The sequence below is a fragment of the Lactuca serriola genome, chromosome 1, assembly GCF_051521515.1.
Source record: "Lactuca serriola cultivar US96UC23 chromosome 1, Lser_US96UC23_V15, whole genome shotgun sequence".
Taxonomy (NCBI): Eukaryota; Viridiplantae; Streptophyta; class Magnoliopsida; order Asterales; family Asteraceae; genus Lactuca; species Lactuca serriola.
Genome location: NC_136408.1, coordinates 168,274,019 through 168,346,107, shown reverse-complemented (window position 1 = coordinate 168,346,107; position 72,089 = coordinate 168,274,019). Strand labels below are relative to the sequence as shown.

Sequence of the window (72,089 nt, the reverse complement as noted above, 5' to 3'; positions counted from 1 at the left end):
GTTTCAGACCGTGATGTGCGTTTCACTTCCAGATTCTGGAAGAAGTTTCATGAGGAGTTGGGTACTAGACTGCATTTTAGTACCGCATATCATCCCTAGACAGACGGTCAGAGTGAGCGGACGATTCAGACGCTCGAGGACATGCTCCGAGCATGTGTGTTGGATTTTGGGGGTAGCTGGGATGCATATTTTCCCTTGGTGGAGTTTTCCTACAACAACAGCCATCATTTGAGCATTGGTATGCCACCCTTTAAGCTGTTGTATGGGAGGAGGTGTCGGACCCCCATTTGTTAGGGAGAGGTTGGTCAGCGGGTGCTGGGCAGTACAGAGATCGTGCTTCAGACGACAGAGTAGATTCAGCAGGTCAGACAGAGGTTGTTGACCGCTCAGAGCCAACAGAAGAGTTACGCAGACAGACGCCGGTCCGAGCTTGAGTTTCAGGTCGGCGACCTTGTACTCCTGAAGGTCTCTCCTTGGAAAGGAGTGATTCAATTCAGGAAGAAGGGCAAGTTGGGACCCCGATATATTGGTCCTTTCCGAGTGATCGCGAGGGTAGGCTGGGTAGCCTATCGTTTGGATTTGCCAGCAGAGTTGGGGCAGATTCACGACACTTTTCATGTGTCGCAACTGAGGAAGTGTATAGCCGATGAGTCGGAAGTGGTTCCATTAGAGGATATTCAGGTGGATGCGAGCCTGAATTATGCCGAGAGACCAGTGGCCATCAGAGATCAGAAAATCAAGGTTTTGAGGAACAAGGAGGTACCCCTGGTGTTGGTTGAGTGGCAGCATCGGAGGGGATCGGAGATGACCTGGGAGACGGAGCGTGAGATGCGTGAGCAGCATCCGGAGCTTTTTGCAGAGCGAGACTTCGAGGGCGAAGTCTAGTTCTAGTGGGGGAGAATTGTAACAGCCCGGATTCCCAGGTATTATTTATTTATTTATCTATTTCTTTTTGATGATTTGTGAGGAGACTCGGCGAGTTGGAGCCTAGACTCGCCGAGTATGATCGCGTATTTGGACGCGGGTTTGCGCCCGGACTCGGCGAGTCCAAGGAATGGACTCGGCGAGTCCGCGCTGTTTAATGAAACCCTAATTTCTTGGGTTTGGAGCCTATTTAAAGGGCCTTATGGCCGTCATTTGTGCTCACCAGTCCCTTGAGAGAAACCCTAGTGAGCTTGAGCGTTTGGAATAAGTCAAGGAGCCATTATTGACCTTGGAGGCGTTATCTAGCAAGGGAAAGGGAGCAATAGCCAAGGGGGAAACAAGAGGAGCCATTTCTGAAGATTTGAGGTCCAGAGCATCACGTTTGAGGTACTATTTCCGAGCCATTCTCTGTTATGTTAATGTTCATGTTGATTTAGGGCATATTGAGCCCTTTTGTGGCTAGATCTAGTGCTTCCTTGGTCCCTTAAGTGAGTTAGGTTCTGGATCTGGACCCTTGGAGGTCCAGAGTGTCCCTTTGTCCAAGCTTTTTATGAATCCATGGGGGTTTTGGATTGGGGTCTTTGTGCTTGAGGTCAAAACACCATTTATGAGACATGGGGTGTGTTATGAGCACCAAGACATAAACTTTACGTGCTGAATGTGCTTGGGTGAAAGGCCCTGTATAGTGGTTTGGTCTAGGCATAGTTGTTGATAGCAGTAGATATGTAATTATGATTGTTTTGTCATGAGTTTACGGTCAGAATGGGTTTACGGCCGTAAACACCTGACGGTCCTTAGTCAAGTCTATAAATAGCGAGTTGTGTCAGTCATTGTTGGTTGTTGATGCTTTCGTATACTCCCAAGTTGTATCAGACATTTTATAGCATTGAAGCGTATGCAAGCTTGGTCTTTTGTTCTATATTCGATTATTAATTTGTGTTTGCATCTATTATTATCTTTGATCATTGGTAGATCTGTTTTTCGGGACTTTACAATTGGTATCAGAGCGATACCAGTGTCAAAGGCGTTCAACAGCTGCGTTTTCAACTAAATCGATATTCACAGCAGTATAGAGGGATTTATTCCAGTCGAAATCAAAGTTTCTCGAAGTTTACGGCCTGAGTTTACGGCCATAAACTCCTCTTCACGGCCACAAGTGCATTCCACGAAAACGATTGTTTTACACAGCATTCAATCTTTCGTGATCACATTTTGATTCTGGCATTTAATTGAGTTGTTTTTAAAATAAAAATCGAAATTTTATACTTAACTTTCATTGACCGTAAACTCGAGCATTCACGAAAAATCGATTTTCTGTTAAACGATAATTACACCATTATTTTTCGGAGTTTAAATCAAAAGGTATATTTGGACCGTAAACTCGAGTTTACGGCCTAAGGTTTACGGCCTATGAATTTACGGCCGTAAAGAGTTTACGGCCTATTGAGTTTACGGCTAAGTCAGTTACCATACATTAGTTGAAATTAATTCCTGAATTAAAAATTTATTATTAAATTTAACAATTAAAATCAAATTTACAGCCTTAAAATTTACTACAGTTTTTTTTTTTAAAATCGAAACACAAAACTCAACTCAATACCAAGAGCTTGATGCTGTGATGGGAACAACCACGCATATTCCAAGACTTATGTCTGCTGATGGTTTCCTCGAGTGGAAATATAGAATTGAAAAGTATATAAAGATGAAGGATTTCAAGATTTGGAAATGCGTTTTAAAGGATCCAGTCAGAATCACCACTACAGTTGGGGGGCAGGTAGTCGACAAGAAAATCGAAAACTACACTGATGAAGACTTTGAGAGTGTAGAAGAACAAGAAAAGGCATTGACCATTTTGACTATGGCTTTATCTCCAGACATTGCACAAGGATTCAGAGAGTATACTTCTGCTAAAGCACTGTGGGAAGCTCTCATTGAATTATATGAGGGAAATGAAGACATGCTAGAAAGTCGCCAAGATATGCTGAGATAACGCTTCAATATGTTTAATTATGTTCCCGGAGAGACTCTCGAAGCTCAACTGCGGCGATTTACAACTCTCAACACAGAGATGATTGTGGCAGGGATTTTTTATACAAAGTCAGAAATTAACAAGAAGCTACTAAATGCACTCCCAAAATCTTGGGACATGAATGTAGCAGTAATTAAGAAGACTAAGGATCTCAATCGCCTTTCCCTAGCTGAAGTGATGGCTGTCATCAAAGCGTGTAATATTGATGAGAAGCAACGAGAGATCAATCATGTGAACTCCTACTCAGCCGCCAACTTTGGCATTTCAACTAATAATGCTCTCTCTTCTTTCTCTTATACTCCTGCAGGTTCATCTTCCTCTGCACCGGTCATTCCTTACCGACAAAGCCAACCTCTCATGTCTACCCAAAATGCTTCATCCTCAAATGTGGCTTCTTCTTCAAAAGGAAAGGAGGGTGATGAAAATCTTGTCTTTGCAACAGGGCTTGTGAATTGCTACAATGCTCTTGTAGCTGGGGAACTTCCACCTCAATTGTCATTTACAGATCTTGATCAAATCCATCCGGAGGACGTTGAGGAAATGGACATCACATGGCAAATTGCCATGGCTGTATTTAGGGCAAAACAGTTTGCCAAAAAGACAGGAAAGAACAATTGGGGAATGAGTACTGACAAGAAGGTTGGATTCAACAAAGGAAAGCTTTGATGTTTCAATTGCCACGAGCCAGGGCATTTTGCTCGTGATTGCCCACACCCTGATAGGAGGATTAATAATGACAGAACAATGGTTGCAGTTGGGAACAACCGAAGCAGTGGTCAAGCAAACAATGAAAAGGCTATGGTTGCACAATCATTTGACTGGGATGATCAAATACAAGCTCTAAATTTGTCTAGACCAGAAAATGCTCACCTAGCACAAGTGAGGGATGACACTCAAGCAGGGACTGCAGTAGCTGAAGACAATATGATGAAGCTTCAATTTGGCTTGATGGTATCTTCTTCCCATGTTCCTAATTCGTCCAAGGTAAGTCTTCTATCGTGCTCTAAAGCTTGTGTAGATTATGTGAAAACTTTACATTATAAAATTGAGACATTAGGAAATGAAGCAGAAAATCTTAGGATTCTTCGTGAACTCAATGACAAATTAATAAGAGACGTAGAAGACCTTAGATATGGAGGGTACCGACTTCGAAAAGGACAAAAACCACTTAAAGCTCAACTAGAATAAAAAATTAAAGACTTTAGGAGACTCCAGGAAGACTACAGCAACAAATGTGAAAACTATGATTATGTAGTCAAACAAAATGTTGAGCTAGTAGCTGAAATTGAATCCTTGAAAGGAAAATTTGAGACCGCCAAACTTGATGTCAGAAAATATGATTTCTCAAGTGAGGTGATTGCAAATATGATAGACCAAAGTATGTAGTTTAAAAGAAATCAATCAAAAGGTCTAGGGTATAACCATGTACCTCCTCCTTTCAATCATTCATACGTGTCCAAGCCTTTGTCCAAAGAAGAGATTGCCAATGAATCATTTATGATTTATGCCAAGCCCTCCGGTTTTGTTTCGGGAGGATTTATTAATCTTGAAAGTACTAACATTTCTACTTCTCCTGCAGATCAATCCTTGAATCAGTCAAAGCACAAAGTTGAAGGATGTGTTTCTGAAAATAAAATCGAGTTCAAACCTGAAGCTTTCATTTTAAATAAAGACAATTCTTTGTTAAATGTTTTAAGTGACAATTTTTCTTGTGGTGTTTTTAATGATTCTGATACAGTAGCTGCTACCTCTGATACAGTTTTGAGTGTTTCTAATATGTCTGATAAATCTTTGAACAGTTTGGTTGACAATTTAAACGTTTGTGATAAAAATGTTGAGATACCCTCAATAAATATAGCACCCTCACTTGCCTCACAACCTAATAATATTGCATGTTTCTATGAGACAAGCAAGGGTGTTTGTAGGGAAAACAAATCTGATAAATGCAGCACAAGTTCTAACAATAACAATCAGATCTGTTTTAATTGTGGTACTAAGGGTCATATTGCTAGAAATTGTCTTAATCGAATGTTTGTGAGTTATAATCTTCCAAGAGGAGAGAACGAGTTCAGAGGAAGATCTTTAAATAGAAATTCCTCTAAAAGTCGTTCTCGAAATGATTATTGGGTAGATAAAAGAAATAGAAAAAGGGATATTTTTCACAGTCACAAAAGGTTTTTTAATCACCTTGTCCTGAACAGTCTGCCAAAAAGGAGCATAGCCACGCCAAGGTCAAGCTCATCTCAAAGCAATAGTGGATCTTCAACCAATTCTGGTAGAAATAACACATGCTTTAAGCAGATTGTTAAACATAAAATGACAAAGTTGACTGAATTTTTCAAAAAACCTAATTATAAATGGAAGCCCAAATCTACTCCCAATATATCATCTGTATCCTCAGAGAAGTTCATGTGCAATAAATATGAAAAGGTATCGGGATCACCCAGGAAGATCATGACCTGGGTGCCCAAAATCTAATTAAACCCGCACATTTTGCAGGGGCAGTTGCGGGGAAATGTCGTCAGACCATGGTTCGTCGACAACGGCTGTTCCCGACACATGACAGGAGACATCACCCAATTGAACAACATTCAATCATTTAATGGGGGGTACATCTCTTTTGCGGGTGGAGATGGAGGAAAAATTACACAAAAGGGCACGGTATCAAATGAAGTTTTGAGTTTTGAAAATGTGAATTTCGCTCTAGAGCTAAAACACAGCCTGCTAAGTGTCTCGCAGATCTGTGACAAGGGCTATTCTACGCATTTCACTGACAAGGAATGCATGATCTTAAAGCCAGGCTTTGTCATCCCTGAAGAATGGATTCTCGTAAAGTCAAAAAGGGATGGAAATGCTTATATTATCGATATGAATACCAATCTCCCAGAGCAAGTTACTTGTTTGTTCTCAAAGATCTCTGAGCAAACTGCAATGTTGTGGCACCGAAGATTAGGTCACGCCAACGCCAAAAATCTCAATCGTCTTGCAAAGAATGAGATGGTCCGTGGATTACCTGTCAAAGACTTTATCACGTTTGAGAAATGTGTGTCCTGTGCTCAAGGAAAGCATCATCGAAAGCCACATTTGCCGAAGCAAGTTAACTCAATAAGTCAGGTTCTACAACTTCTTCACATGGATTTATTTGGTCCAGTGAACGTGCTAAGCATCAACAGGAGTTCCTACTGTCTAGTTGTGATTGATGATTTCTCTCATTTTACGTGGGTTTTGTTTCTATCCAACAAAGCTGGCGTCACTGAATTGATCAAGAGGTTCATCATACTTGTTGAGAATCAGACCAATCAAAGGGTGAAGGCACTTCGCACTAATAATGGAACGGAATTCAAGAATTCTGTTCTCAATCACTTCTGCTCTGAGAAGGGGATCCTGCGTCAATTTAGTTCCGCTCACACACCTCAACAAAATGGTGTCGCTAAGAGGCGAAACAGAACACTTAAGGATGCTGCAAGGATGATGTTGTGTGACTCCAAGCTTCCTGTTTTCTTTTGGGCAGAGGCAATAAACACTGCCTGTTATGTTCAGAATCGAGTACTCATCAACAAAGCTCAAATGAAAACTCCATATGAAATTTACTATGGTCACAAACTGTCAGTTAGTCATTTTCGAGTATTTGGCTGTCCTTGCACCCTTCTTCACCTAGATGCCAATCCGAAGTTCACTGCCAAAGCTGATGACTGCTATTTTGTTGGGTATGCTGCACGTACCGCCTATAGAGTCTATAACAAGAAAACCAAACAGATTGTGGAATCCTATGACGTGCATTGGTTGGAAGAGAATGAGACAGACGCAAGAGTGGGTCCGGACTGGTTGTTTGACTACACGTCACTTTTCAAATCCTTAAACGTGTATTCAACTGATGTATCAAGAACTGATTCGCATTGCAAGAGTACCTCTGAAGATGAAGACGAAGAAGTTGTATACAAACTTGTATCTAAATATTCTAATTCATTGAAAGGAAAGTCTAAAGCTTCAACCGAATAGAAGTCCTCTGACTCGTACAAGGGAGAACCTTCTGCTTCATCTGAAGGGGAGCCTTCTGCTACAATTGAGGGGGAGCTTTCTGCTTCATCTGAGGGGGAGCCTTCTGCTGCAATTGAGGGGGAGCCTTCTGCTGAAATTGAGGGGGGGTCTTCTGCAACATCTTCCAAAAGGTCCTCTGCTACCTCTCAGGGGAGGCCGTTCTTGGAACATGACAATCCTCAATCAGACCACACTGCTTCTTCTGATGCTGAATCAAGACCTCTCACATCATTAGAGAAAGAGTTCATTCCAAATGATGCTTCCGCTGTCTCTTCAACCCTGATGGAATTACTCTTTCCTGACCTTATTGCAGATGAGGATGTTGCAGAACCATCTGGTTCTACTCAACAAGCAAATGAAGGAGGTCTTAACATTCACACTCTACCTGTCTCTATCAATGACATCAGCCAAGAAATACCCTCTAGGATTCAACGAGATCATCCGATCGAGAACGTTATCGGCCAGCTAGATAGTGGTGTTAAAACTAGAAGTCAAAGTGGAGACGTGAATACATGTCTGTATTCTTGCTTTATCTCTCAAATTGAGCCCAAGAATGTAGAAATAGCTCTAAATGAACCTAGCTGGGTAGATGCAATGCATGAAGAATTGCATCAATTTGAAAAACTCGGTATTTGGAAGTTAGTTAAGTTACCAAAGGGCAAAAAGTCTCTTGACAAACGGTGGGTCTATCGTAACAAGCAGGACGATTCAGGGGTCATTGTGCGAAACAAAGCTAGACTGGTAGTTCGCGGGTTTCGACAAGTCGAGGGTCTTGACTACACTGAGGTTTATGCTCCCGTAGCTCGCTTGGAGGCTATTCGTATCTTCTTAGCGTATGCTTCGTATATGAACTTTACTGTTTTTCAAATGGATGTCAAGACTGCCTTCTTGTATGGCAAGGTGAAGGAAGAAATCTACATTGATCAACCTCCAGGGTTTGTCGACCCGAAGTTTCCTAATCATGTTTACAAGTTGGACAAAGCGTTGTATGGGCTGCATCAAGCTCCTAGAGCATGGTATGCAACTCTAACAAAGCATTTGCTCGAACATGGTTATACACGTGGTACTATCGATCAAACATTGTTTATAAAACATGTCGACAAGGACCAGATACTTGTTCAAATATATGTCGACGACATAATTTTTGGATCAACCAGCCAACAACTTTGCAAGGAGTTTGAAAGTGTAATGAAGAAAAGATTTGAAATGAGCTCTTTGGGAGAAATGACCATGTATTTGGGGCTTCAGGTTAAACGGAATTCAACCGGCATCCTTCTTCATCAGGCCAAGTATGTGGATGATATTCTTGAGAAGTTTACACTTCATGATGCTAAATCTGCTTCAACACCGATGGTTGAACGACCCCTCCTGACTCTAGATCCAAAAGGCGAACCCGTAGATCAAACTCTTTATCGATCGATGATCGGATCCCTGATGTATCTTACTGCAAGTCGACCAGACATTATGTTTGTAGTTTGTCAATGCGCACGCTATCAGGATAATCCTAAACTCTCTCATCTTATTGTTGTTAAAAGAATTTTTCGATATATCAAAGGAAGCCCTAAATTGGGTCTTTGGTATCCGAAGAATTCTGAATTTAATCTTTATGCCTTTACTGACAGTAATTATGGAGGTTGTGAGCTTGATAGGAAATCAACTTCAGGAGGATGTCAATACCTAGGTGACAGACTAGTTTCATGGCAATGCAAGAAGCAGCACACTGTCTCGACTTCGACAGCAGAGGCGGAATATGTGGCAGCATCAGCTTGTTGTTCTCAAGTTATTTGGATCCAACATCAACTGTTGGACTACGGTTTGAATTACTCAGAAACCCCTATCTACTGTGATAATGAGGCTGCCATACAAATTGCTAAGAACCCAGTCCAACACTCTAAAACTAAGCACATCGATATTAAAATTCACTTTATCAGAGACTGTTATGAACGATCTTTAATTCGAATTGAACAAGTCCACACTAATAACAATGTGGCTGACTTGTTCACAAAGCCTTTTAACAAAGCTCGTTTTGATGTGCTTGTGGGATTTCTGAAAATGATACGTTTTGAGGAATAAGTTTTTTTTCTTCTTTTCTTAGTCTACTTTCAAATTTTACTAAGTTTTGTTTTTCAATTTTTGTTAGGCTTGTTTAAATTTGCGCATTTTTCTGTTGTTTACATTCTCAACCATGCTCAAATTTAGGGGGAGAAAGAAAATCCAAAAACAACAAAAATTACACAAAAATCCAAAAATAGTGTCATTTTAGTAAAAATCCAAAAGTAGTGTCATTTCAATCCAGCATTTTAAAATTTTTTTTGTTAACAGCCTTCGTTGTAAGTACTGTGATGGGAAATGATATTAATAAGTGATAAAGGACGACCTGAATCGGCGTAACGTACCTAAGTTGAATCGTCTACGCTCTGTGCTCGATGTGCTGGTAGGCGCGGAAGATTTTAAAAAAGGGACTTGACTAGGAAAGTTGAACCTAATGAATTTAAGGACTCGACAAATTTTGACCTATTTAGATCCGTTTAATATGACATCACAACGCTCGGATAGGTTGAGCAGGGAGATAGACATGAGAATCTACTCGTCACATTAATTGAACCCGTACTTGGAACCGTGGCTTAACTTTTCCTCGATGTGCGGATTCTGTCCTTAATTCCGGTTAGATGGGGCGACTGGTAAATTCCGATAAATTAGGTCTGTAGAAAATCGTTTTCTTTCTTTCTTTCTGTTAGTCATATGTTGTCTCCTTTGCGCGACTTCTAATCCGACCTGGTACACAACATATGCAACTCCATTTCTCTGTAGGAAATATATATGTGTGTGAAATATATGTGTGAAAAACTTCTCATCTGTTAGCCATATGCTGTCTCCTTTGCGCGACTTCTAATCCGACCTGGTACACAGCATATGCAACCTTCTTCTTCTCAACCCCTCTGAAGTAGTTAGCAATAGAATTTTGTATCCCTTCTCTCTCTAAATGATTGTCTGCTCACCCGGTGTAAGGAGTACTCTGGAAGTTCATGATGGCTGGGGCATATCAGGAAGCGGGAAACACGTTCCAGTACACCTAAAAATTGAACTCATACAGATTGTCTGTAGATCTCGCTGCTCAATTTAGGTGGACAACAATATCCCTGGTTGTAGTCAATTAAATGGTCATAAGGTAATTTCACGTAAGATTTAGGATTTATCATAATTACCAGAAATTTACAATTAGGTATATGCCCAAATCATGTCATTGGTAAAAGGTCCAAAAATGTCACAAATCCTTCGCGCTTAAGTGGACCACAATACTGGCAATCGGTCAGACGAAGATGTGAAGATAAGGGTACCGATAAGTAGAATAAGGCCGTCCAATAACTTTGATCCAAGCATCACAAAAGAAATGGTAGTTAAAGTGTTTCTTAATTTCTTTGACGTTAATTTTATTCTATTTTATTTTTATTTTTATTTTTATTTTTATTTTTTTAATTTTTACAACTTCAAATTTTATGTTAATTTTATTTTACTTTTATTTTTCTAGCATTTAAAATTATGGTGTGTTAGTTTTTATTTTAAAAGTTTTTTTTTTAAATTAAATTAATCCTCAAAAGTTTTTTTTAATTAATTGGCGAAAAATTGGAAAGACTGGGTAGCTATCAGGTAGGAGGGTAAGAAAGGTGGAAAGGTAAAAGGGTAAAAAAAAAAAAAGGGGAGTTCACGGCCGGAATCTCCCCACTCAACAGTTTCCAGCAGCAAACTACTCCCAAAAGCTCTCAAAGTGTCAAAAATTTTATCTTCAATTTTCAGAAAAACGAGTACATCATCGTGAAGGTAGCATCGTGTAGATCTCGAATATATATTTTTTCTCACAGTTCACCATCGCATTGTGTTTCAAAATTAAAAAAACCGAGTCGAGGAGTTTACGGCCGTAAGCTTAGGCCGTAAACTCTGAAAATTGATGATTTCGATTCGAAGTTATTTTATTATGTTGCTATTTATCTTTATGTTCACGACTATATGCTTTTCGTTTGTTATCTCAAAGAGAAAGATCGATTTTTAGCCACTTTTCGGAGTCAACATTCATAGGCCGTAAACTCCCAGTTTACGGCCCGTGAATTCGAGTGTAACTGCCCTGGATTGTTTGAAAGATTTCAATGATAACTGTGCATCGTGTTTTCGAAGTAATTTCTAGGCCGTAAACTAGAGTTTACGGCCCAAGAACAAATTGTCGATTCAAGCTAATTTTGGTTGGGTAACGATTGCGTGTTTCTTTCGCTTAGACCGTGAACCAAAAAGTTTTTTTTTAAAGTGTTCCTTAGGCCGTAAACTAGAGTTTACGGCCCAAGAACCAAATTGCCAAAAGGTTTTGTTTTTTTTTTAAAAAAAGGTTGAGGGCAGTAAACATACATCATCAATAAATAGATTTTATTTTGATCATATTTTTATTGTCATATTCTTGGTCAAAATAAATTTTATTGTTGGTGTCGGTTTCTTACAATTGTGTTTGAGTGCAGAAAAATGGCAAATCTCAAGTTTGCAGACATGCACAATCTGGCAATCGTTCTTGTTGATCCACCTGTCGTACATTCCAATATGTTATCAATGGTTCACAGGTTGCGTGAATGTTGTGTTGCATCAGCATTAACAGTCAATCCGGTGATATATCAGAACATTATTTGTGAATTTTGGGAGACAGAAAGGACGCAGATGGATGATGATGGAAATTTCACGGTTGCAGCTAAGGTGCAAGGACGAGATATCGTAATCAATGAAAGCTTTGTTCGAAACGTGTTGCTGATTGATGATCAACCTAACTATCCGACGGAAATTGGCATAGAAGATGTTCAGAGAATACTACGACGAATGAGTTATGAGGGAACCTACCCGCCAACGATGAAAAAGCTGCTCCATCCGTATTGGAGATTTCTAGCTCATGTGTTCGTAAGTTGCATATCGGGTAGAAGGAGTGGGGCTGATGAAATTTCTCAACACACAACTGGTGCGTTGGTGTCTTTGGCTGCAGGAATTTATTTCAATTTCTCGAAGTTCATCCTAGAGGAATTTGTAATAAACATCCAGGCTTCTACGAGGGATACCTTTCTCCAATATCCCCGCTTCATTCAAGTGTTTGTCGAGATGCAGTTTCCTGAGGTTAGAAAGGCGGGAGCCACTTTGGATATGAAATCTTTGGGTCCACACATTGTGGGACTCATTAAGCAAAACAGAAGAGGAAAAGTTGTCTTTCGAGGGCGTTATCCATTGGAGAAATTTGGAAAGTTTACAGAATTAGATGAGACGCTAGTGTCATACGAATCGTCAAAACCGACCTCTTCTGAGAAAACATCTACTGAGGGTTCGACTCCAACAAACATAGTGATAGATGTGACTGAAGATGATGAAGATTCACCAACTCCGAGAGACCAAAGTGCTTCTAGTCATGAACATGATTCGAATGAAAGACAAGATGAAAGGGAAATGGGTACCGGTGATGATGGACATGACTCATTTGAAGATCTTGATCTTACGGGATTTGATAATGATGATATTGCGGCTTCCTTAGCTAGTAGCGCCAATGTTGTGTCCAATGAGATTCTTGACACAATTTTTCAAAATGTCGATGATAGTGTTTTGACGACAACTGAGATGAGGAATCCAAGCGAAACTCTTACTCCAACTTCTGAGCAGATGGTGTCAACTTCAATTCCAATGGAGATAGTTGTGGGATGTTCCCCGCCCGTGTCTATTTCTCCTATAACTGAACCATTTGTTAGTGTAATACCTCCACAAGCTGACCAACCTCAATCAAAGAGGAGAAGACTTGATGAAAGACAATCCGAGCTAATTACTAGTTTGGTCAGTGGTCTTCCTACACCACTAATTACTACTGCTACTACACGACTTTCTGTAACAAAGATGTTTGCAACTGGACCTAGTTCAGTATTTGATGTTGGCGGCCCTTCAGCTCCGCCTGGTTTTCCTGTTCCAAGATTCAATAGGGATGCAGCTTCTGAGAGGCTAGCTTTGCATATGGCAGAAGAACAACTTCGTTCGCCCAGTCCTCAAGGAAAGAACATTTCTATAAACGAAAGGGGTGCTCCAGATGATGATCCGTCTCTTGATAGTTTACGAAAGGAGATCTCTGTGCTAAGTCAGAAGAACATAGAGCTTGATATTCAAGTAGTTGAACTTCGTGCTCAGAACATTGAGCTTCGTACTCAAGTGTCTAAGCTTCAGTCAGATAGAACTTATCTTGGCGGACAGCTGGCAGAAGTTAAAAGGGATAAGAAAGTGAAAAATAAGCAGATTTCTGATCTTCAAGAACATTTCAATCTGCTAACTTCGAGCTACTTCGAATTGAAAAGGAAATTGGAGGATGATTTTGGAGAGAAGTATAAAACAAGCATAAAAGAACAAAGAATAAATCTACATGTGCAAGCATATCCGGTAGATGTGCCAGCTGGTCAATTATCTGGTTCTGCTGAACGTATTGCAGTTGTTCCTCCCATGGCTTCTCATATTCAAGAGATCATTCGGAAAAATCAAGAAGATGATACTGAAAAGGGGCAGTTGTTATTCAAGAGAAATGTTACTCAGAGCACTTCTAAAGGAGGATCTTTGATGACTGTCACTGATCTTGAAATTGTTCGGTTCAGAGATACTTTTGGAGATCGGTCGGGTGTGGCTGCTTGGGGATTTCACGATCCTCTTCGACTTTGGATTATTATTCGCAAGATTGGTAATTCAGAGTTGTATAAAGATGTTCGTGCTTTTAGTTCGTTGACAAGGGTTGATCTTACGGAGTTATCACAAGCTCCTTTTATCAATCTATTAAACAATCCTCAGGTTTCGCAGTTCAAATTCTTTCTGGATGAGCAAGTAAAGAAGGGCTTTCCTACAATGCCAACTACTGAGTCAGTCATTCTAGAACATCCAGATGTGTTTGAAGCTTCTTCTGATAAACCTCTACAATTGGTTATGTGGCCACCCACGACTCAAGTTAAACAATTTCCGATTGTTCAAGGTTATCAAGATGGATCGCTCGGTTCTATGGAGTGCTGGGTTTATGATGAGACTACTTGTGGTGCAGTCATTAAGCTCAAGAATGGGTGCATATGGTTGTATGATCGAAGAGACCTACTGCAGTTCAGGAAGTGGGATATTCATTATCTGAGCAATTTTCAGATTAAAGTGGTTGAAGATATCTATGAGCAGGGAGCCAAGGCGTATACCAGGATGGTTGCTGAGATCTTGAGCAAGCAGATGTGGAATGGCGCTATGGGCCAAATGGATGTCATGCTGGTAAAGAAAGGAATGGGGCCGAGCTAGTCCAAACCAAGGGGGAGATTGAAAGGCCCTGTATAGTGGTTTGGGCTAGGCATAGTTTTTGATAGCAGTAGATATGTAATTATGATTGTTTTCTCATGAGTTTACGGTCAGAATGGGTTTACGGCCGTAAACTCTTTACGGACGTAAACACCTTACGGTCCTTAGTCAAGTCTATAAATAGCGAGTTGTGTCAGTCATTGTTGGTTGTTGATGCTTTCGTATACTCCCAAGTTGTATCAGACGTTTTATAGCATTGAAGCGTATGCAAGCTTGGTCTTTTGTTCTATATTCGATTATTAATTCGTGTTTGCATCTGTTATTATCTTTGATCATTGGTAGATCTGTTTTTCGGGACTTTACATTGGGAGGGCCAGATCTATGAGTTGTTGGAGCGGATCTGACCTCAGAAGTGAGATTGAGTTGGTGCATGGCATGGACTCGCCGAGTCCGAAGGACAGACTCGGCGAGTAGCATGAAGTTTTTCCTTCACCACTCAGCGAGTGGTCTTGCCGAGTTAAGGGTCGACTCAGTGAATCAGGGAGAGTTAGAGAGGGTTGACAGTTGGACTGAGTCGAGCTAGGACTCGCCGAGTTGTTCTTGAGACTCGGCGAGTTGAGTCGTGGTGGCCTCGCGATTCATGCCAGGTGGAACTCGTCGAGTCAGGGGAGTACTCGACGTGTCAAAAGAGAATCCTAGAAGAGTTGGTGAATACGTATAGACTCGCCGAGTCACCCTAGTGCACTCGCCGAGTCCGGTCAAAGTTGACCGTTGACCGTTGACCAGAGTTGACTTGATAGGGGTAGTCAACCTTAGTGGTAAAAGTGTTAATTAGAGATGTATGATGTTATAGGAGGTTTATAGCTCGTAGGATCGAGCACGAGTGCTTTCCAGGATTCGCAGGTTATCAAGATATACGAGGTGAGTCTTCTCACTATACTTTACCTTGAGTAGATAATCAGAGTTATGAGTCAGAGTATGTGCATGTTATGTGTATGCTATGTGTTGTACTGCATGATGTCTATGTGATTTATGTTGTGCATGTTTATAGAGATGGAACCGTAAGGTTCCCAGAGTTAGAACCTGAGGGTTCACAGAGTTTGGGTGCACGGACCCATAGAGTTATAGCCTTAAGTGGCTAATATGTGTTTATGTGGTATTTTGGGGAACTCACTAAGCTTTGTGCTTACAGTGTTAGTGTTGTTTGTTTCAGGTACTAGTGATGACCGTGGGAAGGCGCCGGCTTGATCTGTACACACGCAAGGGATTTCTATGTGATATGATCCTGGGATATTGTATGATGAATATTTAAACTTGATGTTTTATGGAAGTTAAATGAAAAATGTTTTTATATTTTGCGAAAAAATATTTTGAAATTCACGGTGTTACAATTAGGATGCTTAAATAGTGCTCAAACCCTAAAAATTAGGGTTTTCTCACCTACTTGTCTTGGTATGAGAATTGTTTCATTATGATATATGTGGGAGATACAAAACATATATATAATAAGGATCTATAGAGATAGATCAAAGTGATTCATTGGATTAAGCCAAAGTATATGGAATCTTGAGGAAACTTGACATGAAGAACTTCGAAAGGTTAATGCTTATTAAAATATGGCATAACATTAAACGATATTAATGTCCTTGTTCTATGATTAAGACTAGATGTTATGAGTCTTGTCCTACATGCTTCTTCTATGGGATCGATCATATATGTCATGACATGTACCAGATATGATGACTTGTATGCCTTGAGCATGGAAAATTGGATTAGATCAATTTGGAAAGAATCAACGAATCAAGATCGAGAACATTATTAAGTGTCCTAGTAGGACAGAGGAAAGGTTCTTGACAATGTGGAAGATCAATGTAAAGGTTACACTGATGCTAACTTCCACACTAATAAAGATGATTTCGTTTGTAGTCAGAATTCGTGCTTTTACTGATGTATTAGTTTAGAAGAGTACCAGTTAATACACCATAGCGGATTTAAAAATAAACTTAGAGTATATTGCAATTGGATAAATTGAAAAGAAGATAATGTGACGAAAAGAGATTCATTAGTGACATCCTTGTTGAAATTCAATCATTGATGGTCCTTATGAAGGTTCTTGTAACTTTAGGGTAGACTTACCTCAATTATGGATCCTAAGTCACACAAGCTCAGAAGGCCCATACTTAGTAAGTACCAACACATTTGATAGTGAGTCAAATGTAAAGACATCATAGTAAATAAGTCATATCAAAAGATAATCTTGTTGATCCATTGCATAAACCAATGTCACTGACCAAGTATGACAGTCAGACAAAGTCGAGAGACATTAGATTTGAAAATGAATTGGCTTAAACACTCTTAGTTTAGTTTGTTTTAAACTTGAGAACTTAATTAGTATAAGTGTTAATTCGATTTGGCGATTCTTAAGTGGATATCTTAATATATGATGGATATCAGCATTTCAATTAGCTTATTATTGTGTTCTCCTTTTGCATGTTTGGAACCCACTTCCCGTGTATTAATTTACTCAAACATCCACATTCGGTCTTACCCTTGGATGTAAGTGGTGATTCAAGACTGTCATGAGTATTAGTAGATTGTCCATAGTGAATGGACATAGCATAGAGATTGCACTAACACTCATGAGTACTTAATAGAGATTTAAGTATTGGACCAACCTGCACTTAAATAGTACTTCATGGAACCATTCATGAGTAAATTTAAGACAATAATATCTTCTATTCTTCAAACCTAGATACATGTTGGGTTTTGCTTTATGATTCTATTATACATTGGTCTACTCCAATGCTATCCGTAACTGGTAGTTATAAGGGGTATGTCCATGTGTGACATGATGAAGTAGACAAAAACTATCCTTCTGCCTTAATAGGAGAGTGGTATCTATGGCCCCTCGATATTTGGTGCTGACATCTAAAGTGCTTGGCCGAGCCCTGACTGAAATTAATGTGTTAAATTTAGTAGTCAGATGTAGTCGTCACAAATCTATATCGGAAAACATAATCTTGAAGTCTGATATTGACCATTATACATGTACCTAATTCATACATATATCATAGAATGAAGGGATAGTTGATCACTTATCTAAGGTCTGAATCTTGATTAGATCAAGAGTTCGGTAGTTGCATTGGATGGCTAACTCTCTGTTGTTTATTGGAGAAGTATTCGTCCTTTTATAGTTGATGACTTGTCTAAGTGGGAGACTATTGGAAAAAGTGTCTACGATGATTAACTATTGGCAATATTTCTAATAATAACAATGTCATTTTGGGTTGCCCTCAAGATCCAAATTGAGTAGAATAAATAAAGGAGGAATTGGTTTATTAATTATTATGGTTAATAATTAACTAGAAACTAATTGGTAATATGTTTTGGGAATTAGTTAACATTTTAATTAATCAAATGGTTGAATATTTTTTTAATCAATAGTTGGTTGATCAGGAATATTCCAAAACACTTATAAAATTAGAGTTAGACAAAATTCACTCCATCCCAAATGGGGATGGGAGTAAATTTCGTGGTTAGGCTCCTATCCCACATGGGAAGGAGTACAAAACCTAGTAATGCATCCAAGGCGATAAATAAGGTCTTAGGGATTTCATTCTGTCTTTCACGTTGGCTTGAAGTTTTGTCAACTCTTCTTCCTCCTCCCATTGGTACGATTTCTAACCCTCTTAGGGCTTGTGAAATTGACCCTTCTCCTAGTTATTGTTATTCTACTATTTGGTGTCATTGGGTGTGATACCATTAAAGGGATTATGGTTTGGGTCCTCTCATCCAAGCAACTTCGTGGAGGAAAAGATCAAGATATCTAGCATGGAGATGAAGGGATACATAAGAGGTATGTTTTTCTTCTTTGTATTTTCATTTTGTAGGGTAGATGTAATTAGCATGAAACCATAGATCCATAGGTTACATGTACACTTAGGTATATCGTAGTTTCGATTTTTCCTGTACCTAGTTTAGAGTATATTTGATGCGTAGAAAACCCAACATATTTAACCCAAATTGGAAAAAAAATAGTAGAAAATGATGCTTCTGATATTGGTTACAGAGGAATTCTCAAACAAATAAATCCTGAAACAAAACATGAATATCTTATTGGATTTCACTCAAGAAAATGGATTGATAGTCAAAAGAATTATTCTACTATAGATAAAGAAATCTTAGCTCTAGTAAAATGTATTTTAAAATTACAAGATGATTTATATAATGAACATTTTATTATAAAAACTGATTGTCAAGTGGCTAAATTTATGTTTAATAAAAATTGTAAACATGATGTTTCTAAGCAAATGTTTGCAAGACGGCAGGCTAATTTAGCTTGTTTGATTTTGAATCCAATATACAAACGTGAAGATAACAGTCTTCCAGATTTTTTAACACGTGAATATTTGCAAAATGATCTCTCATAGAGGAAGAGGAGGCTACACTAATAAAGGTGGTTGAGGTAGAGGACAATATCCTCTAATCCAACATGGGAGTAATAGGCTAATAGCCAAAAATATTGCTTCAAGTTCTACAAATTCGCTTTCTGTTCCTATTCCATGGGATCCATTATATGATGGTTTTCAGAAGTTTCAAACAGAAAAAGGGATTAATAATCTCCCTAATTATGCTCAAGCAGTAATTGAAGGAGAAAATGTCAAAGATACTATAGAATACATCCAAAGCTCATATAAAGAAGAAATTCTTCTTTTAGAAAACAAAGTGTTGGAATTAAAATTCTAGTGGGATCGATATGTTCTAAACAGTGAATGAACCAATAAGAACAAGACACATGAATGGCTCAAACAATACTGAATGATTAAACTTTAACACCCAGAAGAGCTCGTTGAAGAACTTCGACTGTAGAGGTGTTTTAAGGTTATAGAACGATAATCAAAGTAATAAACTCAAGAACGTATCTAATGCATACATGCATGCACTATATATACTACATAACCCTAACAAAACACAGATGGATAGGCCCAATCCGGTTAATACAAAACAAAGCCCATGACGCAACATATTTATCCTACAATCTCCCCCTTTGCGTCCATGGAACCGAAAGCTCAGTTCGGTTGAGCAATTGAAGACTTCTTAAGAGTTTTGAACAGCTTCGATATAATGGCCAGAAGAGTGTGATGAAATGTAATATACCACCGAAGCATGTCTATGAAGTTCTTCTTATCGGACTCACTGTTCTTCTTGCACCGATTAATAATGTTGATGATGTGCTCCAAGCTATCGGTTGAGAACAAATGCTTATCCACAAGAGCAAATAAAAATATGTTGTGTTCGGCTCTTGTGAACATGACCGTTAGATGTGTAGGATCAATTTGACCCGTTGTCATTTTATTCACATCTCCCGGTTTCGAAGTCGGCATCACAATCGGTTTCTTATTCATGACAGAGGCAATCTCTTGATCCATCTTAGCCACTTTGTAATCATACGACCCCAACATCCTCTTCAAATGATTCAGGATCGGTTCATACTCCTTTGCATTTGTAAGCAAAATATTGTATAACAAAATCCAATCATGAGGATTCAAGTTTGGGAGATCTGCAAGAGAAATGATAGAGACCGAGTTGTCTGAACCTCGAGTCACTCTAAATTGAACGTTAACAAATTTCCCTGCAGGTGTCGGCTTCAGCACTTTAACTGACGTGATCTTCTGTGCACTCCACGTCAAGTACTGAGGTTGACCAAACTTCAGATAAAAATCTATAAGCTCTCGATCAATCTGAGGATGAGGCGAAGGGGCTTCAGCAGTAGAATCAAAGCAGTGAAAAATGAACGCCTTCCTCGTGATAGGCATATCGAATTGAGAATCCATCATGTTTTCAATATCAAATGAAGCCACTGGTTCCAACTAGAAAACACTTGGGAATTCAATCGCCTCTTTTATCATCTTTTCCCTAGTCCATGGGGGGAAAAGGGCTATTTTACATTCAAGAGCATCATGCTCTTCTTTCCTCTTCATTTCCTTCTCCTCTTCTTCCTTCGCAATCCTCTGAGTCTCATTTAACTCCCGATCTCTTTGCTTTCTTTTGAGTATGTCGGTTATTGTTTCCTGGTTTTCATCACCATCATCATTGGATGGACCCTTCTTTTCTTTAACACTAGAACCCGAAGCTTCATTACCCTTCGGTTCAAGTTTGATCATAACTTTCGGTTGAACAGGAGGTTGACCTGACGGATTTTCTACTGTAACTTGCATACCTTCTCCCCCTTGTTGCGGAGCGACCATCGGCTTCGAAACACCCTTCATTTCATGAAGTATTGCAATCGCCGGAAGAAGTTTGGTAGTGAGATGATTCCTGATAGTCAGCGTCAAAACGAGATCATGAGCATGAATGACATTGTTCAGTATACCCAGGACATCACCAGAACAGCTTTGAAAAACAGCACATTCAACCTTCAACAATTCAATCTCTTTTTCTGCTTGTTCAAGTTGGACCTTCTGAGCCGCCACAGTAGCAGTCTGTCTAGCAAGTTCGTCTCTGAGTTGTCGTTCAACGGCTAAATCATCCATGAGTTTCTCTAACCGGGAGTCAATAGAGGAAATATGAGATTTATTCTCGGCTTGAATATCAGCTCAAACTGCTTCAAATTTTGCTTGTTCTCCTTGAAGCGAGTGTGTTAGAGAGTCAACTGAAGCATTAACCTTGGTAGCATTGTAGTTGGCATGACCCTGAAGCGACTCTAAGAAAAGTTTAGAATCATGAATAAGATCCTTAACATCCTTAGTATCTTGTTTACACTGGGAAGTAGAATCATCCATAGCAGCTGAGCACTTATCCATGGATTGGGTATATTGCTCCAAGGCTGTATCCATGAAGGCTTTCAGTATAACATCAACAAGCTTCTGATAACAATCAAGCAGCTTGTCAAGCTTCTCATGAGTACTATCAAGTTGGTCCTTAGTAACAGGGGCAACATCATCATCTTCAGTCGGGAGCCGATAAGGAATATAGTAAGTGGAGTCATACTCAAAATCATCACCTCCAAGAATCGGATTAGATTCATCTAAAGCAGTAGGTGTAATTGGTTTAGTGGTAATAGGAGGTTCAGTACCAGTAAATTCCCCCGTATCAGATATGTTGACACACACCGGTAAATTGGTTGTTGTTGAGGTAAGGATGGGTGTTGAAGTGACAATGAGAGTAGTGCTGACAGGCGGTGGTGGAATTGATGTGGAAATTTGTTGTGTTGTAAAAATTGGGGGAATTATGAGAGCCGAATTTGAAGCAGTGGTGTTTGCAACCAAGACTGAAACAGTGATTTTAGGTGGTGAAGCAGGTGGAGTGTATCAGAGCAGGAGGCTATGTAATTCATACACATCTTTTGTGAAAGAAGCGATTAGGGTTATTCCGCATTAACTGATATTTATTCAGCCGTCACGCCATAATTGATGTATCTCTTTATTTATTCGTTTGCCCTAATATTACATATTACAAGTCTGATCTTTCAAACAGGTAAACGATCAAGCATGGACGATTCTCAATCTAATCCTATCAACATCTCAAACAGCATTGGATCAACGACGAAGATTCCTATTCTATACACCCAGGATTACAAAGTTTGGGCTCATCATTTTGAAGACTATGTCATCGGATCTGAAGATAATGGGTATCTTATTTGGGAAGCCATTGTGTCTGGACCATATGCTCACTCAGGAACATCCAAGATCATTAAAACTCAGAAAGAATATAATGATCTGTTAAAAGATGTTAAAGACGTTGCTCAAGATGAAAAGGAGAAGTTTCAGTGCAACATCAAAGCATTGAGGCTGATCCGATTCGCTCTTCAATCTGACACGTTTAGGTTGGTGAGTTCCTGCAGTACCGCTAAGGAAATCTAGGATAGGTTGCGAGAGCTGTATTCCACAGATGAAGATTTAGAGCATTCTATTCAGACCTTGCTTTTGTCTGAGTTTGGTGAATTTAAGCAGAATTCTGATGAAACTGTCACTCAGACGTTTGATCGATTCAATCATCTTCTTATCAAGATGATCAAACATGATATAGAAAGGAAGTTGATTGAACAGAAGGTAACCTTTTGGAATGGCCTAAGATCTAAATGGAGAGCTGTCGTGTCTACAGTTAAAGCTCATGAGCAGTTCAAGTCATATTCATTGGCAAAGCTGGTGGGAATTCTGAAATCCCAAGAAAAGATTGTCATGCAAGAAAAGAATGTGGTCTCAAGTTTGGGGTCCTTGGCCCTCCTATCAAAAGACAAGAATGCAGTGGAAGACGAAGATCTGAACCTAGAGGACTATGATCTTACGTCAGAAGATTATGCTATGATGGTATCCAATCCCAAGAGGTTCATCAAGAAGAGGTTTCCTACCAATAAAAACAGAAATTGGCAGGGAAGCTGTAGTTCAGAAAAGGTAAGGGAGGAGCCGAAGACAGAGGAACCAAAGAAAGAGGCGACAGTTGAAGGAGATTCTGGCATTAGCTACTATTACTATGGAGGAAAGAACCATTATGCTAAAGATTGTGTTATGAAGAAAATGGCAGAGAAAGATGAGGAAAAAGATGAAGAGGCTGTCTTGATGAAAAAGCTGGAAGAGATCAAGAGGAAGAAAGCTGCTACTAACCCTTCTATGAATGCTCTTATTGTATAGGGTTCGGCAAAGGATGACGAGTTCGGTGGCGTGCAGGTATGGTCAACTGACTCAGAGGATGATGAAGTGAGAAAGCCTTCACATGGAAAGGAATATGTTGCAAGAGGTGACGAAAGCAGTGGAAAGTGTTTTGTGGTGACTGATGTATCTCACATAAGGGGATACAATACTGATGGTGGAAACGAGGACACCAAGGAGCGAGAGGACTTATGCTTCACAGCAAAACCTCTCAGTGTGCAGATCAATGAGCTTGATGAATTGATCAAGAAGGTACAATCTCTCTTTATTTCATTCAAAGTCCCACATAAATCATATGAAAAAGAATTAAATAGCTTAAATTCAAGAATCTTAAATCTAGATAGTTGTTTAACTCAAACACGGGTCACCAATTCTAACCTAACTGACCAAATAAGCAGGGTGTCTTCCAAGAGTGAGGAGCGAAGGATGTGGATAGAGCAAAAAGAGTCGGAGCTGATAAAGTCTAAGGATGAAAACATTTATTTACAAAGAGACAATTTAAAACTTTTAAAACAGAGAAATGTTTTTTTTTTATTGCTAAACGAATTTATGCTAACATCACTCAATTACATCTGAATTGTGAAATAGGGCAGAAAATTCATCACATGATTTTGCCCTTCCTTGAGTTTAAGGAGGATGAAATCGATGCTGAAGCATATAACTGCGAAAGTGTTGTATCGTCTGATGATGTGAATCCCACTTACATGTATGGTCTGGACAAAATAGAATCTTTCATAAAGTCCAAGGACCATAAGGACATGCTGAAAAACCTTTTGGATGAAAACGATAAGCTGAAACTAAGGACTGAAACTATACAAAAATTTGACTCATTGAGTGCCAATTTAAGTTCAAAAAATAAAATTGATGTTGAAAACGCATTTGAACTTAATGAGGACGATGATATGAGTGAAATCTCTATAGAGGATGTAGTCGACTGCTCTGAGTTTGTCAAGAGCGAACCCGAAAACCACAAAAAATTTATTTTTGAAAATTCTGTGGAGTTCGCTCGTTTGCCCCAAAATAAGTCCCCGATTCTTGAAGAAAAGGTTGTTGTGTACGAAAAGGTAAGAACAACACCAAATCAGGTGTACAAGGTCACAGGAGTAACCAAGCATCAAACACCCGAACTCACTGCCATAGTAAATGAAGATAACGCAGATGGTTGTGATGAGTTTTTTTGGTCTGCTCCTATAGATAATGCCGACGAAACTGTTGGTCTATCAGAGCGGACGTCCTGGAAAACCAAAGGCAGATATGTACCAGAGCCACTGAACAAGCCTGACAACTTCAACGTGCCAAGCACTAGTGGTACAAAAGAAGTTCCTATAGAAGAAGTCACTTCCACAAGCGAAACATCATCTGTGAAAAATGAACCGGCTGACAAGAAGCAGAAGCAAAAGGCTAACATCCACAAACAGCCAAAACAAGTGAAAGATCAAAAGCAGTAGAGGAATCTGAGATACAAAAAGAACCTCTCAGAGCTAAAGTAGTTTTGGCGATCTCAAAACGCCCATTTCTCCTATCACGATAAGAATTCAAAGCAAGAGAAAAAGGATTTCAGGCCACATGAGGAACATAACCAAAAGGACAGGTTCAGTTCAGAGAGCAACAACAACCGAAAGGACAGGTTCGGTCCCGAAAGCAATAGCTACCGAACGTCCAGGTTCGATCCTTCCAATGACTAAAAACAAAAGGGTCATATCGAACCGCAAGTCAGAAGAAATTTCCATTCTAATTCTTCTAGTTCTCAATTCTCTTCTAAACCCAATTTTGTTCCTGCTCAACATTCTAAATCATCAACAAACCTGAAAGGAAAATCGAAGATTCCCTCTGTCCAGGAAGACCGAAAGAAGTCTAAAGCCCAAACACCAAAACCTGAAACCAAACCCATTGTTGCTAATCCTAACAAAATCAAAGTGTTTACCATTAAAAGAAAAGATGAAACAACATTAATAAAAAGAACATATCTTATTGATGTTTCTCTTACTATTCCTGTTCCTGTGAAAGGCTCATGTGGACCCAAGAAACTTTGGGTTCCTAAATCTGCTTAATTTTTGCAGGTTATAAGTGACGAGCAGTTCGACGAAGAATGGTACATAGACAGTGGATGCTCACGTCACATGACAAGGAGGAAGGAAGAGCTAAGAGAGTTTCAATCTCTTCAGAATGGTGGAAATGTCAAGTTCGGCAACAATTGTTATGGAACGATAAAGGGTTATGGGATGATAACCAATGGAGACTTCACAATAAGAAAGGTGGCATATGTTGAAGGTCTACAGCATAATCTCATCAGTGTGTCTCAACTAGTAGGAGGCACCAATCTCAAAGTTTCATTTGATGATGAAGGTTCAGAAATCATAGAGAAGAAATCAAAAAGTGTAATTCTCAAATCAGAACGCAAAGGCGAAATGTTTCCTCTCAATCTCAAACCAATCAAAGGAAATCCAGCTATATGTCTATTATCCAAAGCTCATTCTGACGAAAGCTGGTTGTGGCACCGAAGGCTCTCACATCTCAACTTCAAGGACATCAACAAGCTTGTCACAGGAGGTCATGTTCGGGGTCTCCCATTGCTCAAGTTTGATCGAGAACATTTGTGTGTTGTGTGTGAAATGGGGAAGTAGAGTCGTCAAAGTCACCCATCCATTATAAACACAAAAGTTGTTGAACCACTTGAGTTGCTTCACATTGACTTGTGTGGTCCATCATCTATCGAAAGCATTGACGGTAGCAAGTATATTCTTGTTATTGTTGATGATTTCTCACGTTTTACATGGGTGTTCTTTCTGAAGCACAAATCTGAGGCTACTCCTAAGCTAAAGATGTTTATTAAGCAGGTTGAAGTGCAATTGAGAAAAGTCATTCGTAACATCAGGAGCGATAATGGACTGGAGTTCAAGAATAAAGAATTTGAAGACTTTTTGGCAGAAAAAGGAACCAGTCACAACTTCTCAGCTCCCTATACGCCTCAACAGAACAGAATTGTCGAAAGACGAAACCGATCCTTGTGTGAGGCGGCCCGAACGATGCTAAGTTTCGCTTCTCTTCCTTTATATTGCTGGGCTGACGCTATTGCTGCAGCATGTTTCACGCAGAATAGGTCTTATCTCAACAAGCGCTTTTCTCTTACTCCCTATGAGATCATTAATAACAGAAAGCCGAACGTAAAATTCTTCCATGTGTTCGGCTCACGATGCTTCATCTTCAACTCCAAAGAACATTGTAACAAGTTTGACGTTAAAGCTGATGATGGAATTTTTCTGGGATATTCTCTTACTTCAAAAGCTTACCGGGTCTTAAATAAGCGCTCTAGGAAGATCGAAGAAACATATTATGTGACTTTTGATGATAACTACGTTAAAAAGCTAAAGGCTACTGAAGAAGCAATTGGAGAGATTTTTACTCAAACTGGTCAAGTTTCGGCTTCGATTCGAATCTGTTCGATCAGTTTGTGGAACTATTTGATGAACCTGAAAAAGCTACTCTCTCGGAGGCCAAGTCAGCAGATAATAGGGTCGACCATCTGAAGCAAATTGTCGAAGAAGCAGCCAACCGAATGGGTGAAGGAGAACAAGTTTCAAACGAACCTCCTAAGCATGGTCCTTCAGTTGAGGGGGAGAATCCATCTTCATCAAAACAACCGAGCTCACAAGTTGAGGGGGAGAATTCTATTCCAGTTCCACCCGAAAGCTCAACTGCACCCGAAAGCGCTTCAGCTCCCGAAAGCTCGACAACACCAGAAAGTCCTGTAGCACCAGAAAGTCCAGCTGCACTTGAAAGCTCATCAGTCGAGGGGGAGAATTTTGATATGTTCTACGACGACGATAGTCAATCTGAATTGGAAGAAATGGTGAATGCTGAATTAGATCCATCCTATGATCCAAATTACCCTCCTCTTGTTAAGTGGACAAGAGATCATCCTGTATCCCAGGTAGTGGGTAATGTCTCTGAAAAGGTCCTGACCCTATCTCAACTGAAGGCAAAGCAAACATCTCTATTCTCCAAAGTAGAGTTCTGCATGTATAATTCTTTCGTCTCAAAAGTTGAACCGAAGACAGTAAATACTGCTCTTGATCACTCTGACTGGGTTCAAGCTATGCAAGATGAACTCAACGAGTTCGAAAGAAATAAGGTTTGGCGCCTCATTCCAACTCCTAAAGACGCCTTAGTTGTTGGTCTTAAATGGGTATTCAGAAATAAAATGGACAAGGAGGGCAATGTGATTCGAAACAAAGCCCATCTCGTGGTGAAAGGATACTGCCAAGAGGAAGGAATTGATTATGAGGAAACTTTTGCTCCGGTAGCGAGGCTGGAATCTGTTCGAATATTTCTGGCCTATGCTGCACACAAGAACTTTGAGGTCTACCAAATGGACGTGAAATGCGCCTTTCTGAATGGAGAACTTGAAGAAACAGTTTACGTGGAGCAACCTCCTGGATTTGTTAATGAAAAGTACCCCAATCACTGTTATATTCTGGACAAGGCGGTTTACGGTCTGAAACAAGCACCTAGGGCATGGTATGAAACGCTAACTAAGTTTTTAAAGATGTCAAAATTCAAACAAGGTTCGGTTGACCCAACCTTCTTTCGTAAGAAGGAAGGTAACCACCTTATGACTGTTCAAATCTATGTCGATGATATCATCTTTGGGTCAACGAATCCTAGCTTAACAGCTGAATTCAGAAAGCTGATGGAGACTAAATTTGAAATGAGCTCAGCGGGTCCGATTAACTTTTTCTTTGGTTTAAATATTAGACAGGGACCCGAAGGCATCTTTATCAACCAGGAAGCTTACACCAAGACTCTTCTTGCTAAATTTGGCATGATGGGAGACTCAAAGGTTAAAGTTCCAATGGCATTCGGCACCAAGCTCACACCATCATTGGAAAAACCGGCAGTCGATATTAAGTTATATCGCCAGATGATTGGTTCTTTGATGTACCTCACTGCTAGCAGGCCTGATATAATGTTTTATGTGTGTTACTGTGCTAGATTTCAGGCGAATCCTCGTGAACCACATATGCTTGCAGTGAAAAACATACTCCGGTATCTGAAACGAACCACCTCTCTCGGTTTATGGTATCCATCAAACTCAGGTTTCTTCGTTCAAGCCTACTCAGATGCAGACCTTGGAGGTTGTGGTTTAGACAGGAAAAGCACCACTGGAGGCTGCCAATTCCTAAACGGGAAGTTGGTTAGCTGGCAATCAAAGAAACAAACATGTGTATCTCTGTCTACAGCCGAAGCAGAGTACATCGCAGCTACCTCCTGTACATCTCAAGTGATTTGGATCCAAAGCCAGCTCCGGGACTATGGACTCAATATGAAAAAGATCCCACTATATTGCGATTCAGAAAGTGCAATTAGGATCTGTCATAACCCAGTGCAACATTCCAAGACCAAGCATATAGCACTGAGGTATCATTTTATTAAGGATCATGTGGAAGATGGGAACGTCGAAATTCACTTTGTTCGAACCACTGATCAACTGGCTGACATCTTCACCAAAGCTCTTCCTGAAGCATCTTTCAATAACATTCTACAAGGGCTAGGTATGATGGAATCAGAGTCAGTACCAAAGACTACTTCTCAAAATTAAAAGTTAGAAGCGAAATGAACCGAACGCTCGGGTCCGGGTCTTGTTCTGGTATACCGAAATGAACCGAACGCTCGGGTTCGGTCTTATCATCTGATCTTCGCTTATCACTCTAAGGTAGTTTCTTTGGTTGTAAACCTTTTGTATCATTTTCTTTATTCATTTCACTTATTTTCAAAGTTCTTTTCTTTTTCAAACTTATTTTTCTTTGCAACCGAAATAGACCGAACGCTCGGGTTCGGTTCCAAATTTTTTTTAGCCGAAATAGACCGAACGCTCGGGTTCGGTTCCAAATTTTTTTTTTGTGTCTCATTTTTTTATTTGTTTATTTTTCTTTAAATCAAAAATTCCAAAAATATTTTTTTCTTATTTTCTTTTCATGAATTCAAAAACTCCAAAAATATTTTTTATTAATTTTTCTATTATTTTGTTTTGTTATGTGTCTTATCTTTTTGTGTGTCTATTTGTGGGGAAATCATTTCACTAGTTAAGTGTCCCTAGAAGCATGTTGTTGTATGTGTCCAAAGCCTCACCTGATTCTGAATAATAGCCTTACTGACGTGGTACATACAAACCTTGTCTTCCCAATTAGGCTTTCATATTTATTTTAATCATGAGCTACCTGACTCTCTTCTCACATGAGATAAGAGTTTTCTGCTTGGTCCTTGTTTTAACAGCAAAGGTACTTTAGTTTCTTTACACCATCTACACTACTTTTCTCCATCTCATTCGCTTCATAAACGTAACCCTTGAGACTCTCAGAAATTACCACTGAGGTTTATGGTTACACAATTTCTGTGTTTATGATCTTAGCTTCGTGTCACTACGTACTAAGTGAAACCCACAATTCAATACCTACTATGCATTGACGGTGAACAATCAATTTTTCTCTAAGCTTTCACTAACGAATTGACAGATTTATCAATGAGGATGGAAAGTCAAATCTCTAATTTTCTTTTGTGTGATTCATATGAAATTGCTAAGTCCTATAACATTTCTTCCCTTGGAATCCAGTTTTAATTTTTTTTTTTTGAGATTTTACATAAACTATTTTATCTAGCCACTTAAATTATTTCAAACCTACTTGTTCAACAGACTGCATTGGTCTCACAAGTACTTCGTTCGATTTCTGTCTTATATCAAGATCAGGAATTCTGAATTGAAGCGAAAGCCCCCTAAATTAGCCTGATTAAAAGAAGCCTTTCAACACTTCACAGTAAGTGTCTGATCGTTATTAAACAGAAAACCACACCAACACTTTAAAGTCTCTCATGACTTTGAAGGAAGAGATTCGTGCCCGGGATCCTTTGTTTCGTGTCTTTACTGACATCACAAAATCCCTCATATGTGTTGCTTTATTTCTTTTTCTTTTACACACTAAGCACGAAAATCTTTTTGATTTTCCAAAATTCTGGTTTCATTAGTTACAAGGCATAATTTCAAATGGGATTTGCAGTTATAAGGGAGTTGTGGTTAATATTGATCCACGTGGTCAATTTTGCTTAAGGATGACGTTTAATCTAAAAGGATAAGATGCTGACTCAGGCGGGAGTCCAATCGATTTGACTTTCAAACGGCGCTTGACAGCCAGGCGTGCGAAGAGGAACTGTTTCGTTTAAAAACGGCGCCTGATGGGAAGGCGTGTGAATCGGGACTGACACTCTCTCTCTTGCGTAATCATCGGTGCTACCAACTGTCACGCATCAGTCACTTCCAAAAAACCCTTCGTATTTCCCTTGAAGATTTGGGACAGATTCTTCTCTCTCCTCTACCCACAATATAAAATGTAACGTACACCATTGTTTACCTCTTTACTGCACCCATATTTTAAAGAGCAAGAAAACCTTCAAGTATTCTACTGTTCATCATCTCTCCCATCTTCTTCACAACAATGGTAGATTCATCATCAGTTCATGCCACTTCCCACATCCTGCCGATTCGTCCCCAATAGAGTTTGATCATCGATTTTACTCCTCAGGTCTATGATGCTTTCATGTTCCCGATAATCGAATGCCTCAAGTACTCACCGATTTCTCCTGCTCTCACCAAAGTTGAAGCAGTTCCTATGGAGTTCTTATCTCAGATTTTTGCCACTGCTCATTACGACAAGGCAGTCGACAGGATCTTCTTCGACGTGCTCGATCACAAGGTGCTAATTTCCAAGCAAAGGTTTTGCTCAATTTTAGGGTTTGAACCTGATTCAACTAGGGTTAACCCTGAATCGATTTCGATGGGTCACATGTTCTCTATGTTCTACAGCATGGGGTATACTGAGGTGCTGACAACGGTTATGAAGTTCAAGAAATCGTGCCTGCCTCCTCAGTGGAATGGGTTGTTTACAGTGCTGTTCAAGGGGCTGTCTGAACGCAGTGCTGGATCAGACGGAGCAAGTCATCTTTTCGTCACGATTCTGTACGGGATCTACAACGGTATCAACTTGGACTACGGGTCGGTCCTATGGCAACAACTCATTCAGAGTCTGTCTTCTACTTCTCGGCATTCCGAGATTTCCTATGCTCGATTTTGGACTCTCATTACAAAATGGGTGATGGAAAAGTACCAAGTCCCCATTGTTGCTGGTTCTCTAATGTCTTCGATTGATACTTTCCATACCACGAAGATCATTGTCTCCGATGCCTCAAAATTTCAATTTATTGGCTCTATTCCTGAGACGATGTATGGAGATGTTCCCGCCGACAGCCGGATCATTCGAACCAACAAGGAGTTTCGTCGCTCTGGTCCGAGAGAGCTTACTCCTGAAATGCTCAAGTCAATCCATGAAGCCGACAAGCCTTCCCAAGGGGAAAGAAAACTGACAAAGGCAAAGACAAGCAAGTTGGTAAGGGAGCGAAAGGCCCTTCTCCCAAGAAGCGTAAAACTACACAGACTGTTCAGTCTCCTCCGCTGAAGAAGAGAAAAACTCAACCAAGGCGAAAGCTGATAATCGCTTCCTCCTCAAGAGAATCTGAGGAAGAGAATTCTGCCTCTGACGGATCTCCTCGTGGTAACACTCCACCACGATCGCCTTCTCCTGAAATTCACTTTTCCACTTCACCAATCTCTTCTCCACCTATTACCATTCCCATTTCCATTCCCCCCATAACCTCCACCACTCAAATACCATCCACCTCCATCCCAGTACTCCCTCCGAAGCAACCACCACCACCGCAGAAGTAAGAACCAACGTATCTGATACGGGGGTTCCTACTGACGCACCCAAACCCCCACCAACTACCGAACATACAACCCAACCCGAACCTACTACAACTACCGAGCCTCCACCCTTACCACCACCCTCATCTCCTGCTTAGGCAGCAGTGGACAAAGAACCATTCCTCGGCGGGGAGGATATGACATTTGATTCGGTCTATTACAGTCCGTTTCAGGTAGAGAGTGACGACGATGATGACGCTCCCGTTACCAAGAGACATCTCAAGGAGCTTCATGATAAAATCGATTCGCTCATCGCTTCCTCTTCTTCATCCCATTCTACCATCTCTAAAGCTGCCATTCAGAAAATTGTTGATGCTTTTTCCAAAGCTCATAAAGTATCTCTAGACTCTGCCACTGCAGCCATTGATGCCTCAACCAAAGCCTGTGAGGCAGCGACCAAAAAAGTCGATAAACTATTCACTGATGCTTCTTCTCTCTTACAATCTTTACAGGAATCTGCTGAGGCCACCAAAACGAAGCTGGAACCCATTGTCAACCAGCTGGCTACCTCGGTTGCATCAGAACTGAAGTCTTTTGCTTCTCTTCGTCAGACTCTCTCAGACGACAATTCAGCGTTTAAGGCGACGATTGAAGAACGATTGACTAAGCTCCATGAGGACCTTGCTTCTGAAAACTCACTCATTGATGCTCTTGCCAGAAAAACCACCGCTCTAAAGGTCAAGAGTCTTCAACTCTCCAATTCTCAAAAGGAGATTGAGTCTCTTCGATCTGAAAGAGAGGTGATTTCATCGTGTGTTTCGGATGTCTACGCATCCATTTCAAACAACCTGGACGCACATGACCCAATACTCAACTATTTTGTGAGGCGTACTCTTGCAGAAAAACTTGCTCCTGCCCTCTCTTTCCTGAGCAAGATTGAAGGGCTCCTTGATTTCGTGGCCATTCCGAAACAAGGGGGAGAAAAAGAAAATGTGTCTCAACCGCCTCCTACTTCAACAGCAACCAAAACAACCGAACCTCCTCCTACAGGCCAAGCCTCAGGTTCGGGTGTTAAAGACAAGGGCAAGCAAATTGCTGAGGAGAGCGATGATGAAGATAAGGAGACCATTGCCGACCTTCTGAAGAAGCAAGGTCGAGATAAAGATGCTGACATCAGCGCTTGTGTAGCTAGAGAGGCTGAAGAATCCGAAAGAAGACAGAAAGAAGCTCACGACCTTCTCGAGAGTAGGAAAACTCTTTTTCCTCCTTGGACTCTTGAGAAGTTGCTGAAAGAAGCCATAGAAACTCCAAGCATCTTGTGGCTAGAACCGGTGATCTCTCTTGATCGTGATAATACTGTCGATTCTCAGTTCGACATGCCACTGACCCGAAAGGCGTTCGTATTCCATGCCTTTGACAACATCGCTGAGTTCCCTCATCCTCATCCAAAGGTTGACATGGACTTAGTCGAATTCTATCTAAGGGCCACTCAACCACAGTACCAAACATGGAGCGCTCAGAAGATTGTCAATGTTCGGGTTCTAAAGCCGTATAAGGAAGGAAACTTCACCAACGTTCGGTTTAAGGTGCTGAGAGGATCTGCCAAGACCGAACATGCCATCTCGCTTGCTAATCTTCCCAACTTGAATCCACACGACTGGATCATCTTGCACAACATCCTTCTTACTAATGAAGCAGAATATGGTCTGATCATTGACCACTTCAAGAGGATGCTTGTTTGTTACACTATGGAAGTCACCAAGATGGATCAGGAGATAGAGAATGTATTCAAGAAAAAGCCTACCATATCTCCTGTTGGCTCAGCAAGTGACCTAAACATGATGCAGATAGGAAAGATAGACCCGAAGAGAAACTCCGTTATGTTTACCAGAAACGAAGGCCAAAAATGCCTGTTCGCTTTGGCAGACAAACATCTCTATACCACTGCATGTCTGGAACATGTCTTAGGGATCATTCATCGGTGCAAGCAGAATTCGGCGGATGACAAGCAGTACTTTGATGATATGATTCAATGGTACAGTCGCTTCAGACAGACTATTCTCGCACTTATCTCTCGTCTGTTTGATACAACCAAGAAGGTTCCAGAAGCTGGTCCAAGCAATAAGAAATGATAGTCTCGCTCCAAATTGACGCAAAGGGGGAGATTGTTAGGTCCAATTTAGTGTTACGTCCTTTGGGCTCGTTAGCTAGTCCAAGTTTTGGCTCTGATATGGGCCTGTCCATCCGTGAGTTTTGTTTAGGGTTTATTATATATAGATGCTTGCATGCATTCTTAACGTAAGATTGTGAGAGATTTGATAGCGTACAAGTTCTTATCTTTTGTAACCCTAGAATCCTCTACAGCGGAAGTTCTTCATCGAGCTCTGCTGAGGATTGAGTTAATCAAATCATTCGACACATTCAGATCCATACTTGTGTATTTTACATTACTGTTTCTGTTTTATTTATTTACCTGTTACAAAGATCTAATCGATCAAAGAGTTTTGAACTCATCAGAGTGGATACCTTGTCATGGAGCTCTTCAGTTGGAATCGGAGATCGAGGAGGCGTGTTTCCTCTTGGTGAGTCTTCAAGATGAGGTTCTTCTTCCTCATTAGTCGATGTAGACCTTCTTGCCATCCTCTTAATCTTCTTAGGATCAGCCGAAGATCCCCCTTTCTCTGATTTCCGCTTCTTAGATCCTTCCTTATCACTCTTTGTTGATTTGTCAACTTTTGAAGACGCACCCCATACTGGATCAGCATGCTTATCTTCCATCTTCTTGCCACGTTTAGAAGGTTTTTCCACGGCTTCCAAAGCTGCCTTCATCTTGGTGTTAATCGGCGAGGACCAGTAGGACTGAGTTTGCGATAAGCTTCCATAACATTGTTGTTTAGTGGAACACAGCGAGACATTGTCTCAGGGATGGAGCCAATATGAGTGTATCTGGATGGATCGGCGATAATCTCCTTCTTGGTGTGAAAAGTGGCCACAGAGGATAACAAAACATCCTGCATCACCGGAATATTAAGTGAAAAGATGGCTCTTTGTGTAACAATCGTCCAGAATCACCCACAAGAAATCTCTAAATGCTTGGTCGAGGAAGTGAGGCTTTGCACCAATTGAGACCAAATCAATGACCCATAGTCTAGATTGAGGCCATTGTAATGACCATAAAGAATGGTCATGAAGCACCTATTGGAACCATCTGACCCTGCTACTCTTTCACCCAAACCCTTGTGAAGTAGAGTTAATAACCCATTCCATTGTGGTGGTAGACACAACTTCTTCAACTTCGTAAAAGAAACAAGAACCTCAGTATAGCCAATCTCATAGAACATGGCAAAGAGCTAAGTTGTCGTAACAAAATCAGGAGAGATTACAGAGGCATCGACTACAAGCCCTAGCAACGAACAGAATCAAACTTTTGAAATCGAAGTCTTGCGATTGAAGATCTGAAAGTAAATCCTACCCTTGTTCTTGTCATATGAAGCGCTAGAGTAAACCTCCGATAACAGAGACATCGGAATAGATTCTACCTGAGATAATGCCAAAACCAGTGGAGAATACTTAAGGCAATCAACAACCTCGAGCATGTAGTAGTCGTACAGAAATGGATTCAGCTCAATGATCAAGTTCTGGTTGGGTTTGATCAACAGTAGGGAAGATGAAGCAGATTGGTCATGGTGAGAAGATGAATCTGCCATTGTTGAATAAAGAAGATGAACGGTTGATAATCGCCTGTTATATTCGAGAGATGGTGAAGAAGGTAAGATAGTACAATGGGTGTGAGAAACCCTTTATATACCATTACTATGAGAGAGAAATAATCTTCTTTTATGATTACACGATCGCTGATCCGTCGCCTGAAAAAGCGAGATTTGACAACTTGGTTTCCCCAGATAAACGTCATCACGCGTGTGGCTAGGAGCCGTTTCAAATTCACGCGCCCATTTCCATCCTTATCTGTTAAATTGGTTCAAATTCTCATCCACATGTTACCTCTTCAACCGAATCTTCTACTTGCAAAGCACGCAAGGTTAATCATAATACACCAGAGAAGGTCATTAGTATTTTGGAAAAGTAAAAGAATTTTCGTGCAAGAGTGACAAAGATATAGAAATAAACCAAATGTGTATAGGATGTAAGTGATGTCTTAGCACAACATAAAACAGTTGATTCCGGGCATGAATCTCTTCCTTCAAAGTCAAGAGAGACTTGAAGTGCTTGCATGGTTCCCCGAAAAATTACGATCGAGTGTCTGTTAATAAACATCGAAAGGATTCTTTTCAACAATCGGATCTAAAAGGTGGCTTATCTCCAACCGAACCTCGATACTTAATATAAGACCGAGAGTAAGGTGAAGTACTTGTGAGACCGATGTGGTCTGTTGAACAAGTAAGAAAGATATTTTGATAAGTGGTTGGGAATTGAAATCTCAAAAATAAAACAAAACATGACCTACTGGGAAGAAGTGCCTTGGTGTCAGACAATTTCATGAGGGTCTCGCATTAAATAAAAAGAGATTTCAAAAGGTAACAAGTTAAATCTTGAATTTGAAAATTCACTGTTAATTCCTTATTGGTATTGGGTTGTGGGTCTCACTCAGCACGTGGTATACGCAGCTAAGATCATCAACACACACACACACACACACACACACACATATATATATATATATATATATATATATATATATATATATATATATATATTGTAACCATAAACCTCAGTGGTAAAAACCGGGAGTCTCAAGGGTTACATTTGTGAACCGAAAGTAGATGAAGAATATTGATTAGGTGGTTAAAGAACTGAAAGTACCTCTGTTGTTACAGATTGACAAAGCAGTAAATTCTTAACTACTTTGAGAAGAGTAGGTAGCTCGTGACTTGAGAGAATTTGGCCTGATTGGGTAGAAACGATAGGTATAGATCGAATCATTAAGGCCTTACTCAGAGTCTTTGAGGCTTCGGTCTACATGCAGCAGCATGCTTCTAGGGACACCTAACTAGTTGTATAATGAGAAATTTCATACCTTCCCTTGTTTTAAGATCACGAACTTTCTATGTCTTAGAGACCTGAAGAAAAAATTATTAAACCACACGAAATGCAAATATATATACACACACACACATATATATATATATATATATATATATATATATATATATATATATATTGGAATATTTAATTTAAAAGAAAAAAACTTAATAAAACATAGAAGAAAAATATTTTTGTGTTTTTGTTAACAGAAAAACTTTAAAAAAAGATTGAAATAAATAAGAAAAAAATAAATTGTGAACAAATTATACAACCGAAACTAACCTTTAGAGATTTTAAAGTGAGATAGACCGAGCGTTCAGCTAATATCGGTTCCTTAAAAGTATGGAGCCGAAATAGATCGAGTGGTCGACATATATTGGTTCCCTAAAATTACGGAACCGAAATAGACCGAGCGTTCGGTTCATTTCAGTTCCTTAATTTTCATGGAACCAAAATAGACCGAGCCATGTAGACGAAAGGTGTTTCGATACGGACTCAACTTCGATCATACCTAAGCCATGTAGTATTCTATTAAAGCTCGTTTCAGGCAGTGCCTTAGTGAAAATATCGGCAAGCTGATCTGATGATCGAACAAAGTGAACTTCCATATTTCCATCTTCAACATGGTCTTTGATGAAGTGGTATCTCAGTGCAATGTGTTTGGTCTTGGAGTGCTGCACTGAATTATGACATATCCTTATCGCACTTTCAGAATCACAGTAAAGCGGAATCTTCTTCATACTTAAACCATTATCTCTGAGGTGAATTTGTATCTATACCACTTGCGATGTACAAGATGCAGCTGCAATGTATTCAGCCTCGACTGTTGAAAGAGACACACATGTCTGCTTCTTTGAATGCCAGCTGACAAGCTTGCCATCAAGCAATTGGCATCCTCCCGTTGTGCTCTTTCGCACCAATCCACATCCACCAAGATCTGCGTCTAAAAATGCTTGAATAAAGAATCCGAAATTTGCTCAATACCAGAGACCGGGTGATGAGGTTCGCTTCAGATAGCGAAAGATGTTCTTCATGGCTATCATATGAGGTTCTCTTGGATTAGCTTGAAATCTGGCACAATAGCAGACTGAGAACATTATATATGGTCTACTAGCCGTCAGATACATGAGAGATCCTATCATTTGACGATAGAGTGTCAAGTCTACAGCCGGTTTATCTAGAGATGGCGTCAATTTCGTGCCAAACGCCATAGGAACCTTCACTTTCGAATCTCCCTTCATTCCAAATTTTGTTAGCAAGTTCTTGGTGTAATCCTCCTGATTTATGAATATACCTTATGGTCCCTGTCTAGTGTTCAGTCCAAGAAAAAATTTAATCGAACCCATTGTGCTCATTTCAAATTTAGTATCCATCAACTTCCTGAATTCAGCTGTTAGGCTAGGATTCCTAGAGTCGAAGATGATGTCATCGACATAGATTTGAACAATCATCAAATGTTCGCCCTCTTTCTTACGAAAGAAGGTTGGGTCAACCAAACCTTGTTGAAACTTAGACATTTTAAGGAAACGAGTTAAGGTTTCATACCATGCTCTCGGTGCTTGCTTTAGACCATACATTGCTTTGTCTAGAACATAGCAATAATCAGGATACTTTTCACTTATGAACCCAGGTGGCTACTCTACGTACACGATTTCCTCCAGTTCTCCATTTAAGAAGGCGCACTTCACATCCATTTGAAAGACTTCGAAGTTTTTATGAGCAGCATAGGCAAGAAATATTCTCACTGATTCTTATCTAGCTACTGGAGCGAACGTCTCTTCATAGTCTATTCCCTCTTCTTAGCAGAAACCCTTCACCACTAGTCGAGCCTTGTTCCGAATGACGTTGCCCTCTTTATCCATCTTGTTCTTGAATACCCAATCGGCATGATCAAGTGCAGTATGGACCGTCTTTGGTTCGATTTTGGAGACAAACGAATTAAACATGCAAAATTCGACTTGAGAAAATAATGCAGTCTGCTTCACTTTCAGTTGAGAACGAGTAAGAACCCTTTCTGATGATTCACCAATGATCTGCGTTTTGGGGTGATCCAACGTCAGGTTCAGGTATTTCTACCTCAGTTAGACTGGGATGCTCCCCCTCAGTTGGAGATGGATTTTCCCCTGCTTCTGGATGCTCCCCCTCGACTTGAGCTTTATGAGTTGGAGTTGGATGTGCTCCCTCGACATGCAGTTTTGTTGTGTTGGAAACAGAGGGTTGACTCTCGGCTGCTATAAGAGGATCGGTTTTAGCAGCATGTACAGCTTCATCGATGATTTTCTTCAGATGATCAACTTTGTTGTCAGCTGCATTCTCCTCTGAATTGATGGCCTTTTCTGGTTCATCAAATAACCTTGTGTATTCTTCAAACAAGTTGGAAATTGGAGCTGAGACTTGATCAGTTTCAGGGAAGATTTCTAGTGTAGTTCTGTCGGTTGATTGAATTTTCTTAACATAATTGTCATCAAAGGTAACATAGTAGGTTTCTTCGAGACACTTGGATCGTTTTTTAGAACCCTATATGCCTTTGAGGTCAGTGAATACCCAAGAAATATCCCTTCATCTGCTTTGACGTCAAACTTGTTTCGGTTCTCCTTGGAGGTAAAAATGAAACATCTGGAACCAAACGCATGGAAAAATTTTATGTTGGGATTTCAATTGTTTAGGATCTCGTATGGGGTTAAGGTGAATCTCTTGTTGAGAAGGGATTGGTTCTGAGTGTAGCAAGCACATGCGATGGCATCAACCTAGAAATACAGAGGAAGTGAAGCGAAAGATAGCATCGTGCGGGCAGCTTCACATAGAGATCGGTTTCGCCTTTCAACGATTACGTACTGCTGTGGAGTGTAAGGAGCAGAGAAGTTGTGAGTTACTCCTCTTGCAGCCAAGTAGTCTTCGAACTCCTTATTTTTAAACTCAAGCCCATTATCGCTTCGAATGTTCCTTACAGTCTTTAGCAGTTGCACCTCGACCTGCTTGATGAATGCTTTCAACTTGGGAGTTGCTTCAAATTTCTGTTTAAGAAAGAAAATCCAGGTCAAGCGAGAAAAATCATCTACAATAACAAGTATGAACTTACTACCATCGATGCTTTCAATAGCCGAAGATCCACACAAGTCAACATGCAGAAGCTCAAGAGGATCGATGATTTTTGTGTTGATGCGCGTGGGATGATTCTTTCGGCTCTACATGCCCATCTCACATGCTGCACAGAGGTGCTCCCTGTGGAACTTTAGAGGAGGAAGACCTCGAACATGATCACCCAGCACCAGCTTGTTGATGTCATTGAAGTTTAGATGCGAGAGTCTTCTATGCCACAACCAGCTTTCATCGGACTTTGCTTTGGCCAGAAGACATATTGCAGGAATTCCCTTTATAGGGTTGAGATATAGAGGATACATCTCTCCTTTGCGTTGAGATTTCAACAGAACTTTCTTCGTGTGATTCTTAATTATTTCGGATCCCTCATCATCAAATGATACTTTCAGTCCAGTTCCAACAACAAGTTGCAAAACACTGATGAGTTTGTGCTGCAATCCTTCCATGTACGCCACCATCCTTAAGGGACCGAACTCCCTCAGCTCTTCCTTCCTTCCTATCATGTAACGCGAGCAGCCACTGTCAATATACCGTTTCATCGTCAAACTGCTAGTCACTTAACACCTGCAAATTTAAGCAGATTTAGGAACCCAAAGTTTCTTGGGCCCTGGTAAGTTTTTCACAGAAAAGGGAATAAATACAGCATGATCAACCAAATATGTTCTTTTAACTAAAGTGGTTTCATCTTTTCGTTTGATGGTGTACACCTTTATTTTATTTTTATCTTGTTTACGTTGTGGTGTATTAGATGGTGTTTTGTTAGCAAGAATTTTCTTAGGATTCGTAGGTTGTGCTGACTTTTTTTTGTTAGTGTTATTTGTCTCAGCGTCAAGCTTTGTAAAGCCCGAAAACGGATCTACCAATGATCAAAGACAAATAACAGATGCACAAGATGAAACAATAAGCAAATAAATACCAAACCGAGCTTGCATACGCTTTAAAGCAATAAAACGTCAGATACAACTCAGAGAAAATACGAAGGCATCAACAACCTAACAAGTCTGACAAAACGCCCTATTTATAGACTGACTTGCAACCGCAAGGAGTTTACGGCCGTAAGGAGTTTACGGCCGTAAACACATACACACTGTAAACTCAAGACAAAATTGATTTTCCTACACAATCTCTACCACTAACTATTATGCCTAGCCCAAACCATTATACGGGGTCTTTCAATCTCCCCCTTGGTTTGGACTAGCTCGATCTCATTCCCTTGTTGACGACCATCACGTCCATCTAGCCCATTACACCATTCCACATTCTCTTGCTCAGAATCTCCGCGACCATTGTTGTGTACACCTTGGCTCCTTCTTCGTAAATATCCTCAACAACTTTAATTTAAAAGTTGCTAAGATAGTGAATATCCCATTTCTTGAATTGCAACAAGTCTCTACAATCATACAAACGGATACACCCATTTTTAAGTTTTATGACCGCTCCAGAAGTATTTTCATCATAGACCCAGCATTCCAAAGAACTAAGAGATCCATCTTGATAGCCTTGAAGAATTGGAAATTGCTTGACCTGCAATGGCTTGTCGGTAGATTTTTCAAAGACATCCGGATGTTCAAAGATAACTGATTCTGCCGTCGGCATCGATGGAAAGCCTTTCTTTACTTGATCATCCAAAAAGTGCTTAAACTGAGTAACCTGAGGAGTGTTCAAAAGATTCATGAACGGGGCTTGAGACAACTCTGTTAGCTCAACTCTCGTAAACGACCTAAAAGCATGGATATCCTTGTACAATTATGAAATACCACTCTTACGAATGACAATCCACATTCTGAGAGGGTCATGAAATCCCCATGCAGCCACTCTTGATGTATCTCCAAATGTGTCTCGGAATCTAACAACTTCAAGATCAGTGACAGTTATTAAGGGTTCACCCCGAGATGCATTTCGAGTAGTATTCCGTTTAAACAATAATTGTCCTCTCTGAACATCGTCTTCTTGACCACGTCGGATAATCTCTTGAACATATGGAGCCACTGGAGGTTCAACTGCAACACATTCAGCGGTACCAGAAGACCGACCGACCAGTGAGTCTACTGGATAAGCCTGTACGTGAAGGTTAATTATTTGTTCTTCAACGGTCGTCTGGTATCTGTCACCAAGATCAACTTCGATTTTCTTCTTCAACTCAAAATTGCTCGAAGTCAGCAAATTAAAATGATCTTGCAAATCGGAGATCTCCTTGCTCTTCAGCTTCTTATCTTTCTTGAGTTCAGCCAGTTGTCCTCCGAGACTAGATTTATCTGATTGTAGCTTGGAGACTTGAATACGAAGCTCGACATCCTCGGCACGAAGTTCTGCTACCTGAATGTCTAGTTCAAAATTCTTCTGACTAAGAACCGAAATCTCTTTCTGCAGACCAGCAAGAGTAAGATTATCACCTCTAGCACCCCCTTCATCTATAGAGACACATTTTCCTCGAGGACTAGGCGATAAAAGTTGTTCTTCTGCCATGTGTAGCGCCAGCCTTTCGGAAGCAGCATCCCAATTAAATCTAGGAACCGAGAAACCGGGTGGTGCTGAGGGACCAGCAACATCAAAAGCTGAACTAGGACTAGAAGGGAACATCTTTGTAGTGGTGAGTCTTGTAGTAGTAGCAGTGATAGGTGGGGTAGGAAGACCGCTAACCAAACTCGCAATTAGCTCAGATTGCCTTGCATCAAGTCTTCTTCTCTTGGATTGTGGTTGGTCAGACTCCGGGGTAAACACACTCATGAATGGCTCGGATGTAGGAGAAGCGGATACAGGAGGGGAACATCCAATAACCATCTCCATAGGAATAGAAGTCGACACCATTTGCTTCGAAGTAGGAGTTCGCGTTTCAAACGTCTCGCTTGATTTCCATGTCTCAGTTGTTCGCAACACAACATCATCGACATTGTTGAAAATTGTGTCAAGATTTTCATGAGACACAATGTTGGCACTGCTTGCCAAAGAAGCTACTATATCACCACGATCAAAACCAGTTAGGTCAAGATCACCAAAAGAATCACTTTTCTCTTCACCGACATTCATCTCTCCACCAGCTTGATCATCACTCAACTCTTTTTCATGTTCTGAGACAGTTTGAGCTTTGGGATTTGGTGAGTCTTCTTTCTCGGTTTCTTCATCCTCAGATACATCTATAACAACGTTGGTTGGAGTTGATTTCTCAGCAGATGTTTGCTCCGAGGATGTTTGCTCGGATGACTCGTAAGACTTTGGTGGCTCATCCAGTTCAGTAAACTTGCCAAACTTTTCCAAAGGATATAGTCCTTGAAATATGAATTTGCCTTTCCTATTCTGTTTGATGAGTCCCATAGTGTGCGGACCCAAGGACTTCATATCCAATGTTTCTCCCGTCTTCCTTACGTCAGGAAACTGAATGTTAATGAACATCTGCACGAAACGGGGATACAACAGAAAAGTATCCCGAGTAGAAGCTCTGATGTTGATAACAAATTCCTCAAGGATGAACTTTGAGAAATTAAAGCGAAACCCGGCAGCAAGAGATACCAAATCACCATTTGTGCGCTGAGAAATCTCGTTTGCCCCAGACCTCCTTCCCGAGATGCAGCTTACAAAAACATGGGCCAAAAACCTCCAGTATGGATGTAACAATTTTTTCAACGTCGGCGGAAAGGTTCCCTCATAACTCATTCTTCGTAAAATTCTTTGAGCATCCTCAATTCCAATCTCTGTCGGGAAGTTGGGTTGATCATCAATTAAAAACACTTCACGAATAAAGCCTTCATCAATGACAATCTCTCGACCATGTATTTTCGCCTTAACTGTAAAATTGCCATCATTATCCATGTGAGTTTTTGAAGTCGCCCAAAACTCGTGTGTCAAACCTTGATAAACCACCGGATTGACTGTGATTGCGGATGCTAAGCAGCATTCACACAATCGATGAATCATCGAACGCATATCCGAATAAATAGTCGGAGGATCCGCGAGTATAATTGCTAGGTTGTGCATATCTGCAAATTTTAAGTTCGACATTGTCTGCACTCAAACACAACTGTAAGAAACCTCAAAATAAAATTTTATTTGACCCAAAAAAATTTCTAATTAAAAATATGATCAAAATAAAATTTCATTGTATAAAAATGAGTGACAAATTCGAGTTTACTGCCAAGAATTAAAAGGAAACTGTGAAATATAATTTTTAAATAAAATAAACTGAAAAATAGTTCTTGGGCCGTAAACTCGAAGTTTACGGCCTAAGGACTCTTTTGAAAAATTATCACACGATATTTCCTCATTTAAACCATTCAAAATTTAGGCAGTAAATTCATTGTTCCTGGGCCGTAAACTCGGAGTTTACGGCCTAAGAACCGACAGTTGAAAAATCGCCAAAAATCGATCCTACACGTCGAATTAATGCACAAGACTTGAAGATATGTGAATGTAAAAATCAGTAGCATCAATATAGAATATAAACAAGTCCAAATCCCAAACGTTGGGAGTTTACGGCCGGAGCTTACGGTCGTAAGCTCCGTCGGATCAATTTTTGCAATTTCTGGCATAATGGCACGGTGAAACACGAAACAAATTACATATTTGTGATCTAGAAGTGATTACCTTTGTGATGATATAAGCGTTTTTCCGACAATCAACAAAATTTTTTTTTTTTTGCTTTTGAGAGGGTTTGAAGGTGTGTTTGCGGCCGGAATCTCGTGAATGAGAAGATTCCGGCAGTGAACTCCTTTTACCCTTTCTTACCTTCCATTACCCTCTTACCTGATAACTACCCAGTATTTTCAACTTTCAACAATTAAAATTAAATTAAAAAACTTTGAGGGTTAATTTAATTTCGAAAATAAAAATAAAAATAAAAAGTAAAAACTAACAAAACACAATTTAATTGCTAGAAAAATAAAAACAAGATAAAATAAAATAAGATAAAACAGTAAAAATAAAAATAAAATAAAATAAAATTTAAAATTGCAAACTAAAAATTAAAAATAAAAATAAAATAAAAAACTAAAATTAAAATTTTTAAAAATAAAAATAAAATTCAAACTAAATTTTGACAAAACAAAAAGAACTTAACCACTATTAATTTTGTGATGCTTGGATCAAAGTTATTGGACAATCTTATTCACTTCTCGGTACCCTTATCTTCACATCTCCATCTGATCGATTGCCAGTATTGTGGTCCACTTAAACATGAAAAACTTTGACAGTTTTGGACATTTTACCAATGACAAGATTCAGGCATATATCTAATTATAAATATCTATTATTATGATAAATCCTAAATCTTAAATGAATTTACCTTATGACCATTTAACTAACTGCAACCAGGGATATTGTTGTCCACCTAAATCGAGCACCGAGATCTACAGACAACCTGTATATGTTCAATTTTGAAGCGTACCAGAATGTGTTTCCCATTTGCTGACATGTTCCAGCCATCAAGAACTTCCAGAGTACTCCTTACACCGGGTGAGCAGACAACCATTCAGAGAGACGATAGATTTAGAATGCATATGTTGTACATCCAGGTCGGATCTTTTCCAATCACGCAAAGGATAAAACATATGACTAACTGAAGTTTCAGAGGGATTGAGAAGAGAATGATGCATATACTGTGTACCAGGTCGGATTTGAAATCACGCAGAGGAGACAATATATGGCTAATAGACAGAAAGAATTGCATAGAAAGAAGATGCAGAGAGATAGAGCTACATATGTTACAGTCCAGGTCAGATCTCTCGATTACACAGAGGAGATAGCATATGAGTAACAGAAGGAAAGAAAGAAATGATATTCTACAGACCTAATTTATCGGAATTTACCAGTCGCCCCATCCAACCGGAATTAAGGACACACTCCGCACATCGAGGAAGAGTGACTCCACAGTTCCAGATACGGGTTATTTAGTGTAACCGACAGATTCCCATGTATATCTCTCTGCTCAACCTATCCGAGCGTCGTGATATCAGGTTAAACGGATCTAACTAGGTCAAGGTTTGTCAAGTCCTTAAAATTTATTAGGTTCAACTTTTCCTAGTCAAGTCCATTTAAAGTCTTTCATGCCTACCAGCACATCGAATACAGAGCGTAGACGATTCAACTTAGCTACATTATGCCGATTTAGATTGTCCATTATCACTAGATGATTTCATTTCCCATCACAAAACTTACAACCGAAGTTGTCAACAATAAATTTTAAAATGCTAAACAGAAATGACACTATTTTTGGATTTTTTTTTTGTTGTTTTTGGATTTTTATTTCTCTCCCTAAATTTGTGCATGGGTAAGAGTACGAAACAAAATAATGCGCAAATTTAAACTATCCTAAAACAAAAAAATGAAAATGTAAACTAATAAAACCAAAAATAAATTGAGAAAAGAAAAATAAAAATAAAATAAAATAACTTAATCCTCAAAACGTATCATTTTTAGAAATCCCACAAGCACATCAAAGTGAGCTTTGTTAAATGGCTTTGCGATCAAATCCGCCACATTGTTATCAGTGTGGACCTGTTCTATTCGAATTAAAGATCATTCATAACAGTCTCTGATAAAGTGAATTTTAATGTCGATGTGTTTGGTTTTAGAGTGTTGGAATGGGTTTTTAGCAATTTGAATTGCCGCTTCATTATCACAATAGATAAGGGTTTCTAAGTAATTCAAACCGTAGTCCAACAACTGATGTTGGATCCAGATAACTTGAGAACAACAAGCTGATGCAGCAACGTATTCTGCCTCTGCTGTTGAAGTCGAGACAGTGTGCTGCTTCTTGCATTGCCATGAAACTAATCTATCACCTAGGTATTGACATTCTCCTGAAGTTGATTTCCTGTCAAGCTCATAGCCTCCATAATTATTGTCAGTAAAAGCATAAAGATCAAATTCAGAATTCTTCGGATACCAAAGACCCAATTTAGGGCTTCCTTTGATATACCGAAAAATTCTTTTAACAGCAATAAGATGAGAAAGTTTAGGATTAGCCTGATAACGTGCGCATTGATAGACTGCAAACATAATGTCAGGTCGACTTGTAGTAAGATACATCAGCGATCCGATCATCGATCGATAGAGAGTTTGATCTACGAGCTCGCCTTTAGGATCTGGAGTCAAGAGAGATCGTTCAGCCATCGGTGTTGAAGCAGATTTAGCATCGTGAAGCGCGAACTTCTCAAAAATATCCTCCACATACTTAGCTTGATGTAGCAGGATTCCGGTTGAATTCTGTTTAACCTGAAGCCCCAAAAACATGGTCATTTCTCACAACGAACTCATTTCAAATCCTTTCTTCATTACACTTTCGAACTCCTTGCAAAGCTGTTGGCTCGTTGATCCAAAGATTATGTCGTCGATGTATATTTATATGAGTATCTGGTCCTTGTCGACGTGCTTTATGAACAAAGTTTGATCGATAGTGCCGCGAGTGTAACCATGTTCGAGCAAATGCTTTGTTAGGGTTGCATACCATGCTCTAGGAGCTTGATGCAGCCCATATAACGCTTTTTCCAGCTTGTAGACATGATTAGGATACTTCGAGTCGACAAACCCTGGAGGTTGATCAACATAGATTTCTTCCTTCACCTTGCCACACAAGAAGGAAGTCTTGACATCCATCTGAAAAACAGTAAAGTTCATATACGAAGCATACGCTAGGAAGATACGAATAGCCTCCAGGCGAGCTACTGGAGCATAAACTTCAATGTAGTCAAGACCCTCGACTTGTCGAAACCCTCGAACTACCAATTGAGCATTGTTTTACACAATAACCCCTGAATCGTCCTGCTTGTTACGTAGACCCATCGTGTGTCAAGAGACTTTTTTCCCTTCGGTAACTCAACTAATTTCCAAACACCGAGTTTTTCAAATTGGTGCAACTCCTCATGCATTGCATCCACCCAGCTAGGTTCATTTAGAGCCATTTCTACATTCTTGGGCTCAATTTGAGAGATAAAGCAAGAATACAGACATGTATTTACGTCTCCACTCTGGCTTCTAGTTTTAACACCATCATCTAGCTGGCCAATGACGTTTTCGATCAGATGATCGCGTTGAGCTCTTGAGGGTATTTCTTGGCTGATGTCATTGAGAGAAATAGCAAGAGTGTGGATGTTGACACCTCCTTCATTTGTTGGTTGAGCAGCACCAGATGGTTCTGCGACATACTCATCTACAATAAGATCAGGAAAGAGCAATTCCATAAAGGTAGAAGAGACAGCGGAAGCATTATTCGGAACAAACTCTTTCTCTATAGATATATGAGGTGTCGTTCCAGCATCAGAAGAATCAGTATGGACTGATTGAGGACTATCATGTTCCAAGAATGGGCTCCCTTAAGGAGTACAAGAAGACTCTCCCGAAAATGTTGCAGAAGGCTCCCCGTCAGGTGCAGCAGAAGGCTCCCCCTCAGATGCAGCAGAAGGCTCCCCCCTCAGATGCAGCAGGAGATCCTCCCTTATGCGAACCAGAGGTCTCTCCCTCAAGTGAAGCTTTGGCTTTCCCTTTTGATGAAGCAGAGGATTTAGATACAGGCTTGTACATGACTTCTTCATCTTCATCTTCAGAGATACTATTCCAATGCGAACCAGTTCTAGATACATCATTTGAATACACGTTTAAGGATTTGAAAAGTGACGTGTAATCAAACAACCAATCCGGACCCACTCTTGCGTCTGTCTCATTCTCTTCCAACCAACGCACGTCATAGGATTCCACAATCTGTTTGGTTTTCTTATTGTAGACTCTATAAGCGGTGCGAGCAGCATACCCTACAAAATAACAGTCATCGGCTTTGGCATTAAACTTCGGGTTGGCATCTAGGTGAAGAAGGGTGCAAGGACATCCAAATACTTGGAAATGACTGACTGACGGCTTGTGTTCATAGTAAATTTCATACGGAGTTTTTATTTGAGCTTTGTTGATAAGCACATTGTTCAAACATAACAGGCAGTGTTTATCGCCTCAGCCCAAAAGCAGACTGGCAGCTTTGAGTCACACAACATCGTTCTTGCAGCGTCTTTGAGTGTTCTGTTCCGCCTTTCAGCAACACCATTTTGTTGAGGTGTATGAGCAGAACTAAATTGACGCAGGATACCCTTTTCAACGTAAAAGTGATTGAGAAGAGAATTCTTAAACTCTGTTCCATTATCGGTACGAAGCGCCTTCACCCTATGATTGGTCTGATTCTCAACAAGTACAATAAATTTCTTGATCAATTCAGTGACGCCAGCTTTGTTGGATAGAAAGAAAACCCACGTAAATCGAGAGAAATCATCAATCACAACTAAACAGTAAGTGCTTCTGTTGATGCTTAGCACGTTCACTGGACCAAACAAATCCATGTGAAGTAATTGAAGAACGTGACTGATTGAGTTGACCTGTTTTGGCAAGTGCGGCTTTCGATGATGCTTTCCTTGAGCGCACGACACACATTTTTTAAACGTAATAAAGTCTTTGACGGGCAGTCCACAGACCATCTCATTCTTCGCAAGACGATTTAGATTCTTGGCGTTAGCATGACCTAATCTTCGGTGCCACAACATTGCAGTTTGCTCGGAGATCTTGGAGAATAAACAAGTAACTTGCTCTGGTAGATTGCTATTCATATCAATGATATAGGCGTTCCCATCCCTTTTTGATTTTACGAGAATCCATTCTTCTGGGATGACTAAGCCTGGCTTTAAAATCATGCATTCCTTGTCAGTGAAACGCGTAAAATAGCCCTTGTCACAGATCTGTGAAATGCTTAACAGACTGTGTTTCAACTCGGGAGCAAAATTCACGTTTTCGAAACTTAGAACTCCATTTGACACGGTTCCCCTTTGAGTGATTTTTCCTCCATCTCCACCTGCAAAGGAGACATATCCCCCATTAAATGATTGAATGTTGTGCAGTTGTGCGATATCTCCTGTCATATGTCGGGAACAGCCACTGTCGACAAACCAGGGTCTGACGACATTTCCCCGCAACTGGCCCTGGAAAATGTGCGGGTTTAATTAGATTCGGGCACCCATGTCATGATCTTCCTGGATGATCCCGATGCCTTTTAAGATTTATCACATTTAAACTTCTCTGAGGACATAGATGATATATTAGGAGCAGGTTTGGTAGATTATAACTCACAAACATTCGATTAGGACAATTTCTAGCAATATGACCACTAGTACCACAATTAAAACAAATCTGCTTGTTAATGTTAGAACTTGTACTGCATTTATCAGATTTGTTTTCCCTACCAAGACCCTTGCTTCTCTCACAAGAACAAGCAACAGTATTAGGTTGTGAGGCAAGTGAAGGTGCTAAACTGGTGGAGGGTTGTGAAACTAGTGGTGTTTTAACATCTTTATCACAAACATTCAAATTGTCAACCAAATTGTTCAAAAATTTATCAGACATATTAGAAGCACTCAAAACAGTATCAGAAGTAACAACTGCTGTATCGGGAGAAATAAAAACAATATCAGACGAATGAAAAACACCCCAAGAACTATTGTCACTTAAAACATTCGAAAAAGAATTGTCTTTATTTAAAGCTAAAACTTCAGGTTTAGAATCAGTTTTATGTTCAGACACAGATCCTTTAACTTCGTGATGTGACTGATTCAAGGATTGATCTGCAGGAGAAGTAGAAATGTTAGTACTTTCAAGATTAATAAATCCTCCTGAAAAAAAAACCATAAGATTTGCCATAAACCATAAAAGATTCATTACCAATTTCTTCCTTGGACAGTGGCTTATTCATATATGAATGATTAAAGGGAGGTGGCACATTATTATATCCTAGACCTTTTGATTGATTTCTCTTATATTTCATGTTGTGGTCTATCATATTTGCAACTACCTCACTTGAATGATCATATTTTCTAACATCAAGTTTGGCAGTTTCAAATTTGCCACTTAAAGTTTCAATTTCAGCAACTAGTTCTGCGTTTTGTTTGACTACATAATCATAGTTTTCGCATTTATTACTGTAGTCCTCCTGGAGTTTTCTAAAGTCTTTTATTTTTTATTCTAGTTGAGCCTTAAGAGGTTTCTGACCTTTTCTAAGTTGATATCCTTCATATCTAAGGTCTTCTACGTCCCTTTTTAATTTGTCATTTAATTCACAAAGGATTTTAAGGCTGTCTAGTTCGCTTTCTAAGTTTTCAATTTTATCATGTAGGGTTTTCACATAATCAATACAAGCCTGAGAACATGACGGGAGACTTACCTTGGATGAGTTAGGTTCATGAGAAGAGGATACCATCAAGGCAAACTGAAGCTTCATCACGTTGTCCTCAGCTGTAACAATCCATGCTGGAGTATCATCCCTTACCTGTGCCAAGTGAGCATTTTTTGGTCCAGAGATGTTGAGAGCTTGTATTTGATCTTCCCAGTCAAACGATTGTGCAACCATAGCCTTCTCATTGTTCGGCTGACCACTGCTTCGACTGTTTCCCACTGCAACAATTGTTCTGTCATTGTTTGCTCTTCTGTCCGAATGTGGGCAATCACGAGAAAAATGCCCTGGCTCGTGGCAGTTGAAGCACCGAAGCTTTCCTTTATTGAACCCAACCTTCCTGTCAGCGCTCATCCCCCAATTATCCTTTCCTGTCTTTTTGGCAAACTGTTTTGCCCTAAAGACTGCCATGGCAATTTTCCATGTGATGTCCATCTCCTCAACGTCCTCCGGATGGATTTGATCAAGATCTGCAAACGAAAATTGAGGAGGAAGTTCCCCAGCTACAAGTGCATTGTAGCAATTGATTAGCCCTGCAGTAAAGACAATGTTTTCATCAAGCTCCTTTCCCTTTGAAGAGGAAGCCACATTTGAAGGAGCAGTCAAAAATGATTGGTTATGTGGCTGGGGTATAGCTCAGGCAGAGGGAGCAGATGGATGAGAGAGCATCTGAGCCTGAGAAGGTGAATTGAAGGATAAACCTGCAGATGAATAAGGGAGTGAAGAAAAAGCATTGTTAGATGAAATGCCAAGGTTTGCAGCTGAGTATGAATTGACATGATTTATCTCTCTTTTCTTGTCATCAATATCACATGATTTGATGACAGCCATCACTTCAGCTAGGGTAAGGCGATTGAGGTCTTTAGTCTTCTTAATTACAGCCACATTCATGTCCCAAGATTTTGGGAGGGCATTCAATAGCTTCTTGTTAATTTCAAACTTTGTATAGAAGATCCCTGCCACTGTCATTTCCGTGTTGAGAGTTGTAAATCGCTGCAGTTGGGCTTCCAGGGTCTCTCCAGGCACACAGTTGAACATGTTAAACCGTTGCCTTAACATGTCTTGGGGACTTTCTTGCATATCCTCGTTTCCCTCATATACTTCAATCAGTGCCTCCCACAATGATAAAGCAGAAGTGTATTCCCTGAAACCTTGAGCAATGTCTGGTGAAAGAGCCATAGTTAAAATGGCCAATGCCTTTTCTTGTTCCTCGATAGTCACGAAATCTTCATCGGTGTAGTTTTCGATTTTCTTGTCCACCACCTGTCCTGCAACTGTAGTAGTGATTCTGATCGGATCCTTTATAATGCATTTCCACACCTTGAAGTCCTTCATCTTTATGTACTTTTCGATCCTGTATTTCCACTCGGGGAAACCATCAGTGGACATGAGCCTTGGAATGCGCGTGGTTGTACCCATCACAGCATCGAGTTCTTGATATTGATTAGGATTTTGTGATTCCATTTTTATGTAAAATTAAAATTAATTAATTATTAAATAAATTTTAATTTTAGATTTAAATAGATTTAATTAATTTTTTTTTAAATATTTACTGTTGATGGCTAAATTCCAAAAATTAATTAATTAAGCTTCGAGACGTGTTTACTGCCGATAAATGTTTACGGCCGTAAACTCCTTGTTTACGGCCCGCGAATTTTTCAAATTCTGAAACAGAAAATTTAAAGACAATTTATCTAAAATCGATTATCAGATAATCGATTTACGGCCAATGACTTTTTCTGTTAAAATTTATTTTATTTTAAGGATTGAATGCAGTAAAATATGATTATTAAAGTCCTTAAATCAAGAACTCGATTTACTGGACAAGGAAATTGTTTGCGGTGTATGATCTTGAAGAGCTTGCAGCCGTGAACTCGAGTTTACGGTCGTAAGCTAAGACCGTAAGCTCCTGAAATCACGAATTTCGACTGGAATAAAAACCCTTCTTTCGCTGTGAAGATCGTTTTGAGAAAAATCGCAACTGTAAGACGTCTTCGACACTGGTCTCGCTCTGATACCAATCGTAAAGCTCGAAAACGGATCTACCAATGATCAAAGACAAATAACAGATGCACAAGATGAAACAATAAGCAAATAAATACCAAATCGAGCTTGCATACGCTTTAAATCAATAAAACGGCAGATACAACTCGGAGAAAATACGAAGGCATCAACAACCTAACAAGTCTGACAAAACGCCCTATTTATAGACTGACTTACAACCGCAAGGAGTTTACGGCCGTAAGGAGTTTACGGTCGTAAACACATACACACCATAAACTCAAGACAAAATTGATTTTCCTACACAATCTCTACCACTAACTATTATGCCTATCCCAAACCATTATACGGGGTCTTTCAAGCTTTCCTTTTCCTTTAAGATCTTTCAAGGATTGTGCCTTATGTGATTGGCAAGCAGGACAGAAATTGGATTTTTGGCACTGATCCTTGGATTTTGAACCGAGACTGAAGGTTCGGCTCTGGTCCTTGGGTTTTGAACAGAGACTAGAGGTTCGACTCTGGGATCTGAAGTTCGGATCAAAACTGTGTTGTTGGTTATGAACTTTAGTATTGTTAGAATTGAAACTGGAGGTTCGGTTCTTAGAGTAAAAGGAATTTGGACCGAAACTTGGTTTTCGGTTCAACTGAATGTTGGCCTTGTTTGAGTGATTTCCAGCTTGAGCAACCTTCTTGGTTTGGACAAAGTCAGGATTTTGAGACTTCCAAAACTGTTTTCTCTCACTCAAGTTTTTCATGTACCTTTGATTTTTTTGGCGCTTTTGATCGGCCAGTTGTTTTTTAGATTTATGGATATTGAAGCCTGGTTTTGGCTTTGGATTTTCCTTTTGAGTCTCGGCTGGATGGGACGCCTTCTTGTTTCTTCTAGTATCTCTTTCGTTCCACTTGTGCTTGGTTTGGCGAAACTTGAGGGTTTGTTAATGGGTTCTGGAACGTATCTACCTTTCACCCTCCATGAGGTTTGCTCTGACAAGCCGACAGTTTCGTCTGCATTATCAATAGGAGCTGACTAGAAGAAATCGTCACAACCTCCAGCGTTGTCTTGATCTATCAAAATTTCCAGTTCTGCTGTTTGTCTTTCTATTACTCCTTTAACAGCATAGACTTGATTTGGAACCCTTTGAACTTTTTGGTAGACCACTGTGTTTTCTTTGAGTTTCTTCGACTTGTTATTTGTTAAGTGAGCATATTCAACCGAGTTTTCAAATATAAGCGGTTTTTCAGTCTCGGTTTTGCTCTTTAGAAACTCTGAGCAATCGATTACGTCTTCCACGGAGATCTCACTCATCTCACTTTCATCATCAAACTCAAATGTACTCTCAATATTCATCGTCATCAATTTGGCATTTGACGAGTCAAATGATTTTAAGGTCTCGGTTTTAATTTTTAACTTATCGTTTTCATCAAAGAGCACTTTTAACATGCATTTATGTTCCTTAGAGTCAATGAAAGTTTCAATTTTGTCCAGACCTATTTTATAAGCAATGGAAGTTTCTTCCAAGGACATGATAGATTCACATTCAGCAATGACCACATCCTCCTTAAACTCAAGGAAGGGCAAGATTATTTTATGAATCTTTTTCCCTATTTCACAATCTAAATGCAATTGCGTGATATTAGTATATAAACGTTTAGCAATCAAGCAAAAAACGTTACGTTGTTTCAAAAATCTTAAATTGTCTCGTTGCAAATAAATTATTTCATCCCTCGCCCTAACTAACTCCTGCTCCTTCAGCTCAATCCATATTCGTCTCTCCTTACTCTTCGTTGACAACCTGCTAATTTGGTCAGTTAGGTTAGAATTTGTTAAGCGAGTTTGCATGAGACTTCGGCTTAGATTATTAAATTTGAATTTTAGTTCATTTAATTCCTTTTCATAATCGATTGCCGGAATTTTAAGAGATTCAAGAAGGGATTGTACCTTTTTGATCAAACGATCGCAGTCGTTGATCTTCTCACTGACAGGCTTGGCGGCAAAGCATTTTTCTTCATGTAGATTCGGTTCCTCATGCTCACTCTCGGTTGACACTCCAGCCGTCACCATTAGGCATCTTCCATTCACTTTCTCATCCTCTTGTCTCGCCACAAAAGCTCTACCGTGTGTTGGCCTTCTCACCTCTTCATCCTCTGAATCTATGGACCACACTTCAACCCCGCCAAATTCGTCATCAATCACCTTTTCTTGAACAATCAAGGCGTTCATTGGACCAGCACTAGTTTTCTTCTTCTTTATCTCTTAAAGCTTTCTCATATGATAAGCTTCATCATCTTCACTCTCTCTTCTCTCGGCTAACTTTTTCAACATGCAATCCTTGGCAAAGTGATTCTTTCCGTGACAGTAATTGCAATCATACCCTGAGTCACCCACTGGTTTGTTCTCCTTCTTTTCATCCTCTTGCTGAGATGTATTCTTTGGCTCTTACTTTACCTTTTTTGAACTATAGCTTCCTTGCCAGTTTCGGTTCTTACTGACAGGGAATTTCTTCCGAGCAAACTTCTTTGGATTCGACACCATCATCGCATACTCATCACTCGTAAGATCACACTCCGACATGTCATCTTCCTCTTCTTCTTCAATCACATTTTTGTTCTTTGAGACAAGAGCTAGTGAGCCGACACCAGAGACTAACTTCACTTCTTTTGACATTGTGCTTTCATGAGACTTTAGAATTCCCATAAGTTTCGCTAGGGAATAAGCCTTGAATTGTTCATGTGCTTTCACGGTTGAGACAATCGCCATCCACTCGAGTCTTAAACCATTCCGGAAGGTGACTTTCTGTTCAATACCCTTCCTTTCAATACCATGCTTTGTCATCTTGTTGAGCAGATGATTGTAGCGATTAAACATCTGAAGCAAGGTTTCTTCAGGTTTTTGTGCAAACGCCCCGAACTTAGAGAGAGGCAGAGTTTGAATAGAGTGTTCTAGATCCTCATCGGTTGAATACAGTTCTTTCAACCTATCCCATATGTCCTTAGCTGTAGTGCATGAACTCACTAACTGGAAGGTGTTAGCTTGTAAAGCAAATCTGATCATTCTTAACGCCTTTACATTGCACAGCAGTTTATCTTTTTCGTCCTGAGGAATCTTATCCTCGTCTGCTATCAGTTTGTTATACTCCTTTTGGGTTCCACATCTGTATTCGTTCCAGAGTGAACAAACGGACCCAACGTGATTGCTTCCCAGATGAGATACCCGTTATCATCAGACCCAACCACATAATCTTCAAAGTGATGCGCCCATACCTCATAATCCTGCGTGTAAAGAATGGGTACTCTTGTAGTAGATCCAATGTTGTTGGAGATGTTGATGGGATTAGATTGTACGTCGTCTTGAGACATGATGAGCCTTCCTTGAAACTATTAGAGTCTGACCTGTAAACTTGAGAATAAGGTTTTATCAAAAACACCAGTTTCCGTCGATAAGAAAACGACGGCTCCTATATATTCGATAAAAGCGGAAACCCTATAGTATTCTTCAAACAGAAGGAATGTGTATTTGTTACACAGTCTCCTACTCTGATACCAATTGTTGGAATTAAAATTCTAGTAGGATCGATATGTTCTAAACAGTAAATAAAGCAATAAGAACAAGACACAGGAATGGCTCAAACAATGCTGAATGATTAAACTTTAACACCCCAGAAGAGCTCGATGAAGAACTTCGACTCTAGAGGTGTTTTAGGGTTAAAGAACGATAATCTAAGTAATAAACTCAAGAACGTATCTAATGCATACATGCATGCACTATATATACTACATAACCCTAACAAAACACGCATGGACAGGCCCAATCCGGTTAATACAAAACAAAGCCCATGATGCAACATATTTATCCTACACAAATATGTCCATATATGTTGATACAACATCTTTTATGGCATGTTCCTACAAACCAAGAAATTATTTTGAGCATACACTCATCTCTATAGGATATGTAGACTGTTCTCATTTCAATATAGGCAATAATACAACCTATAGTTTTAGCAAATCAATTGTCAAAAGGATAATATCCGCAAAAGATTGGGGATTGAGTAACCTTCATAAAAAAGAATTTTCAATACCTGAATCGAAAGTGTTTTTAAATTTAATTATTGGGGTTATATTGATAGTTTTCATAAAGCATTTTTATATGAAAGTCCCAATCGAAAATATTCTTGGTTTATTAAAGTTTATGAAAATGTTTATAAACAAACTATTCCAGTATGGTTCATAAGATGGTGAATATCATATGGTCCAAGTATATATATATTCTTCTTGAAGATCCGTTTAGAAAACTATATGGTTAATGGATACCAATCTTTCCTAAATATAAAGAAGCTTCAACCCAAATTAAGGGTGGAACCGAAGTTCTATCTTCTTTACATTTCTTTATTGTATTTTCTATTCCATGGATATGGAAATAGGTTCCTAAAGTGGATTATAGTACAAATAAATTCTCAACTTTACAAATGTTATACCTCTCAAAAATTTGGCCATAAATGTTGCAAAAGGACCCAGAAACAAAGGAATTATATTCCCAACAAACTATTGATAATATGAAGTAGAAAAGTCAATAAATTTGATCAAAAATAGAAAGGTCAAGAAAATATTTTTCATAAAATAGCAGAAGATTTTAAAGCTAAAACTAAGAAGGAGCCATCTAAACAAGATATTATTAAAGCATATCTTGCTTTAGTTAAGGAATACCTGATCAAAAAAATTTATTAACCCGTATCCACAAAATCAGATAGCTCGATGATTTCATCTGAAGAGGAGAATCAGTCTCAATTCTTAGTTGGTGAATCCCAAATATTGAAGATAATTTCCCTTGAGTATATAAAAACAATTTACTCAGAAAGAATCTTTCAAAAGACAAAGAATCAACAGCACAATAGGCCGCATTGGAAGAAAGTAAGGTATAATAATTCAACTTTACTATAATGAGGCTCTCCATTATCATAAAGAATGGAGTCATTTTATCAGATGTATAATTTTGTCGGCCATATTACTACGCCTCTCTATTATTTATATAAATTAGTTTTAATTTTAGTTATAAGGGCTTGTATGTTTTCATTTTGAGGTAGAGTTTTTTGACCTCCCTTTCTTTCTATTGTAAAAGAAAACCCTTCTTAGTTTGCAATAATATTTAAAGTTTGGAGGATCAGCATTCACTTGAAAGCCTTATACTTTGTAAGTTTCTTACCTTATTTATATTATTCAAGAAATTTAATTTGGTTTGTATTAGCCTAATGGAAGGCTAAATTACTTAAGTGTTGAATAATCTATGAAATTATTTCATGACTTGATTATGGAATAGTATGAGGAAAATTTAATATATATATATATATATATATATATATATATATATATATATATATATATATATATTACAAAAAAAATCTTAAAATATTTTAATTAAATTATTGTTTGATGACTATACCGATCGTTTGAGAACAATTATATATTCTGGTAACCATAAGTCGTAAGTGAGCCCATGTATTGCCAATAGGTGGTGTTTTTAAAGGCCAATATTTAATGACTCGGTTTTACCAATAGGTGGCATTGTTTATATTGGTTGTGGAGGTGGTGGTGGTGGCAGAGGTGGTGGTGGTGGTTGGTGGCAGCGGTGGTGGTGAAGTGGAGGCAGTATATTCATATATGAATACAATTATATGTACATTTATATGTGAATATTACTCATCCCCCATTGCCCCGGTACGCTTTAGCGTTTTCTAGCAAAAATAAATAATTAGTTGAGAATGGTTCCCCGATTCTCAACTTTTTTTTTTATTTTCTCAATAGATCTTACATCTATATATATATATATATATATATATATATATATATATATATATATATATATATATATATATATATATATATAGTTATATATAGTTATAATGTCAATGGACATCTATTGTGCGGACGTATGTGGATAGTCCTATTCTATGAGAATGACTAAGAGAATAGGTTGTGTGTAACGTGAATACATTCAACAATACACAACTATCATAATTATCATGCATTCATCCACATTATTATTCATATATATAATCAAATTGTAAACATGCTTTGTCAATGTAACCCCTAAAAGAATTGTATTTTGTTTACATCTGGAATAAAATAAGTATAGTCAAACTCATAAAAAGTATATCTATTGGTTAAACGTAAATTCAAGTGGAATGAAAGCCAAACAAGATGTCAATTCACTTCAAATCGTTCATCACAAACACAATATCAACACTTCATCTCCACCGGGTTCACCATGTATGCTTTTTCTTTTTTTCTTTTTTAAAATTCATTATTGTTTTAGGTTTTTTGAAAATTATAATTAGGAACATGCATTTAATTTATGCCATAAATGTCTTGTTATGCCATTGATAGTTGGTTATAGAATAATGATTTCTTTAATTTTATATGTTAGGGTTTATTTGAATAATGAGTTATACACACATATAAAAAAAATTAAAGGAAAAACAACACGATCTTCCACAGTTTATCTTAAAATAGATGAAATTTCAAGATATTCAATGTTCTTTACCTGTTGATGTGGATTTTGATAGTTCAACCAAAAACTTACGCCTTTCCAACAAGAGACATTGGAGGCTCGCATCGATTTAGCATTTCATGGTTTTAGTATTGGGTTATGAGAGTTCTTAGACAATAAACAGGACAACGGAAGCAACATAAAATCATAACTCACATAAGGAAATATGTTCACTAGATCTAGGAAACTAGTACATAAACATAATCAAGAGGGACAAAATACATACACTTGTGTTCTTTGGTTTCTTTGATTCCACCGGTTCTCAACTTTTTTTTCTCAATAGATCTTACATCTATATATATATATATATATATATATATATATATATATATATAGTTATATATCGTTATATATAGTTATATATAGTTATAATGTCGATGGACATCTATTGTGCGGACGTATGTGGACAGTCCTATTCTATGAGAATGACTAAGAGAATAGGTTGTGTGTAACGTGAATACATTCAACAATACACAACTATCATAATTATCATGCATTCATCCACATTATTATTCATGAATAAAATTAAATACAATATATGGTATAATGATATTTATAGTTGTTATTATGATTAGTTAATTTTATAAACTTTATTTTCTTAAGATATTAATTTCTATCATTGTAATTATTTAAAACATCAAACATTGTTTTTGTTTTTAAAGATAACGATATAATTTTTGTGGATAATGTTACTTTTAACTATTGTTGTTGTGAGTTATTTTAAATAACGTATTTGAAAACTCCTAATTATTTTAATTTGGTTTAAGAAGCTTAACTTTTTTAAAATTTATTTGATGAATATCTTTAGTTTCTTTGATTGTAGTTATTTAAAACAACAAACATTGTTTTTGTTTTAAGATAATATTATAATTTTTTATATAATATTACTTTTAATTATTCTTATTGTAAGTTGTATTTAAGCTACTTATTTGAAAATTATTAATGATTATAAAAAATAGTTTCATGGTTATTTTTGTTAATTTAGGATTATAATTTAGATTTAACACTACATTTATAACTTTTAACTATTTGTAGAATAATCAAGAGGGACAAAATACATACACTTGGAGGATCCAAAGTAGAATCTTTCTTTTGTGATCGTACCCAAGACATAACTAACATGCATGAAAACACCCCAACATGAAGCACGCCAAAAACCAAAATGGTCCGACATTGGAAAAGCTCTACTCGGGCGTAGAGAGCTATGCGACACGTAAAGGACTTTTTAGGGTTTTTTCTGTATTTTCGAGAACATCATCGAATTCGCTAGGGCTTTGACTGATTTCTCTAACATTTGAATCTGGGTATTATGTCTATTTATATGGCATGGATTCAAACAATAACAGTAAATATCAGGGCTTAAAATAATTGTGTCTAACTTTATCCTGATATTTTAATCCTTTATTCAGAACATTTTGTTCCAGTTATGTTCATTTTTTTCTTACGTGTAACCTAAAAGGACACTATTATTTATAGTAATATTACCAACTTGTTGTAACTATGGGCATTGTTCTCCAATAGCTCCCGCTTTCACTAGGCACTAATAATAGTTTGGTCCAATAAGCACTAAACATAGACAACGAGTATGCAATCTGATTGTAACCACTGTACTTATTGCAACTTTGCAATATATATTCCTTATACCAGTGATTTCAAGTTCATTTGATCTTCACGATATCTATATGGACATGAGTCGTGGATCATGACTAACTCTCAATGCTCAAGATTATGTTTCTTGATAGAAACTTGTGGCGACCTTATCAGACTGATTGTTGATTTGATAAACTTAGTCTTAACTTGGCCGAGCATTTGATTGTCAGCACCAAATCATTGGGGGGGGGGGGGGGCAGTGATATCTACTTCTACTGTTTTGGATGAATGATCAAATAAATTTTGATTGCATAGGCATGTACTATTCCTTATATAATATCTGATCAGTCCATTTATAGTTGCCAGTTACAAACAACGTTGTGGAAAAACCAAGACACAACAAATTGTAGAATGGACCCTCATGTATCTATATTTGAAGAATATAAAATATAGCCCTCTTAGAATTACTCATGACATGATCCATGGAGTAATCTCGAAGTGTGGTTACTCCAATACTTAAAATCTCCATTTTCAAGTACTTATGAGTATTGGTTGAATACTATGTTATGTCCATTCTTATGAACAATCTATCAATGCATCGTGGCAAGCTTAGATCACTACTTACTTCCAAGAGTAAGACTGATTGTGGATATTTGAATAAGTTAATATTCTAGAAGTGACTCCAAACATGCAAAAGAGGAACACGATGATAGACTAATGAAATGACTGATCACCATCATATATTAAGACCCCACTTAATAATCCCCAAATCATATAAAGACTTACACTACTTCGATTCCCAAATTAAAATTAAATGAAACTAAAAGTGATCAAGCCAACTCATTTTTAAATCTATTGTCTTTAACCTTGTGTGACTATCATACTTGCTCAATAATATTGGATTAGAGAATGGATCGACAAGATTGTCTTTCAATATTACTCAATTGGCTATGATGTCCTCTCATATGACTAAATGTCAAATGTGATGTTACTTACTGAGTATGTACCATGTGATCTTATGTGACATGGGTTCCTCACTCGGGGTAAATTCACTCTATAGTCACAAGACACTTCAAGAGAACCATCAGTGATCGAATTCAACACTGAGGTTATAGATGAATCTCTTTTAATCATATGGTTTGTCTTTGCAATCTAACTAAATAAAATATTATCTAAGTTTACTATTATATCCACTTAGATGTTTTACTTGATACTTGCCACACCCTGATGATGAACTCAAACAATCAAAGATAAATTTGAGAAAAAATATGATATTGTGAAGATGATTAATCACAAACATTTAGACTAAAGGGAGTGTGTCATACCCCCGGCCACCAATGGAAATGCCAATATGCGCGATGTAATTCAATGATCATAGTTATTGAATATACATTTTAACACCCTTGTTCTCTACAATCTAATCATAGTGGAAAAGATACTTAAAGTTTAAAACTTTTACATCCTAGGTTAAATCAAGTGAGCATAATATAAATTTATCTATTTATATAAAAAGAAGAATACAAGATTAGCATCCTCTTACTTAAATTGTGATCGTGAGCTCCTGTCTTCTCCATTGGTACCATGGCTAATGATACTCGCACCTGCAAAGACATATATCTCCAGTACATCAGACACTAGGTCTGATGAGTTATTCTACTATCTTTTATTACTTTCTTTCTCGTAATTCATACTCATCCTTACAGTTGATTCTCCAACTCATCTTGTACTCTGTTCATATCTTACTCTGTCTCTAACTATATATCTTCTCTATTATTCCTCTCATACTCTATTCAATCTCATTTGTATTTAGCCTAATTGACTCTATTATATATCAACTCTGTTAAATCTCAATCACTTTGTATATCTCTACAAATCTCATATACTTTATATATCTCATCTAGTATATCTCATCTCGACTCAGTCTCATATGCTTTGTATATCTCATCTCATACCAAGTCTCATATACTTCATACATATCTCATCTTATACTCAATCTCACATACTTTGTAAGTCTCATCTCAATTAGGTCTTCCATAATCTATGTATACTCATGCTCAATCTTGTATACTCTATATCACTCATCGCATACTCAGTCCCGTGTACTTCATATATTTCATCTTATACTCAATCTCATACACTTTATATGTCTCGTCTCAATTAGGTCTCGTATTATATATATATATATATATATATATATATATATATATATCATTCTCAATCTCATGTAATTTGTATGTCTCATCTCAGTTAGGTCTCATATACTCCATATATATCTCATCTCATTTTCAATCCCTTGTACTATGTATGTCTCATCTATACTTTATCTTATATACTATGTTACAACACAGTTCTACATGATCTCATATACTATGTATATCACATCTGTACTCAATATCACATTCTCATATCTCAATCTCATTCCCGAAGGACATATACACATATCTCGATCTCATTCTTGAAGAAAGTATACTCATATGTCAATCTCGTTTCCAAAGGCAATATACTTATATCTCATTCTCATTCCCAAAGGAAAGATACTCATATCTCAATCTCATTCCCGAATGAAATATGCTCATGTTCCCAAAAGAATATCAATCTCATTTCCCAAAGGAAATATACTCATGTTCCTGAAGGAATATCAATCTAATTTCTCGAAGGAAATTATGCTCATCACATGCTCTACTACATGTCTCTATGTATATCTCATACATTTACTCCAATCATATACATACATGCTCAGATACATGATATCTATGTATATTCATGCTCTATCTTCAACTCATAATTTGATGGCATTCACTTAGTGCCTCAAGGTTCTCATACATAGATGCATAAATATAAATTTTAAACATATAATAATCATAAGAAAGAGTGAGAATAATAACTCATATTATCAGTTAGTGAACAATAATTGTCCCACTTTGGCTCCTTTTGTCAATTACTGCATCTTGATCCATCTTTTGCTCCTAGGCCTATTCATACACATTCACAAGTATCTTAATATGTGTCTTAGCCTATTAAGAGCTTAATTACTCTTAAGATCAAAGTAACCACTTAATAGAGTAAAACTCTATCTTTCCATTCTCTGTCTCAAAATCTCATTCAGTTGATGAATTAAAAATTTCCCAAGACCTAATTCATTATAATCTAACTCTAAAACATCAATTACTTTAAATCATTAGTTAGGGTTTCAAACCATAACTCTCATTGAATTGGTTTCACCATGTAAATCACTTCCTAAGATTGTTAAAAGCTTTTATACACTATCAATAGCATCATAATTGAGTTATAAATTCATTAAATCAAGCAATCTAACCAAATTAAAGATTCCACCACTGAAGCACAAAGATTCATAGAAGGAAGAAATCATTAACTCAAAGGCAAAAGGATGTTAATCCATAAAATCTACCATCTCTAACTCATCTTGGCACCATTTTTGCATCATAATCTCCCATCTCTGCTCCCAATTGATCTCCCAGGAAGAATGATCGAAATAATCTCTTAAAATAAATTATATTTTGTTTTTTGTGCATCATCATGTCGTAACAAAGGGCAGTCACATCATGATGGTTGCAGATCAGCTGATTCCATTCCAACTCGGGATAGTTTTTCTTTCAACTTCAAACACGCTTACACTCTTCGTTTCTTATCCATTTTCAATGATCTTTATATCTATGCAAAGCTGGGAACGTATTCTATGACTCTATTAAGTCATTTCTCAAATAATTAATGCAAGTCTTAATTTATTAAGTTACAAAGTAGACCCAAAAAGCATAAAATACCAATTTTACCATTTTAACCAAAAGTGCATTTCTCATGCATTCTTTCTCTAGAACTTACTCATCTAACCACTTATACTTACTTAAACTTATCTTGGCAATTTTCATGAAGTTATAAATTCATATTCACATCTTTTTCTCAAAAATGACCAATTTGCCCTTTTTGGTCAATATTTGACTAAAAGTTAAATCTTTGTAAATTTTGGGTTGTTACAACATTGAACAATACAAAAATATAAACTTATATTATTACCAAAATAAAAATTACATTGTCGTTGACTATTTCTAAATTACAATACATGCCTAACAGTTTGGCGACTACAAAAATATAGTATAATAACAGAAAGTCTTATATGCGAGCTCTACCAACTGAAATGGTCATGAGAATACATACATTAAGATATGTCAATAATGGTGTTGGTGAATTATGACGGTTTTGACTGCATAACTTTTTATAACTCAAACGTGTCTTTTATATAAATGTTTTGAATATTGAGATATATAAAATGAAGTTATTTTCCCTTTTTTAAAATATAAACATAACTAGTTTTCACCTTTGAATTTCCATACAAGTGACGGTATTTTTTATATGAATAACTTATTATAAACAAGTTTATAAACATTATTTTGTCATGTCTTAATATCTATTAAGTTTTATCTTACTTAATTTGCAAACTGACACTTAATCAATAGAGCAAATCCACAAAAGTGATGGTATTGTTTATATGAATAAATTATTATAAATAAGTTTATAAACGTTGATTTGTCATGTCATAATATTTATTAAGTGTTATCTTACTTAATTTGGAGACCGACACTTAATGAGTAGAGAAAATCCTCCCACTACTTACAGTCTAAATTCCAACTCGTAAGAGTGAACATTCCTTATATGAATCTTATTCCAATTCTATATGGAAACAAGGAAAACCTTGGGTCTATAACAAGCTTACAACCAAACTATGACATAAAACCTCAACACCAGTACAGAAGGGAGCGTACTCAAAGTCAACATCAACGCTTTATCCACATCGTGGAATAAGTAAGGACATGAAACCATTACGCCAGCATTGAAGGGAGCATGCTGGAAGTCCAAACCGACACTCTATCAACGTTGTGGAATAAGTAAAGACATGAACCCACCACATCATCACTAAACGGAGCATGTTGAAAGTCCACACCTACGCTTTATCAATGTCGTAGAATAAGTAAATACACGAAACCACTGCACCATCACTAAAGAGAGTGTGATGAAAGTCCACACCAATGCTTTATCAACGTCGTGAAATAAGTAGAGATGGAACGTCAGTGCCCAATTCGACTCTTCAGATGATGGTTGTACCTAGCGACCGTTGGTGAGTCTGTCTACCCGTATAAATCTAATCAATCGATCATATACCTGTCATTCCTCGTTCGTTGCGGATTAATGGTTATAGAGTAGAAGGTTTTACTAATATCTGTACTACTAGCTAGGAAATGAACATAACTTATATAGGAAAACATGTGTGTGTTAGATCCTAACAAAGTGTGTAGGCAACCTAGTTCTAAACTTTCTGGTATACGTTTATTAGATTACTAGGCGAATATCCGCGTGTTGCACAGAATACAACAATATAGTTGACATCTGTACAAATATATGTTTTTTAAATATATCAATGACGTTGTTGTTAGCTCTTATATAATAAATCTTATAATAGGTTGATATAAACATTGTTTTTTTGAATTATATGATAATGTAGACATCTTTTAAAATTATATAGTCTCGATTGTCTCAATGGCTTATATCTACAACCTATTCATGAATAAAATTAAATACAATATATGGTATAATGATATTTATAGTTGTTATTATGATTAGTTAATTTTAAAAAGTTTATTTGCTTAAGATATTAATTTCTATCATTGTAATTATTTAAAACATTAAACATTGTTTTTGTTTTTAAAGATAACGATATAATTTTTGTGGATAATGTTATTTTTAACTATTGTTGTTGTAAGTTATTTTAAATAACGTATTTGAAAACTCTTAATTATTTTAATTTGGTTTAAGAAGCTTAACTTTTTTAAAATTTATTTGATGAATATCTTTAGTTTCTTTGATTGTAGTTATTTAAAACAACAAACATTGTTTTTGTTTTAAGATAATATTATAACTTTTTATATAATAGTACTTTTAACTATTCTTATTGTAAGTTGTATTTAAGCTACTTATTTGAAAATTATTAATGATTATAAAAAATAGTTTCATGGTTTTTTTTGTTAATTTAGGATTACAATTTAGATTTAACACTACATTTTATAACTTTTAACTATTTATAGAATAGTCTATTGATATTTTTCAGTTTAACTGAAATTTTGATTTAAGTTAACTGTTTAACATTATATTGAATTTAATAATTTAACTATATTGCATAAAATCATAAATTATACAAAAGTTGTGACTTTCAAATGACAACTGTTTACTTACAACAACATATCTAAACTAATAAGTTACCTATAATATTTTAAAAAATTATAGTGATAATTTTATAAACATAAGTAAAATATAATATTTTAATATCGTAGTTTGGTTAATTTATGATTAAAATGTAGTTTTAGCATTAATTTAACATTATTAACTAATTTATAATAATTATTAGAAAAAATTGAAAAGTCATTGAGGTTTCAACTGCATGTGGTGAAGTAAAAATGTCTCATTTATATAAATTTAAAATATATGTTTTTTAAACATAAAAATGTCATATTTAACTTTGATATAATAATTCGTATACTAATTTAGTATAAAATATTGATTATTTTGAATTATATTATCATATTAAAACTATATAGGCTTAATCGTCTCAGTGGCCTCTATCAGCATGTTACTCATAAATAAAATTAAATAGAGTTTATGAATTAATTTTATTTATAGTTGTTGTTATGATTAATTAGTTTAAAAAATAGATTTTAAAAACTATATTTGATTAGCTTTTTAATTTCTATTACTGTAGTTATTTAAAATATCAAACATTGTTTTTATTTGTAAAGGTAACAATGTTACTTTTAACTATTATCATTGTAAGTTATTTGTACGATACTTATTTAGAAATTATTAATTTTTATAAAAAATAGCTTTAGGAAATATTTTAATTGATTTGGGATTACAATTTAGTTTTTACGTTTAATACTATAATTTATAACTTATAACTATTTACAAAATAGTCATTGAATTTTGTTTAATTTTAATCGTAATTTCCATTTAAGTTAATACTTAAACCCTGTATTTAAATTAACAACTTAAATATTTTATACAAATTATTCAAAAGTTGTGACTTTAAACTACAATTTAAGCACATATCAAAACTAAGTAGCAGTAAAATATGTTGTCAAGATTAGTTAATTTTAGGATTACAATTAGCATTTTACACCTATTTAACACTATTAACCAATGTATAATCATAATTATAAATTAATTGAAAAGTAATAAGAGTTTCAAATATATACGGTAAAAAGAAAAATATATCTTTCAGATTTACATGGAAAATTTAAAATATTCACGACTTTAGTTAGTTACTTTTCTGAAACGGTACAAAACAAATGATAACATATATATGATCTAATATATATATTGATTAAAGCACAATATACAACAATTGTATTAAAAGAATCCCAAAACCAAGAAAAATAAAAAAATAATTACTATATAACATACTTACAAATTAAAAGCTATAACATAATAATATATCTCGAAAAGTGGTCATAAGACCTCAAACCAACACAAAAACCTTCAACCTTGTTTTCTTTATGAAGTTTGTATCTGGTTTGTACGCATGTCTACAACACAAAAACCTTTAAATGTGGTCAATAGTAAACGTTTCATTAAGTGCTTATTAAACATAATATAAGTTATAATACCTTTGAGTGTTAAATCATTATTAAGAAGACTTTTGCGTTGTATTAGTTAAAAGATGGGGGTTTCAAATGAATGTGGTTTGAACCAAAATGCTTCTATATAGCCTTGGGAGTTTCAAATGCATGAGGTTTAAGGAAAAATGCTAGCTTTATAAGATATATAGATATTAATAGATAGATTTTAATTCTTTATTGTTTAGGAAAAACAATGGTCTAAGTCTTAGATTTTTAAATTCTACAAGACTGCACATTCCGAAAACTTGTCTTAAGTTTTGTGATATAATTTGGGCAGCATGATGATTGTGTTCTAGATAATTTCCAGGTTTCAATTAACATGAAACCAAAAATTTCCATATATTCAATGATTTATATAATCTTTAAGATCCATTATCTATAATAACACAATTTTTAACATGGAAATCAACATTCATGGATATGTAACAAAATTCGTATATGGAAATGTAACTCATCGGTTTTAACGTCATTTTTACATGTCTTCATATATATATATATATATATATATATATATATATATATATATATATATATATATATATATATATATATATATATATATATATAAAGTGTGCATGCATGTATAAATAAACATAATTTATGATTTTTCAAAAACTCTTAAATGTGTGTATAACCATGTTTTCCACAACACTATCTAGACATAACATATTATAATAACATATGTTTTTATGAAAATTTAATGAGATGTAGTCTTTTTTTAATGATTTTCAAGACTTATGAATAAACTTTCAAGATTTATGAATACCCATATAAAATGCGTTTTAAGTTAACGAGACTTCAAGATCATCAATAAACAATAAAATCAGATGTATTCTCTCTCAAAACTTGTAAAACATAAAAGAGGGGTCGTAGAAACTCACCATCGTCTCGTGAGGTTAGTCCTTTTTGAGTTTCGGGATGCTTTTAGGTTCACCAAATTTTGAATGAAATGGTTATTGCACAATCTAGGCACACAAGATCATGGATAATCCAGTTAGAGTTTAGAAGACCATTTTTGAACATAAATGGGTTGTTCTGTGACAAAAGAAGAAGGAAAAGGATGGATATTTTACCTCAGATTTTTGTATCGAAGTAGCGGATCAAAAGAGGGTTGAACACAAGTAGAATTGAGGAGCAAAATATGGAAGTTTTTGGATTCTTTTACCACTCGAAAATAACTCCTTTTGGGTTTGTTTTGTGTCTTTGAAAATTAGTGGCAAACAAGGGGGCTGAGGGGGTGTTTGGGGTTGTTAAAATCGAAAAAAGAAAGAGGGAAGAAGCTGGAACTAGGGCTGGAACAAGGAGCGGCAACCACCCTTCCTCTTCGTTTATGCTTGAGATCGAGCGTACGCGTGCGCAAGAGAGAGAGAGAGAGAGAGAGAGAGAGAGAGAGAGAGAGAGAGAGAGAAAGAGAGTGTGTGTGTGTGTGAGAGAGAGAGAGAGAGTAGAGGCAAGAGATGAAGATGTTTAGAGAGTGTTTAGGAGGAATAGAGATATAGAATCTGAGAGAGAGTTCGAGAGCAAGGAGATGTAGACATTGCAACAATTTTCACCGATCATTATTTACGGAAACTGACAAACATTGAGTATAATAAACTTGATATGTAATATATATCAATCTATGATAAAAATATAAAGTTTCGTATTAACATAAATAGGAAAAATCAACTAAATCGCCCATAAATCATAAAAATAAGTGCACAAAAAGTTATCTTATTTATAAAATATTTCAAAAGTACGTGTCTTCTCGATCCTGAAAATATAAATTTCATATAAACCCGACTCCGTATGAATTAGATATGATTTTTGTAACATATAAAAGTCAGTCGCGCACAAGAAATGTGTGACGTAAAAAGGTATGAAGAGAATGGTTGACTTTTAGCTAAAGTCACCAAAAGGAAAATCGTAGTACTCATTAAGATAAACATTTTGAGAAAAAAAAATGCCAAAATTAGAGTCCGTATGAGAGAGAGAGAGAGAGAGAGAGAGAGATGATTTTTGCAAAATCATTAAATAGTATAAAAATAATGGATAAAAATAAAGTTGAAATTGACCAGTGCAACCTAAAGGAAAGTTGTAGTACTCATCGATAGCTATGTGCGGATATAAAGAACGTTAAAAACGAAGCTTGTGTGAGGAAGTTTCAGATTTTATAAGAATCAAACATTTTTTGCGTGCCCGGTTTACAACCAGCTTCCAGAAGGGGATACATAGCACAAGCAGATTTTGGACACGTGTCAGCAGCATAATGGAGCCATGTCTCTTGAGCGCGACGCGTCCCTCCCTTGCATGACACACATTCTCCGTATAAAAGGAGCTGCTGATCCACTCCTTCGTTGCTCAACCTCATTCATCTCTCTCTATCCCTCTCTCTCGTTTTCTACTTCAAAAATCCTCACAAAAATCCTAGAAATTTCTTCATATATATAAGTTGAGATAGACACCCATATAGGTGATCCTACTCTAAAGCCATAATCAAACAAGGAACAAGCAAGAATGCCTTATCAAGAGCCCTTAGTCTATCCTACATGACTATCTATAGTCCCAATGGAATCCCTTTACTCAAGATAACTAAAACTGGTGGGCCGGCATTAGTTCTTTCGAACCACAGGTAAAATGAGGCAAAACTCACCTAAAATGAAGAAACCCGAAAACTGAAACATGTTTCCCTTTCTGCACCGTGTGCTCCTGCGAATCTGCTAATCACCAAAACCAAGTAAAACCTTAATTAACAGTCCGAAACCCTTAAGTTTGACCTAAAGTCAAACTTGGTCAAAAGTCAATGGTTAACAAAAGTCAACAAAGTCAAAGTCCATAGCAACTATGTACACCTAACGTACGCTGCCTGATGTTATTTCTCCATTAAGTACTTTATCACTTAAGAGCTTTTGTCTAGAGCTCAGATCTAGACTCAAAACATCGACTTAATTCATAAAGTTTCCATCTTTATGATTCTCATTGTCTAGAAAAGGTCCAAAAGCCAAAACCCTAACTTATTAATCCATTAAGACATCATAATTCTTGCATTGAAGGGATAGACAGACCAAGATCACATTTTTATGGTTCATAATATCTTCATAATGGATATACTTTCCAACTTTATCCATTAGAATGGTCCTAACAAACAAGATCTAGTCTTTAAGTCTCAAAGGGACCAAAAGTTCATCTTTTTCAACTTAATCCATTAAGTCCAAGTCTCCAACCTTCATATCCGAATCAATACGATGTTTAGAGGGATAAAGT

At 37.6% G+C, this 72,089-nt stretch overlaps 1 protein-coding gene across 1 annotated transcript; it reads right to left on the bottom strand.

Moving 5' to 3' along the window:
- Window positions 1-55,467: 55,467 nt before the first annotated feature.
- On the bottom strand, window positions 55,468-56,387 carry LOC145063907 (uncharacterized). Its single transcript, XM_079011471.1, has 2 exons — window positions 56,242-56,387; window positions 55,468-56,182 (listed from the first exon to the last, which is right to left on the bottom strand). The coding sequence occupies exons 1-2, from the start codon at window positions 56,385-56,387 to the stop codon at window positions 55,468-55,470; spliced, it is 861 nt and encodes a 286-aa protein (XP_078867597.1).
- Between the last annotated feature and the right edge of the window lie 15,702 nt (window positions 56,388-72,089).

Coding starts and splice junctions, on each gene's coding strand:
- LOC145063907 (XM_079011471.1), bottom strand. CDS start 56,387: ATGTCTCAAGACGACGTACAATCTAATCCCATCAACATCTCCAACAAC. Junction 56,183..56,241: donor GTTGGGTCTGATGATAACGG/GTATCTCATCTG, acceptor GAACGAATACAG/ATGTGGAACCCAAAAGGAGT.